At 46.3% G+C, this 71,773-nt stretch overlaps 3 protein-coding genes and 1 pseudogene across 3 annotated transcripts; 2 read left to right on the top strand and 2 right to left on the bottom strand.

The window, feature by feature from the left end:
• The first annotated feature begins 20,950 nt into the window (after positions 1-20,950).
• Positions 20,951-27,830, top strand: LOC125552491 (uncharacterized). Its single transcript, XM_048716066.2, has 7 exons — positions 20,951-21,278; positions 23,388-23,549; positions 23,640-23,706; positions 23,785-23,850; positions 23,918-24,036; positions 26,577-26,656; positions 26,774-27,830. Exons 1-7 carry the CDS (start codon positions 21,157-21,159, stop codon positions 27,463-27,465), a joined length of 1,308 nt encoding a protein of 435 aa, XP_048572023.1. The 5' UTR covers positions 20,951-21,156; the 3' UTR covers positions 27,466-27,830.
• Positions 27,831-31,411: 3,581 nt separating this feature from the next.
• On the top strand, positions 31,412-33,954 carry RPL15 (ribosomal protein L15). The gene is made up of 3 exons (XM_048716065.2): positions 31,412-31,907; positions 32,053-32,204; positions 33,594-33,954. The coding sequence occupies exons 1-3, from the start codon at positions 31,484-31,486 to the stop codon at positions 33,813-33,815; spliced, it is 798 nt and encodes a 265-aa protein (XP_048572022.1). The 5' UTR covers positions 31,412-31,483; the 3' UTR covers positions 33,816-33,954.
• A 7,983-nt stretch (positions 33,955-41,937) lies between these two features.
• LOC147976365 (uncharacterized) lies at positions 41,938-44,968 on the bottom strand (annotated as a pseudogene).
• Positions 44,969-45,189: 221 nt separating this feature from the next.
• Positions 45,190-47,539, bottom strand: LOC125552489 (3-ketoacyl-CoA synthase 6). The gene is made up of 2 exons (XM_048716064.2): positions 46,561-47,539; positions 45,190-46,481 (listed from the first exon to the last, which is right to left on the bottom strand). The coding sequence occupies exons 1-2, from the start codon at positions 47,275-47,277 to the stop codon at positions 45,708-45,710; spliced, it is 1,491 nt and encodes a 496-aa protein (XP_048572021.1). The 5' UTR covers positions 47,278-47,539; the 3' UTR covers positions 45,190-45,707.
• Between the last annotated feature and the right edge of the window lie 24,234 nt (positions 47,540-71,773).

Here is a 71,773-nt window from a genome sequence, read left to right as displayed (position 1 = left end):
ATATAGACCATATAGTGACCATACTACATAGATATATGTATGTTTCATGTTGTTATCCTGTCCACCTTACTACTGAACTGGTTACCAAAATGAGTTTCATATACAACAGGGTAAACATGTGATGTGTTTGTTTGTTTCTCTTTTAGAATGCGAATAAAATATTGGAGAAAAGTACCTCGTTATGTGATACGTCTCTGTCGTATCTATAATTTTTGATTGTTCCATGTCAATATTATACAACTTTCATATACTTTTGGCAACTTTTTATACTATTTTTGGGACTAACATATTGATCCAGTGCCCAGTGCCAGTTCCTGTTTGTTGCATGTTTTTTGTTTCATAGAAAATCCATATCAAACGGATTCCAAACAGGATAAAAACTTACGGAGATTTTTTGGAATATATGTGATTTTTGGGAAGAAGAATCAACGCGAGACGATGCCCGAGGGGGCCACGAGGCAGGGGGCGCACCCCTGACCCTCGTGGCCACCTCGTAAGGCGGTTGGTGCCCTTATTTCGCCGCAAGAAAGCCAATATCCGGATACAAATCGTGTTAAAATTTCAGCCCAATCGGAGTTACGGATCTCCAGAAATATAAGAAACGGTGAAAGGCCAGAATCTGGAACGCAGAAACAGAAAGAGAAAGAGAGGAAGATCCAATCTCGGAGGGGCTCTCGCTCCTCCACCGCCATGGAGGCCATGGACCAGGGGAAACTCTTCTCCCATCTAGGGAGAAGGTCAAGGAAGAAGAAGAAGAAGAAGGGGGGCTCTCTCCCCCTCTCTCCCGATGGCGCCGAAACGCCGCTGGGGCCATCATCGTGTGACGGCGATCTACACCAACACCTTCGTCATCTTCACCAACATCTTCATCACCTTCCCCCATATATCTACAGCGGTCCACTCTCCCGCAACCCACTGTACCCTCTACTTGAACATGGTGCTTTATGCTTCATATTATTATCCAATGATGTATTGCCATCCTATGATGTCTGGGTAGATTTTCGTTGTCCTATCGATAATTGGTGCATTGCTATGATTGGTTTAATTTGCTTGTGGTTATGTTGCTGGCCTTTGGTGCCCATCATATGAGCGCGCGCGTGGGTCACACCATAGAGTTAGTTGTATGTTGATAGGACTATGTATTGGAGGGCAAGAGTGACAGAAGCTTCAACCTAGCATAGAAATTGATGCATACGGGATTGAAGGGGGACCAATATATCTTAATGCTATGGTTGGGTTTTACGTTAATGAACGTTATTAGTTGCGGATGCTTGCTAATAGTTCCAATCATAAGTGCATAGAATTCCAAGTCAGGGATGACATGCTAGCAGTGGCCTCTCCCACATAAAACTTGTTATCGGTCTAGTAAAGTAGTCAATTGCTTAGGGACAATTTCGCAACTCCTACCACCACTTTTCCACACTCTCTATACTAACTTTATTGCTTCTTTACCTAAAACAGCCCCTAGTTTTTATTTACGTGCTCTTTATATTCTTGCAAACCTATCCCGTTACACCTACAAAGTACTTCTAGTTTCATACTTGTTCTAGGTAAAGCGAACGTTAAGCGTGCGTAGAGTTGTATCGGTGGTCGATAGAACTTGAGGGAATATTTGTTCTACCTTTAGCTCCTCGTTGGGTTCGACGCTCTTACTTATCAAAATAGGCTACAATTGATCCCCTATACTTGTGGGTTATCAAGACCTTTTTCTGGCGCCGTTGCCGGGGAGTTATAGCGTGGGGTGAATATTCTCATGTGTGCTTGTTTACTTTATCACTAAGTAGTTTTTATTTTGTGCTCTTGTTTTCTATCTTTAGTTATGGGTAGGAAACACAAAATACCAAAAAAATAGTGGTACCTACTGAAGCAATGGTTGAAGAACCACTCAAAATCTATCACACTACTGAAGCTTTTTTACTTGGATCATCTTCGATCCCTATGTGCTCGGGCTGAAACCCCAACTAGCCTAGCTGAGGGAAAATCTTTAGGTGAGCATGCTTGTTATGTGCGACACTACATATCTGAAAAAGGGAAACTTTTACTGGATCAAATTCATCGTTTGCAGTGCTATGCTTGGAATTTATGTGAAATATATGATTGTACTTGTTGTTCTAAAGACCCTAAGAAACACCTTCCTTACCAATGTGAGTGTAGTGATAATGGAATCGTATCTTCGTATACTAAGGGTGTTTATAATTACTATGATGTTCGACAAATTGAAGAATTTGTTGCTTTTAGGGGTACTTGTGAAATTGCCTCTTTTATTGAAGAGTGTGATACTGCTCTCTACAAATCTGAAAATTTGGCCATACTTAAATATTGCTATGATAATTATGCTTCTAATCCTTATATTAAACCATATATTGAGGACTCCTCCGCTGTCCAAGAAGAGACTAATATTTTGCAGGAGTCTATGGAAGAAGAAATTAATGACATTGTGAGCTCATTGGATGAAAAAGATGAGGAGGAGAGCGAAGAACAAAAGGAGGAAGAGCGGATTGATCACCCGTTCCCACCATCTAATGAGAGTAATTCTTTATCCCATACATTGTTTAATTTCCCTTCGAATTTACCGAAGGATGAATGCTATGATTATTGTTATGATCCCGTTGATTCTTTTGAAATATCCCTTTTTGATGATGCTTGCTATGCTTGTGGCTAAGATGCCAATATGAATTATGCTTATGGAGATGAACTTGCTATAGTTCCTTATATTAAACATGAAATTTGTGTTATTGCACCCACTCATGATAGTCCTATTATCTTTTTTAATTCTCCCGACTACACTATATCGGAGAAGTTTACCCTTATTAAGGATTATATTGATGGGTTGCATTTTACTACTACACATGATGACTTTGATAGATATAATATGCATGTGCTTGCTGCTCCTACTTGCAATTATTATGAGAGAGGAACTACATCTCCGCCTCTCCATGTTTCCAATATGATCAAATTGCAAGAAACTGTTTATACTATGCATTGGCCTTTACTATGTGTGCATGAATTGTTCTTTTATGACATGCCGATGCATAAGAACGGAGTTAGACTTTGTTGTTGCATGATATATGTTACTTTGTGCTCACTCCTAAATCACAAATCATTGTTAATTAAAATTGGCTTTGATATACCTTGGGATCCGGGTGGATCCATTACTTGAGCACCATATGCCTAGCTTAATGGCTTTAAAGAAAGCGCTGCCAGGGAGACAACCCGAAAGTTTTAGAGAGTCATTTATTTATGTTGTGTGCTTTTATAAAGTTTAAAAACAAAAATAATGTGCCAAGATTTTCCTTTAGGATGTTTACATTGCTTGTTGGTTTGTGCGGTGCAAAACAGAAACTTTGGCTGTAGTGCGCGATTTTACATTTTTTACCGGGACGTCAAAAGGTTATGAAACGTTTTGAATTGTATTTCTATACAAATTGTTTATTTTTCCTAATTTTTCAGAACTGTTGGATTACCAGAATTATGGTGAATGTTCAAATTACTACAGACTGTCCTGTTTAAGACATATTCTATTTTTTGATGCATTGTTTGCTTGTTTTTATGAAACTATCGATTTCTATCAGTGGATTAAGCCATGGAAAAGTTATATTATAGTAGCTACAGTGCAAAAACAAAATATGAATTGGTTTGAAACAGTACTCAGAGTAGTGATTTGCTTTATTATACTAACGGATCTTACCGAGCTTTCTATTGAGTTTTGTGTGGATGAAGTGATCAAAGATCGAGGAGGTCTCGATATGAGGAGAAGGAGGAGAGGCAAGAGCTGAAGCTTGGGGATTCCCAAGGCACCCCAAGTAAATATTTAAGGAGACTCAAGCGTCTAAGCTTGGGGATGCCCCGGAAGGCATCTCATCTTTCTTCAACAAGTATCGGTATGTTTTTGGTTTTGTTTCGTTCATATGATATGTGCAAATCATGGAGCGTCTTTTGCATTTAGTTTTCAATTTTCTTTGATGCACCATGCTGGTATGAGATAGTCCATGGTTGATTTATAGAATGCTCTTTGCACTTCACTTATCTTTTGAGTATAGCTTTATAGAATGCTTCATGTGCTTCGCTTATATCATTTGAAGTTTGGATTGCATGTTTCCCTACACATATAAAACCGCCATTTGTAGAATGCTCTTTTGCTTCACTTATATTTGTCAGAGTGTGGGCATATCTTTTGTAGAAAGAATTAAACTCTCTTGCTTCACGTATATCTATTTAGAGAGATGACAGGAATTGGTCATTCACATGGTTAGTCATTAAAACCTACATAAAACTTGTAGATCACTGAATATGTTTGATTCCTTGCAATAGTTTTGTGATATAAAGATGGTGATATTAGAGTCATGCTAGTGGGTAATTATGGATTGTAGAAATACTTGTGTTGAAGTTTGTGATTCTCGTAGCATGCACGTATGGTGAACCGTTATGTAACGAAGTTGGAGCATGAGGTATTTATTGATTGTCTTCCTTATGAGTGGCGGTCGGGGACGAGCGATGGTCTTTTCCTACCAATCTATCCCCCTAGGAGCATGCGCGTAGTACTTTGTTTCGATGACTAATATATTTTTATAGTAAGTATGTGAGTTCTTTATAACTAATGTTGAGTCCATGGATTATACGCACTCTCACCCTTCCATAATTGCTAGCCTCTTCGGTACCGTGCATTGCCCTTTCTCACCTTGAGAGTCGGTGCAAACTTCGCCGGTGCATCCAAACCCCGTGACATGATACGCTCTATCACACATAAGCCTCCCTATATCCTCCGCAAAACAGACACCATACCTACCTATCATGGCATTTCCATAGCCATTCCGAGATATATTTCCATGCAACTTCCATCATCATCATATACATGACTTGAGCATTTATTGTCATATTGCTTTGCATGATCGTAAGATAGCTAGCATGAAGTTTTCATGGCTTGTTCGTTTTTTTATTTCATTGCTACGCTAGATCATTGCACATCCCGGTACACCGCCGGAGGCATTCATATAGAGTCATATCTGTGTTCTAGTATCGAGTTGTAATATTGAGTTGTAAGTAAATAAAAAGTGTGATGATCATCATTATTAGAACATTGTCTCATGTGAGGTTATCAAAATAAAAGTGGCCAAAGAAGCCCCCCCCCAAAAGAGAGAGGCCAAAGAAGCCTACAAAAAAAGAGAAAAAAATAAAAAAAAATGAGAGAAAAGAGAGAAGGGACAATGTTACTATCCTTTTACCACACTTGTGCTTCAGAGTAGCACCATGTTCTTCATATAGAGAGTCTCTTGAGTTATCACTTCCATATACTAGTGGGAATTTTCATTATAGAACTTGGCTTGTATATTCCAACAATGGGCTTCCTCAAATGCCCTAGGTCTTCATGAGCAAGCAGGTTGGATGCACACCCACTCGGTTTCATTTTGAGCTTTCATACACTTATAGCTCTAGTGCATCTATTGCATGGCACTCCCTACTCCTCGCATTGACACCAATTGATAGGCATCTCCATAGCCCGTTGATTAGCCGCGTTGATGTGAGACTTTCTCCCTTTTTGTCTTCTCCACACAACCTCCACCATCATATTCTATTTCACCTATAGTGCTATATCCATGGCTCACGCTCATGTATTGCGTGAAAGTGAAAAGGTTTGAGAACATCAAAAGTATGAAACAATTGCTTGGCTTGTCATCGGGGTTGTGCATGATTTGAATGCTTTTTGTGGTGAAGATGGAGCATAGCGAGACCATATGGTTTTGTAGGGATAACTTTCTTTGGCCATGTTATTTTGAAAAGACATGATTGTTTTATTAGTATGCTTGAAGTATTATTGTCTTAATGTCAAATGATAGACTATTGCTTTGAATCACTCGTGTCTTAATATTCATGCCATGATTAGATTACACGATCAAGATTATGCTAGGTAGCATTCCACATAAAAAATTATCTTTTTTTATCATTTACCTATTCAAGGACGAGCAGGAATTAAGCTTGGGGATGGTGATACGTCTCCATCGTATCTATAATTTTTTATTGTTCCATGCCAATATTATACAACTTTCATATACTTTTGGCAACTTTTTATATTATTTTTGGGACTAACATATTGATCCAGTGCCAGTTCCTGTTTGTTGCATGTTTTTTGTTTCATAGAAAATCCATATCAAACGGGATAAAAACTTACGGAGATTTTTTTGGAATATATGTGATTTTTGGGAAGAAGAATCAACGCGAGACGATGCCCGAGGGGGCCACGAGGCACGGGGGGGCGCGCCAGGGGGTGGGCGCGCCCCTGACCCTCGTGGCCACCCCGTAAGGCGGTTGGTGCCCTTCTTTCGCCGCAAGAAAGCCAATATCCGGATACAAATCGTGTTAAAATTTCAGCCCAATTGGAGTTACAGATCTCCAGGAATATAAGAAACGGTGAAAGGCCAGAATCTGGAACGCAGAAACAGAGAGAGACAGAGAGACGGATCCAAACTCGGAGGGGCTCTTGCCCCTCCGCCGCCATGGACCATAGGGGAAACCCTTCTCCCATCTAGGGGGAGGTCAAGGAAGAAGAAGAAGAAGAAGAAGAAGGGGGGCTCTCTCCCCCTCTCTCCCAGTGGCGTCAGAACGCCGCCGGGGCCATCATCATGTGACGGCGATCTACACCAACACCTCCGTCATCTTCACCAACATCTTCATCACCTTCCCCCATCTATCTACAGCGGTCCACTCTCCCGCAACCCACTGTACCCTTTACTTGAACATGGTGCTTTATGCTTCATATTATTATCCAATGATGTGTTGCCATCCTATGATGTCTGAGCAGATTTTCGTCGTCCTATCGGTAATTGGTGAATTGCTATGATTTGTTCAATTTGCTTGTGGTTATGTTGCTATCCTTTGGTGCCCATCATATGAGCGCGCGCGTGGATCACACCATAGTGTTAGTTGTATGTTGATATGACTATGTATTGGAGGGCAAGAGTGACAGAAGATTCAACCTAGCATAGAAATTGATGCATACGAGATTGAAGGGGGGCCAATATATCTTAATGCTATGGTTGGGTTTTACCTTAATGAACGTTAGTAGTTGCGGATGCTTGCTAATAGTTCCAATCATAAGTGCATAGAATTCCAAGTCAGGGATGACATGCTAGCAGTGGCCTCTCCCACATAAAACTTGCTATCGGTCTAATAAAGTAGTCAATTGCTTAGGGACAATTTCGCAACTCCTACCACCACTTTTCCACACTCACTATACTAACTTTATTGCTTCTTTACCTAAAACAGCCCCTAGTTTTTATTTATGTGCTCTGTATATTCTTGCAAACCTATCATGTTACACCTACAAAGTACTTCTAGTTCCATACTTGTTCTAGGTAAAGTGAACGTTAAGCGTGCGTAGAGTTGTATCAGTGGTCGATAGAACTTGAGGGAATATTTGTTCTACCTTTAGCTCCTCGTTGGGTTCGACGCTCTTATTTATCGAAAGAGGCTATAATTGATCCCCTATACTTGTGGGTTATCATTATGCAATGGTAAAGGAAGTAATGCAGATAAGGTTCAAGATAGTGAGACATCCCTGTTGGTCTCCAAGAAAGTTGATAAAAACTATATTGAAGACACTGAGACAATCCTAAAGTCATGTCTTGATGTAGTGTTCGAGTTACTAGCTACTAGTGCTGGCACCAGATCTTCGAACTCGCTGCTTCAATCAGTTCCGCTTCTTGAGTCTCAACTTCAAGTGAAATACATCGATCAGATGTTATGCGACAGGAAGCCGAAGGAGTGAGGAAGTCCCTGCAGAATTCAGATGCATACTTTCTAGTGCAACAGCAAGTGCTGGAGGATTTAAGCACCAAACAAGAGAAAGTTAATAAGCTCGCTAAGCATCTTGCCAGCATTATGGGTACCCAGAATATTGTTTCTTGAGCTCTTCTGAAGTGGTTTCAGTTCTGGACTTGTTTTGCTGCGGCGTTTATTTGCACTGGTCGCCAACTTTGACAACAAGTGTAAGTGATATGCTGCTTTGTTCCCTATATTTGCACTGGTGGCGAACTTTGATGCCAAGTGGATGTAATATGTGTAATAGTCGTGATAGCCTAGCGTAAGTTGCTTGCTTATTTATTTCCTTGTTGTCTTGTTTATTTGTTTGCTTGTAGTTAGTGCAGTTCTTTTTCCGCGATTTGCTAGTGGCCGCAATAACCTATTTTTTAAAACTAGGCCACAATAACCACGGGCTACATATTTAATGTAGTGACCCTGGGCCTCCTACGGGCCGTAGAAACAATGGGTCTTCTATGGGCCGTAGAAACAATGGGCCTTCTACGGGCTGTAGCATCAATGGGCCTTCTACGGGCCGTATGATTGATCGGCCAAACATGGGCCACTAACAGACCGCATTATGGGTCATAAATGGGCTAGAGTTGGAATCGTCCGTTCATGGGCCGACCATAATGGGTCATCGTTAATCGGCCGTATTTGATGACGCTATGAAAACAGCCCAATGGATTAACGGTCCGCAAACGGGCCGATTGTAACCATGGGCTGAATTTGGCCCACAAGCAGAAAAGACCAGTAACGGGTCGTAAGTAACCGAATGCTGGAAATGAGCCCAAGAATAAATGGGCCCTAAGAAGGCTGAAAGATAACATGGGTTGGAAACGGCCCAATGAAATAATGGTCCGTTAATGGGTATAAAGTGGTGCATTGTTCATTACGGGCCAGTTTCACCACGGGTCATTAATGGGCCAAGAGTTACAAAGGGCCTCATATGGGCTGAAAGACATCATGGGCCATACATGGGCCGGAAGTTACAACGGGCTGGAATCATATTGGATGGCCCAGATGAAGCTACTCGGCTTAATTCCAATAGGCCGTAATGGGTCGTGAGTTAGCAAGCCATGGGTTAGCGGGTCGTAAATGGGCTATATACGAACACGCCGTTAATAGGCTTTCCGTGGGCCAACCCATTACCTTTTAACCAAGTCAAACGGGTCCGCCTTTTCACTGGAATGGGCCTCTGTTGGGCTGTGCCACTTGTCGGCGTATCATAGGTGCCTCGTGTCCAATGGGTGGATGACATCTGTCCCAACGGTGAGCCAACACATGTTTCCTCCGACCAATGAGAATTTTACACATGGAAAATCCCCATTGGTCCGGGTTATCGGATCCAAAACCGGACCCGATAGCTTAACGGCGACTCGTTACGGTAGATGTCACGCGTCGATTACCCTTGACGAAAACACTTCCATGACGCGCCATTTATCGTCATGGAAGTGGACACTTCCGTGATGATAATTTTGGTAATGTCATGGAACGCTTCTACGACAGCACGAGTATGACTATCTTGATTCTGTCATAAAATCATCATGGATGTACATGCATGACAGAAAACGTGACCTACCGTGACAAACACGTATCATCACGGAAGTGTATTTTTTTGTAGTGTCAGTATGTTACTTGCCCGAGATTCGATCGTCGGTATCTTCATACCTAGTTCATTCTCGTTACCGGCAAGTCTCTTTACTCGTTCTGTAATACATCACCTCGTGACTAAACTCCTTAGTCATTTGCTTGCAAGCTTATGATGTGTATTACCGAGAGGGCCCAGAAATACTTCTCCAATATTCGGAGTGACAAATCCTAATCTCGATATATGCCAACTCAACAAACACCTTCTGAGATACCTGTAGAGCATCCTTATGATCACCCAGTTACGTTGTGACGTTTGATAGCACACAAGGTATTCCTCTGGTATCCGGGAGTTGCATAATCTCATAGTCAAAGGAAAATGTATTTGACATGAAGAAAGCAATAGCAATAAACTAAACAATCAATATGCTAAGCTAACAGATGGGTCTTGTCCATCGCATCATTCTCCTAATGATGTGATCCCATTATCAAATGACAACACATGTCTATGGTTAGGAAACCTTAACCATCTTTGATCAACGAGCTAGTCTAGTAGAGGCTTACTAGGGACACGGGATTTGTTTATGTATTCATACATGTATTTAAGTTTCCGATCAATACAATTCTAGCATGAATAATAAACCTTTATCATGAATAAGGAAATATAAAATAACAACTTTATTATTGTCTCTAGGGCATATTTCCTTCACCAGGGCGCACCAGCTACCCCAAGCGCGCCCTAGTGGGTAGTGGGTCCCACAAGGCCCCCTCACTTATCCCTTCTGCCCACTTCGTCACCTACCTCCAGAAAAAAATTCGCACCAGCTCTCTCTCTCTCTCTCTCTCTCGTGTTTTTGCTCTAAACCCGTGGATTTCAATCTCTTTGCTCGAAGCTCCATTTTCAAAACTGTTTTGGGGGATTGCTACTTGGTATGTGACTCCTCCATTGCTCCAATTAGTTTTTGTTTTACTGGTTTATATTTTGAGTAATTAGCTACTCTTGGTGCTGCTATAAATAAGCTTGCATGTTGAATTCTTTGAGTTCCAGGTAGTTTGAATGCTTGATAGAGCCTCTAGACATCAATATGAGTAGTTGCTATCAATTTTGTTAAGTTTTGTTGACATCATTTTGTGTCTCAAAAAATTTCAGAAATTTATTTTTAGGAAAATGGATTTCTTTCGAAGGAGTTCATCTAAGAAGAATGCTAAGGGAGTCACCAGTGATTCATCTTATGGTGACATCAACACTCTATAATGGACGGAGGTCCGGCTGTGCGAGTGGCCGCACATTGCTTTCATGGATGAAGCCGGATTCCACCAAGAGTTCGCTCAATTCATTGAAAATGCTGGGCTTACTGACTACCTCATAGATGAGTGTGAACAACAACATGTCCTTACAAATTCCTTTGTGCAAAATTTCCATTTCTTAAATAGGAACAATCCTCCCGAGGTGCGGTTTAATTTATACTCTGAAATTCGTCAAATACCGCTTACTGAATTTTGTGAGATATGCTTAATTCCCTCTGATGGGGAGTTAAGAGAACCTAGACCAATGGATTTTGAGGGTTTCCTTCGCACCCTAATTGTGGGTGAGGAGAGGGGTGTGTCAAAAGCCACCGCCACTAGCTTGCAATTTCCTTTTGTGCACTATTTTGCTCTATTTATAACAAAATGCATGACTGCTAGAGAGAAGGGCAGTAACTCGGTGCACCTGACCTTGCCATTTTACGTCGTGCATTGCATGATGATCACACCTTTAGCCTAGGGGCTATCGTAGCACGCTGTCTGCACACTAATAGAACTAAAGGTAAAATTCATGGTGGTATTTATGATACTCGCTTGGCGAGGCGCATTCCGCTACGCCAGCATGATTATTTGTTTCCTAGAGTTTATCTAGACCGCCAGTCGATGGTGGACCACCAATTTCTTGATAACACTGAACTGTTAGAGCCTCTTCGGTATAACTTGGTGTTCAGTGAGAACACATATGATATTATCCTGTTACCTACACCTGCTTTGTTTGATTCTTACCAGGGACGGATATAGGGTCATGCCAACAGACATTATCGCTTACTGGAATGCACAGGCAGTGGTAGAGGAGGAGCCCTGGGAGTGGGACGCTCATGTGCCTCCGCCTCAGCACTTTGACATTGGACCAAATGGCTACTACGGGCGGTGATTGCCAAGCTAGGCCAAAAGCCTAAGCCTGGGGGAGTACGTATTTCCACCGACACTACATTCATGTTCACACATTTCAGTTGTCGGTGTCCACACTTTTTCATTGTATTATCCATGTTAGTTTATTTTTTATCGCTTTCTTCTTGTGTGTTTGAAAAACTTTGAGAAAATCGAAAAATATTTCTTGTTTCTTTTTGGTTTTTCTTTCAAGTTTAAATTAGTTGTAGCACTAAAAGAAAACCCAAAAGATTTCTCGTTCTTCTTTTGCTTGTTGGGAGCTTTCCCGTGTAAATAGTTTTTCTCCTTTTTGTTTTTCCTTCTTTAATTTGCTTTATTCAAGAAAACTAAAAACTCCAAAAATATTTTGATGTGTTTCTCTGAAATTCTTTTCTTTTCTTTGAGTCGTATCTAGAGGAAGACCACGGTGAAAAGTGGCTCTCATATGCGTTATTGTGGATCTAACAAAGAGCCAAGTTATTTTGTCTTCTCCTTTGAATAAAATGTTGTAGATTCCAGCTTAGTCCACGACACTCTTGCACTATTATTATTTTCGTATCATTCAGTTGTGCAAGTGAAAGGCAATAATGATGATATATGATGAAGTGATTGTGGCAGGAAAAGCGGGTATGAACTCAACTTGTTTTTGTTTTTAAAATATGTTTAACTCAGTATCCATGATTCAGTGTATTATGATTAAACATGTTTATGATGATAATTAGAGATTATAGTTTCTCATGCCATGCTTAAGTAGCTAGGAGTTGATAATGATTTATCTTGAGTGTCAACATGCATTAAAATGATTGTGATGTATCATGATGATATGGTATCCTCCTCTAAATGTTTCAAGTGGCTTAACTTGGCACATGTTCACGCATGTAGTTGAATCAAAATCAACATAGCCTCCACGATATTTATGTTCATGGTGCTTATATCCTACTCATGCTAGTACTCAATGTTAATTATTGATAATGCATGATCATGACCGTTTTCGCTCTCTAGTTGGTCGCTTCTCAATCTAATTGCTAGCCTTTGCCTATACTAAGCGGGAACACGGCTTGTGCATCAAAATCCTTAAACCAAAGTTGTTCCAGATGAGTCCACCATATCTGCCTATGTGTGGTATTACCCTGCCATTCCAAGTAAATTTGCATGTGCCACCTCTAAAAGTTCAAATGAACATCTGTTTTGTGTGCCTGGACCGCTCATGGAAAGATAGGGGATGGTCAGTATCTTCCATGCTAAGCGGGTTATTCTCATGATCAGTGTTTATTCACTCATCCTTGCACAAGAGGGGCTCGTAATAGGGATGCCAATCCCGAAATCAAAAATTATAAATAATTAAACAAAACTCCCCGGGATTGTTGTTGGCATGGAGGGCACCCGAGGATTCGGCTATCCATCGCTTGCGTTTGTTGGTGGAGGGGGAGTAAACTTTACTTTTACCGCTTGGGAACCGCTACTAATTTGTTTAGCATGGAAGATATTGAAAACTCTTGGTCGTAACATTGACAGGAAGGGTATACCTCCCAAAATTATATTTATCTCTGATTTAAGCTTTGAGCTCTGGCACCTCTGCAAATTCCTGCTTTCCTCAGCGAAGGGCCTATCTATTTACTTTTATGTTGAGTCATCACCTTCTCAAATAAGCACCAGTCCTGAGAGCACTATTGTCATTGCTACTTCTTGAGCTTGCGTTGGTTTTTCCCTTGAAGAGGAAAGGGCGATGCAGCAAAGTAGAGATAAGTATTTTCCTCGGTTAAGAACCAAGGTATCAATCCAGTAGGAGAAACACGCAAGTCCCCAATATATGCACCCACACAAACAATAAAACACTTGCACCCAACGCGAAAAAGGGGTTGTTAATCCCTTCACGGGCACTTGCAAAGGTGATACTTGATAGAGATAGATATAAAAGATTACTAAAACATAAAGGTAAATAAATTGCAGGAAGGTATTTTTGGTATTTTTGATATATAGATCTTAAAATATATAAAGGAAAATAGACCCGGGGGGCCATAGGTTTCACTAGAGGCTTCTCTCATGAAGGCAAATAATACGGTGGGTGAACAAATTACTGTCGAGCAATTGATAGAAAAGCGCAAAGTTATGATGATATCCAAGGCAGTGATTATGAATATAGGCATCACGTCCGTGTCAAGTAGACCGACTCCTGCCTGCATCTACTACTATTACTCCACACATCGACTGCTATCCAGCATGCATCTAGAGTATTAAGTTCATAAAGAACGGAGTAACGCCTTAAGTAAGATGACATGATATAGAGGGATAAACTCAAGCAATATAATGAAAACCCCATCTTTTTATCCTTGATGGCAACAATGCCTTACGTGTCTCGCTACCCCTACTTTGTCACTGGGTGAAATCACGTAAGATTGAATCCAAAACTAAGCACCTCTCCCATTGCAAGAAAAACCAATCTAGTTGGCCAAACCAAACTGATAATTTGAAGAGAAATACAAAGATATCAAATCATGCATATAAGAATTCAGAGAAGATTCAAATAATATTCATAGATAAGCTGATCATAAATCCACAATTCATTGGATCTCGACAAACACACTGCAAAAGAAGATTACATCGGATAGATCTCCAAGAACATCGAGGAGAACATGGTATTGAGAATAAAAGAGAGGGAAGAAGCCATCTAGCTACTAGCTATGGACCCGTATGTCTGTGGTAAACTACTCATGCTTCATCGGAAGGGAAATAGGGGTTGATGTAGATGCCCTCCGTGATCGAATCCCCCTCCGGCAGGATGCCGGAAAAGGTCCCAGGATGGGATCTCACGGGAACAGAAGGTTACAGCAGCGAAAAAGTATTTTGGTAGACGCTTCTGGTGGTTTGGGAATATTTGGGAATTTATAGGCCAAAGAATAGGGTTAGAGGAGCTCCGAGGGACCCACAAGGCAGGGCCCCCTAGGGCACGCCCTCCACCCTTGCCGTTGCCTCGGGACTCTTCTGACTTGGTTACAAGTCCTACGGGTGTCTTCTAGTCCAAGAAAAATCATCGTAAAGTTTTATTCCGTTTGGACTCTATTTGATATTCCTTTTCTGCGAAACTCAATAACAAGGAAAAACAGAAACTTGCACTGGGCTCTGGGTTAATAAGTTAGTCACAAAAATAATATAAAATAACATATTAATGCATATAAAACATCCAAAACAGATAATATAATAGCATGGAACAATAAAAAATTATAGATACGTTGGAGACGTATCAGTCATCCTCATGCATTGTGTATACTTAATGTTGAATGCATCATGACTGGATCTCTTCTACCATGAATTACAATGTTTAGTCACTGCTTGAATTTTGGAGGTGCTCTGCATTTATGTTTTGCGGTCTTAGAAAGGGCTAGCGAGATATCACTATTGTCATATTATATCATGATTGTTTTGACAAAGTGTTGGCATTTGAAATATTTTATTATTACTCACTAGTTGATTTTGCCATTGATATGCGTAAATATAATTTCTAAGAGTTATCATCTACATGGTTAGTTATAATCTTTGCTGAAAACCTGGGTATTATTTAAGCATATGTATAAACACAAGAACAAAAGAGTTCATAAAAGTTTTTCTTTGTCACTTTCAGTTTGTCAACTGAATTGCTTGAGGACAAGCAATGTGTTAAGCTTGGGGGAGTTGATACATCTCCATCGTATCAACTTTTCCTAATGCTTTTGCTCTTGTTTTGGACTCTAATTTGCATGATTTGAATGAAACCACCCCGGACTGATGCTGTTTTCGGCAGAACTATCATGGTGTTGTTTTTGTGCATAAATAAAAGTTCTCGGAATTGAACGAAACTTTTTGGAGAATTATTTTGGAATAAATAAAAAATATTGGAACCAAGACCCACTAGAGGGGGCCCCCGGCTGCCCACTAGGCACCATGGCGCGCCACCCCCTCTGGTGTGCCCTGATCATTAGTGGGGCCCACGAGGCTCCTCCAACCCTATTCTGGATACTAAAAATTCACATTTCGGAGAAAAAATAGGGGAGGAAGTTTCACCGTGTTTCATGATACGGAGCCGCTGCCGCCTCCTATTCTTCATCAGGAGGGCAGATCTGGAGTCCGTTCTGGCTCCGGAGAGGGGGATTTGCCGCCATCATCATCACCAACCCTCCTTCATCACCAATTCCATGATGCTCCCCATCTGGAGTGAGTAATTCCTTCATAGGCTTGCTGGATGGTGAGGGGATGGATGGGATTCATAATGTAATCGAGTTAGTTTTGTTAGGGCTTGATCCCTAGTATCCACTATGTTCTGAGATTGATGTTGCTATGACTTTGCTATGCTTAATGCTTGTCACTAGGGACCGAGTGCCATGATTTCAGATCTGAACCGTTTATGTTTTCACCATTATATCTATGTTCTTGATCGGATCTTGCAAGTCATATGCACTTGTTACGTGTTATGATTCGTAAACCCCAAGGTGACAGTAATTGGGATACTTTCTAGTGATGACTGTAGTTTGAGGAGTTCATGTATTCACTATGTGTTAATGCTTTGTTTCGGTTCTCTATTAAAAGGAGGCCTTAATATCCCTTAGTTTCCTTATGGCCCCCACTGCCACGGGAGGGTAGGACAAAAGATGGCATGTAAGTTCTTTTCCATAAGCACGTATGACTATTTACGAAATACATGCCTGAAGGAAATATGCCCTAGAGGCAATAATAAAGTTATTATTTATTTCCTTATAATCATGATAAATGTTTATTATTCATGCTAGAATTGTATTAACTGGAAACATAATACATGTGTGAATACATAGACAAACAAAGTGTCACTAGTATGCCTCTACTTGACTAGCTCGTTAATCAAAGATGGTTATGTTTCCTAACCATGAACAATGAGTTGTTATTTGATTAACGAGGTCACATCATTAGTTGAATGATCTGATTGACATGACCCATTCCATTAGCTTAGCACCCGATCATTTAGTATGTTGCTATTGCTTTCTTCATGACTTATACATGTTCCTATGACTATGAGATTATGCAACTCTCGTTTACCGGAGGAACACTTTGGGTGCTACCAAACGTCACAACGTAACTGGGTGATTATAAAGGAGCATTACAGGTGTCTCCAAAGGTAGATGTTGGGTTGGCGTATTTCGAGATTAGGATTTGTCACTCCGATTGTCGGAGAGGTATCTCTGGGCCCTCTCGGTAATACACATCACATAAGCCTTGCAAGCATTACAACTAATATGTTAGTTGTGAGATGATGTATTACGGAACGAGTAAAGAGACTTGCCGGTAACGAGATTGAACTAGGTATTGGATACCGACGATCGAATCTCGGGCGAGTAACATACCGATGACAAAGGGAACAACGTATGTTGTTATGCGGTCTGACCGATAAAGATCTTCGTAGAATATGTAGGAGCCAATATGGGCATCCAGGTCCCGCTATTGGTTATTGACCGGAGACATGTCTCGGTCATGTCTACATTGTTCTCGAACCCGTAGGGTCCGCACGCTTAAGGTTACGATGACAGTTTCATTATGAGTTTATGCATTTTGATGTACCGAAGGTTGTTCGGAGTCCCGGATGTGATCACGGACATGACGAGGAGTCTCGAAATGGTCGAGACGTAAATATTGATATATTGGAAGCCTATGTTTGGACATCGGAAGTGTTCCGGGTGAAATCGGGATTTTACCAGAATACCGGGAGGGTTACCGGAACCCCCTGGGAGCTATATGGGCCATAGTGGGCCTTAGTGGAAAAGAGAAGGGGCTGCCCTAGATGGGCTGCACGCCCCCCTTCCCCTAGTCCTATTAGGACTAGGAGAGGTGGCCGGCCCCCTCCTCCTCTTTTCCCCTCCAAGGAATCCTAGTTGGACTAGGATTGGAGGGGGAATCCTACTCCCAGAGGGAGTAGGACTCTCCTGCGCCTCCCTCCTTGGCCGGCCAGCCTCCCCCCTCTACTCCTTTATATACGGAGGCAGGGGACACCTCTAGACACACAAGTTGATCCTTGAGATCTATTCCTTAGCCGTGTGCGGTGCCCCTGCCACCATATACCTCGATAATACTGTAGCGGAGTTTAGGCGAAGCCCTGCTGCTGTAGTACATCAAGATCGTCACCACGCTGTCGTGCTGACGGAACTCTTCCCCGACACTTTGCTGGATCGGAGTCCGGGGATCGTCATCGAGCTGAACGTGTGCTCGAACTCGGAGGTGCCGTAGTTTCGGTACTTGATCGGTTGGATCGTGAAGACGTACGACTACTTCCTCTACGTCGTGTCATCGCTTCCGCAGTCGGTCTGCGTTGGGTACGTAGACAACACTCTCCCCCCCGTTGCTATGCATCACATGATCTTGCATGTGCGTAGGAAATTTTTTGAAATTACTACGAAACCCTTCAATGCCTACATTACATTGATGAACTGGAGCTAGTTCTGTGTCGCCCTAGGTTATTACTGTTATATGATGAATATCATCCAACGAAATCACCGATCCAATGCCTACAAGCTTTTCACATATTGATCTTTGCTAAGTTACTACTGCTGTTGCTACTATTACACTTGCTACAAAACTACTGGTGCTACTGTTACTGTTACCACTACTATTGCTATCACTATCAAACTATCATATTACTGTGCTACTGATCACTTTGTTGTAGATATTTAATCTCCAGGTGTGGTTGACAACTTACTAACACTTACAAATATTCTTTGGCTCCCGTTGTGTCGAATCAATAAATTTGGATTGAATACTCTACCCTCAAAATTTGTTGCGATCCCCTATACTTGTGGGTTATCACCGAGGCCACGTTTGACCACTTCACGACAATCCTTGGCACCGACGCTGAGCGTACATCCTCCATCGACCTTGATGCCCTCGCCCCACACTCGTTTGAGCCGCATGATCTTTAGCTCCCATTTTATGAGAGCGAGATCTGGGAGGCCATCCCGCAACCGCCGAAGGGGCGGGCACCCAGGCCTGATGGGTTCACCTCTGAAGTCCTCTGCGCTTCTTGGCCTGTTATCAAATATGACTTTGTCACTGTGTTCGACAAGCTATATACCCTCAATAGCCGCGGGTTCCAACGGCTCAATGAGGCACTCCTCCTCCTGTTACCCAAGAAGCAACATGCCGGCATGCTCTTGGACTACCGGCCGATCAGCCTGATCCATCTCTTTGCCAAGCTCTTTTCCAAGGTGCTCTCACTCCGCCTCGTGCCACGCCTCGGTGCTATGATTTCCGCCAACCAAAGTGCATTCATTGTCGGCCGGTGCATACACGACAACTTCTTGCTAGTTCAGCAAACCGCGCGATAGCTCCACAACCTCAAGAACCCCCGTGTCATGCTCAAGCTGGATATTGCACGCGTGTTCGACTTCGTTTCCTAGGCATTCCTGTTGGAGACTCCGTGTCATATTGGGTCCGGCCACCGGTGGCGCGAGTGGATATGCATCCTCCTTGGTATGGCCAGCACACACACACATCCTCACCAACGGCATCCCCGGACCACCAATCCACCACCGATGCGGGCTACGGCAGGGGAATCCCATATCCCCTATGATCTTTGTCATGGTAATCGATACCCTCAACAACCTCATCTGTTGCGCGACCCACGAGGGGGTGCTGCAACGCCTCACTGCACGTCACATGCCATCGAGTGTCTCCATCTACACCGACGACGTCGTCGTCTTTTGCCGACCAAATAGGCAAGACCCGACTGTCGTTCGCGAGCTGCTACGGGTCTTCGGGGCCGCCTTGGGGCTGCACACCAATTTCGCCAAGTGCGCGACATCCCCCATCTAGTGCGCAGCCATGGACCGGTCCATGATCACCGCGAACTTCGCCTGCCCGCCGCAAGACTTCCCCACCACCTACCTCGGCCTACCACTGTCCATCCGCTAAGCCAGTGCTAACGCTCTACAACCTATCATCGACAAGCTGGAGCGTAGGCTATCGCCGTGGTGGGCATCCATGATGTCGCGGGGCGATCGACTAGCCCTGTGTCGCCATGTGCTTTTGGCCATGCCCGTACACATCATGTTTGCGATGGCCATCAATCCGCCGACCCTCAAGCGAATCAACCACCTGATCCGTAGCTTCATGTGGTATGGTCGCAAAGATGCGAGCAACGGACACTACATGGTCAATTGGCGTCGGGTATGTTGGCCTGTCTCCCTCGGCGGCCTCGGTATCCCGGACCTCCTGCGTGCCGGCATCTCGCCGCGCGCCCGGTGGTTGTGGCTGCAGAGAACGGATGCCTCGCGCCTATGGCAACACCTTCACATCCCGCGCTGCCCGGAGGTTCAGGCCATCTTCAGAGCCTCGACCACTTGGACCATCGGCAATGGTGAGTCATGCAGATTCTGGGAGGACCACTAGTTGGACGGGCAAAGCATGTCCAAGATCGCGCCCCTAGTCTACTGCAAGGTGCTAACGCCGGCGCAAGACGCGCTCGGTGCGCGATGGGTTGCTCAACTGGGCGTGGACCACCGACATCCAAGGCGCCATGGTTGCGGCCATGACCGTGCAGTACGTCTCGCTTTGGGCGACGCCTATGGCACCTGACTCTGATCGACGAGCCGTTCGGTTGTCCTGGTGTTGGACTAGCATGGGGATCTACTCCGCTCGTTCCTGCTATCAAGCCCTATTCACTGGCTCCACCCCGACCCGCATTAGCGAATCACTTGGAGATCCTGGGCGCCGCTTCGCATCAAGTTTTTTCATCTGGCTCGCTCTGCTCAGCAGGTGCTGGACTGCCGACCGCCTTGCGCGTCACGGTCTTCCCCACGAGCCACATTGCCTTCTATGTGACCAAGAGCCCGAGACTATGCAACACCTCCTCACGGACTGCTCCTTCTCCGACCAAGTTTGGCATGAGGTGCTTTCTTGGTGTCGATGCACTGCCACGATCCCCGCCTAAGACGAGGAGTTCATCGCCTGGCTCTCCTCGGCCATCTCCAGCACCATGACCTATCTCCGCTGCGGCCTCGCCTCCATCGCCATACTCACTGCCCGACATTTATGGAAACATCACAATGGCTGTCTCTTTGATGGCGACCAACCCGCTGTGGGCCGCGCGGTGCACATGATCCAAGAGGAGGCGTGACTTTGGGCACGCGCCGGCGCTAAGGGCCTAGCCCTAATCATACCCAAGACGTAGGCACAGGTCTCTCCGGGCGGCACACCCGGTTGTCCTGTGTCCGCCTCTATATCTGACTTGTAAACTCTATTATACTGTCACCCTATCTATCAATGCAAAGATACGCAAAGCTTTTGCATATTCGTGGTAAAAAACATGCTTTCTTTTAACCCAATACAATCACTGATACTAACTCGCCCCCTATTTGCAAACGTCAGGCAAAGCACCGGCAAGCGAACGTAAGCAACAGTGTTCGGTGGAGTTGACTCTGGCTCACAAAGGGAGACGCCGCGGCGGAAGGGCGTAAATATATGACGACCGGCGGCGTCCTCGCATTGCCAAATTTGCCCTATGCGCCCATTACATCCGCCGGATTCCTGATAAAAGATTTCCCCTAAAACCCTCGCCGTCACTCCCAACTTCCCAACCCTCCTGACGTTCCCCTTCGTGCGGCCATGGTGGGCTCGGATCCGGAGCCTGACATCGCCGAGCTCTTCTGCCACTACAACGCCCTCTACTTCCAGGACTCCCTCGGCGCGTGCGCCGTCTCCTGGGCGGAGGAGCCACTCCCCTACGGGTAACCGCCCCTCCCAATCCTCGAGTTCTCTATCTTCTCGGGTGCCATCTAGGTTCGCTTCCTGGCCGGGCTTATGCAGATCGAGGCTTCAGATGTGGATTGTTTCCCGGATTGCAAGATATATGTTGCATTTCTTTGTTCCCCTTCGAAAATCACTGCGCATACGCGGGCTGTCTAGATTTGATGCATTTTGATAATTTTCGAGGGGAAATTGCAGGGAGAAGAACCCTATTGTGCAGGAGCTGTGATTCGGTCCTTCCGGAGGTGCTAGAGGTTTAGCAGCCTTGTCGAGTCTAGACGGCCGTTCATCTATCAGGGGAAACTTTCACAATTACTTTTGGAGGGGAAGAGTCCAGTCGCTTTCTTGTGTTCACAAGAATTACCAATCCCTAAAAAAGAATTAGGGCACCAGAGGCAACACTAATGCTATCCGTTGTTCAGTATTCCAGTCAAAAGTTCCAGCCAGAACATATGTGGCTCAGATAACCCTATAAACTGCTGCGTGCGCATCGATGTTGGCTGAAGTTTCAGTGCTAACCTCTGAATGCTTGCATTGTTATATTGTGCATTGAGTTGAAGATATGTTTGGAGCGGCTGTGATTTCGGTAGTAAGTGTTGGGTGTATGGGAAGAACAAAGCAGGATGAAACAGTATGTATCTTCCACATCCTTTCTGGGAAGGAAATAGGAAAATAGTGTAGAGATGATAATTTTTATGCACTTGCCATCTCGATTAACGCCACACTCAGTTAAGTAGCTAGTGCTGGATGGCTCCACTAGATGTGAAGTTGTGAACCATTGGATGCCATTGTTTGGGTGGCTGAAAAGGTTTAGGGCCTGTTTGGACACAGCCCTGGCGCGCCCGACCAAATATTTGCTCGATGACCAGAGCGATGGTGTGCGTTTGGTTGAGATCCTATTATTTGGCTTGCACCAGCCCTGTCCGCCCTTCCCTTTCATTATGCAGCCAATTATTTGGCAAGTGGCCGGCGGCCGTTTCCTCCGCCAAAATTTTGGCATGCCATTATTGGCAGGGCGACCGCAGGCACAATACAAATGGCCCCTTAGGGCCGAAAACCTTCCTATTGTACATATATTATACATTATAATATGCTTGGGATATTACTGAAAAATAATGCTAATCTCTTAAGACATGGTGCGATAGCTCTGAGCTCCAACACAAGGATCTATTATGATTTTCTTACTTGTAGATTTGATGAAAGCAAAACTTTTGGTGGGATGATTTCGTTGTGTGATTGGGTACAGTGGCAATTTTGCACTCAAGGAATAACCCCTGTACCACCAATCAACAAATACGTTTGTTTCAAATCCATAAATCTAAAAGGCTACCAGTCTACCACGAAAGAAGCCTCAACCCTCAAGAGAGTGCCCAGTCGTCTCATTTCTCCATACTGATCATGCAATTTACAGAATAGATATGTCTACCTCTCCTAAGTATTCATTACATCATATAACCTTACCACATAAGGTCTAGAATATTTATGTGATATGGGCATTTTTTGGGTAAAAACAAGTCAATAATACCAAGGCTTCAGTATGCGTGAGACTTAACATTAATTAAAAATACGAGTGAAGTGTATAATGCATCCATTTTAATCAGTCGTGAAAAGCGATGAGAAATTGTGGAACCAAAGCGTGCTGACATTAGTACGTTGCAAAGATGAATTGTATACCGTGTGGTTGGAACACGGTGGTGTATCCCGGCCGACGCAGGTTCGAACCCTGTGGACACGATTAATTTCGTGGGTTCAGGTGTTGCGCCCCACACCTCCTTAATTAAAAAGCCGCAGGGGCTCCTCCTCCTTCTGTCTAGAGTTTTTTATACCATGTGATGCATCAATCATAGTGGTGGACTTCCAGTTAGGAAATAGTTCACCATTATACTAATAGTTTGATTCATTTGAGTGAAAAAACTGAATGGATTTATACCAGAAATAGCTTTCTGAAGTCCAACCAATGCTAAAGCCAGACTTAATCATGTGTGGTTTATCATCCACATTAGTATGTATCAAAGTACTTGTTGGTTCACATTACCGTATCACCAGAATAACCGTCTTGAAACTTCTCATGTTTAATCTTTTTTTTGCAGTGATACAAGTGGCTGTGAGTATTATCCTGGCGGTGGTGGCTGTATTGTACTTCTTTCGAAGTCATTGTATGAACATCACACATACTCCGATCTGAAGAATGTTTTGCTCCATGAGATGATTCATGCCTATGTGTGCATCAAAGATAATAACACTAACCATAGGTACTTGTTCAATAAGACAAAGACTGGAATTTTCTAATATGCCTTAAAATTTCTAATTTTCTTCTCGTTAATTTCAAACCGTGATTGCAGTAACCATGGTGCAAACTTTCAGAAGTTAATGAATACAATCAATTCCAGCTCTTTACCAGATCATCATGTAAGTTGAATTCAAGTATTGACTGTCAGTCGATCTGTACTTAAGAGATTCCTTATTAACATTGTCAATTATATTCAGCGTCCTGTTGGTGGCTACAACATAATTATACTCCATGATATCAGAAAGAAATGTTATCAATACGAAGTAAGTATCTGGACTGTAAGTAAATTTAAAGTTAAATTTTGAGATTGACAGCTAACCTCTTTTGCAGTGTGATGGCTGTGGAGATTTTGTTAGATCAACCAAGATCAGAGGACCTTCACATGATGACTGCATTGAGAGAATGGGTGCTAATTCCTCATGCCCGAATTTAGCTTGTCGGTGGCATAGGTATTAGCTCTATGCTTCACTGCATTTTCTGATTTGGTATTTGCCTTTTTGGTATATCTGCTGTTTTATTCCTGCCACCGATTTCACTGACGATGATATTCCTTACTTGTTCTAGCTATACCACTCGGCTTCTCAACAACTGTCACATAAAGAAGGGGGAGTTGCCATTATGTATTTAGAAAGAACAAGAAATATATCTGCACTATAAAAAGCACTATGCATATATGTTAATATGTGCACATTGCCACAACAACAAATATATTGGTATGAAAAATAGCGACGAAATGTGTCTTAAAGAAGACTTAATTTACATTTCAGATCCAGTTGTGTCCATCTATATCTTCCTGTTTATGTGATGGAGGAGTCACATCATCAATCTTATGATTACGTAATTGCCATAATCCATGTTTTCATGGTATTACATATGAAATAGCAATCCAAAAGGTCACATGCAAGTAATTCAAGTAATTAAGCTACCGTTGAATCATTCAATATTGCTCTCACGATCACTATCATGATATTTCCCATCCTGGTTGTTGTTGTGCACATCTATGACATCACAACTCATTGATTCCTGCAGTCCCTACTTTTACATATACAGACAAAAATAAGATTGTTCCAATGCACATAAAAAATAATAAGCTGAAAGGTAGATAGGACTAAAAAATAATATATATGTATATATGCTTAATTGTCTGAAATCTTTCGAAGTATTTTTTCTTCAGGGTTGTAGGTTTTGCAACAGCAGTACCAACCTCTCCTGATAGGTGTAGGCGGACAGAGAAGACAAGGCTTCCATCTCCAGCTCGAGATCTAGAAGGCACATAGGACTGCACGTAGAATGCAACACACAGAGCCTCTTTGACATCTCTTGGCAAGCCAACTATATCATCCATCTTTTTGGACCTAAATAATTGTCATTACCTAGTGTAGCATGAAAGAATTAAACCATAAAAGAATACCCATGTTTCGAAATAATCTATATCTATATCTATACCAATATAAAAAGACCCAAAGGGGGCAGATCCAATTAATCTCGGCCATCAAAACATGTCAATCCGACGACCTAGATTGCTTCTGGTGAGCGCTGAACATGTTTAGCGTGCAATTAATATCATACAAATTATCAACATATGAGCAGATCACATAATTAACACGTAATTGATTTCCTACCTAATATAAACATGCAATTGACGCATAATTGATATCCTACCAAATATAAACATGCAATTAATTTCCTCTCTAATGTTAACGTGCATTGCACGTACGAGTTTCCTAGTTGTAGCTAAGGATTAATTTTCTAGACTGTCAAAAAATAGATTGATTTTTTATAGCTTCGAAATAAATCATCAACAATTGGTTGGACGATGTGCTTCATTACTCCTAATTAAACAATGTGGGCTCATATTTTGTATAGTCTGAGCTCACATTGCTTAATTAGGTTTATTGGAGCACATTAATCGGTTGATTGCTTGATAAATTATCATGAAACTCTACAATACGAAGAGTTAGCTAAACATGGGTTATGTTTAATGGTTTAATTCTTTATTGAGGCTACATGTGGCAATTATGATTATATTGGGTTGGAGCATGCTGGATACCAGAGCTTGCTAAGAAATGCTGGTAAGGCGTTATGGGCGTTGCCTCCTGTGTGTAATCACATGTCCAGCCTAGATCTTAAGCTGGAGGAAAATGGAGCGTTATATTCCTGATCCGTGCTACAACTTCATATACCTACCTTTCAGGATACATCTTTTCAAGTGCCACACTTATACGGCTTCTGCAAGACCCGCATCTCGAAGAAAATCATCAAAAGATTACTGACAAGCGTGCATACATACATATGCATTTTTAATCTGATCTACCTTTAGATTATTATTTCTATGTGCATGGAAAAATTGTTACTTTTCGTCTCTAAATAGAGTGGAACCACAAGAAACCAACGAGAGAAAATGCGCCATTGATGAGGGATTAAATTGTGTAGCAAGATGTGCACACCAACAACCAAGATGAGTAAAACATGTCATACAGTGATCTCTCAAGCAATAATGTCATACAGCGTTCTAGACAAAAAAAACATGCCATATGGCAACTTCCCCTTCTTTGTGTGACTGTTATTGAGCCAAGGAATGTTATGAAGTCAGTTACACCGATGGTGGGAAATGAAACATTTTTTAACCCTAAAGCTGATTTGCAAAAATCTGATTGAGTGGGTCACTAATGTCAAAATGTTATGTAATGGCACCGAGGCTAAAATATTAACTTTGTTAGTTACATGTCACTGTCTGCTAATTATGCAGGTATCCGAGTTTGGTTATGTATCTGACACGGCATCTAAATTTAAGCCTGACAAAAGAAGGATAGTCTCCGACTGCAAATTAGATTATTATTATGATGCAAAATCTTACCCAAATATGCCTTTCTAATTTTTTTTGGATTTTTTCGTATTAATCTATTGCCAACTTGCACCCTATTTTTGTACCTCCTTTCCACCATATACTCTTAGATGTTTACCTTTTAATGTTGGTCTTGATATGCAGGCACAAGAAGCGATGCTCTGGTAGCTATTATAGAGTTGGAAAATCACCACCAGGCTGTGTAGAACTAGGGGGTTCTATAGGTAGCTTTTGCCACAAGACCTAGTAGTTCATCTAGAAATGTCCGGACCACTTTTCATTTTGTTTCATTACTAGTATAAGTTGCATAGAGTAATAGTGTTACTTATTGTTTTTGACAGCTTCAGGTGAAGAAACACTTGATGAACGCAAGGCTGCCAGATCAGCCAGTGGGAGTTGGCATGCCAAACATACATCAAATAAGTCGGGGACAAGCAATAAACATGAGCTGGAAGATGCATCAGCTGAGTTCCTTCATCCTACTGATGACGCAATTAACAAATCAGGTCTGGGCTCCTCTTCGGGGGACAGGTGTAATAAGAAAATCAAATTATCCAAGGACGTTCGCTTTGGCAACCTGACAAGCAAAACTGTTCAGCAAGCACCAAAGCGACCAAGAACAGATACAGCAAAAAGGAACCAAGAGTGCAGCAGACAAAAGAAAAGGAAAACTAGCAAGTGGGATAGATCCTATTCGATAATAGTTGATCGGTTGAATTATTACTGTGTTGATGATTCGGATGAAGATGAGGTACCTTTGATCAATAAAAGAACCGAAATGAGAAAACGACAAAGGTTACTGAAAAATTCTCAGGCAACAGAATCAAACGATTGTAGAAAGGATGTGTGTTTTGGTTCTTGTTCTCAAGGCTCAGGGGACAAGAACATATCTGAAAGTGCGCCTGCTTTTCAAGTTGAAGAACAGTCGTTACCAGATCATCTTGTGCGTAATCGTGTAGCTGCTCCAGGTCAAATAGAACATGAAACTGTGGACTCCGCAATTGGTGAAATTGTGGACATTTCAGATGGGTGACGATCACAGTTTAATTAGCTCCTCTTATCAACCCAAGCTTTCCGTTGTGCGTCTTGCTACTGCTAGACATCTCGCTACACTGCAAAAGTGCAAAGGTTGTAAACTTGGAACCCGGTTTGGTTTGCGCATATCGCCGCTATGGCAAGGATGCTGCGTCGTCCTGTGAAATATGTGTCCTTGGCTGCTGTACATAGTCTTGTTTATTTCTGTTGCAGTTTACTTCATTTTTTTACTAGCATAGAGGGGGTTGCAATGTTAGGTCTGTATGCTGTAGCTCACTTTGGGCTACCGTATTTCACTTTTCTATTTCTGTACTGACGACAGCGGCAAGTCATCTAATTGTGGGCGTATGGTTTCCCCCTCTTTGTGTATTTTTACTGTAGATGTGAGAAAAGTTTTTTTTTTTGGCGGGAGGCGAGAAAAGTTTCCACACTTTGATGCAAGGCCACTTTGTAATTTGGTTCCGACTTTGACCACTGATTTGACCAACAAGAATGTTACATGTCACAAAAGGTATTATATCACATGATCTGTATGCGGAATAAGTTTCCAATGTTAGATTTGTTATGGCATGTAACATATACTTTGTTGGTCAAATCAGTTGTCAAAGTTACATCCAAATTAGGAAGTGACCTTGCATAAAGTTTGATCTATACATTTCGTGAATAGATTTATTATTGCCTAGAAAGTTGTTCTTTAATAGACTTTTGGTAATCTATACGTCACTCTGCTATTTTTTTATAAGCCTCACTGTGCTATATGCTTCTATTGCATTTGCTTGCATCTTTAGTTTCTTTTCCGTAGTATACTGATATTGAAACCACATCAAAGAATGTTAGATTATATTGAAATGTAGTTTCCCTAGATTATACTCCCTCCGTCCCATAATATAAGAGCGTTTTTACACTAGTATAGTGTCGAAAGCGCTCTTATATTATGGGACAGAGGGAGTACAATATATGTTTTGATAAAAACAAGTCTGTTGATATATCCTTGACAATGGAGTAGATAATGTGAGATTCAGGAGAACTCTGATGGGGGATTCTCTTGAATTATGGGACCAGATCAAAGAAGCTTGTGCCTCTCTTGTTCTGAATAACAGGAAAGACGAGGCTGTATGGACTCTAACAAAGAAGAGGTAAATACACCGCAAGTCATAGAACTTGCACGCGACGGTCAGTTTGATGCATAAACTTGTAAAATCCGTGTTTTTAGTCATCTAACTTGTCTTTCCATTCATATACGGTGCTTTCTACCGTATCATGTGCACGCAAAAAAAAACATGGCAGGGGCCCACTATCAGGGGATGAGGCAGTGGGTAATTTGCGTGCACTGTTATTTTTCAAAAAGCACCCTTGCATTTTATTTATTTATGCACAAAATCCTCAAATAAAATGAAAAGTGCTAGAGCAGCAGCAGGATTCAAACACACGCCCCGCTAACTTAGATAGCCACTTGACCTCCTTACTATTGACGTTTATAGAGCACAATTAGCTTTATATAAGATAAACCATACGAGTTAAAGTAGAAACCAAACGAGAAAAGGGCAAAGCACCGGTTCTAACCTATGACCACATAAGCTCGCCACGTGTGCGAGCGCCAACCATCTGGCCACATTGACATTTAAATAGATAAACACAATTTCTCTTATGTATTATTTCTTTCTATTTAAGAAAATTACTTATATTCTCGATAAACTTTTTGGACAAATTAACTAGATTTTGTTTGAATTCAAGTAATTTTAAATTTAAAAATCTAGATAGGAAATATAGTGCAGACTGAGTGTACATATTTTTTGGACAAACCAACAAACATTTTGTATGAATTCGAGTAATGTTAATTTAAAAATGTAGATAAAACAAAGTATAGTGCAGAATGAGTGTACGTATTTTTTGCACAAACCAACAAACATTTTGTATGAATTCGAGTAATTTTAAATTAAAAATGTAGATAAAACAAAATATAGTGCAGAATGAGTGTACGTATTTTTTGCACAAACCAACAAACATTTTGTATGAATTCGAGTAATTTTAAATTAAAAATGTAGATAAAACAAAATATAGTGCAAAATGAATGTAATTTTTTAATTCAAATAATTTTAAATTTCAAAATCTATATTAAATAAATCATAGGTGAAAATGAATGTATGTAAATTTTCGGACAAAACAACTAATTTTTTGATTGAATTTGAATAATCTAGCTAAAATAAAATAAAGTTCATAATGAATATACGTAAATTTCTTTCAGACAAATAAACGTAATTTATTATGAATTCAAAAATCTAGCTGAAAGAAATTATATGTGAAGAAGAATGTACATCTTTTTTTGGACAAATCATCTAATTTTTTGTTTGAATTCAAATAATTTAAAATTTGAAAATAAGATAAAAGTAAATCTAGTGCCCAATGAATGTACATATTTTTTGGGGCAAATCAGCAAAATTTTGTTTGAATTCAAATAATTTTAAATTTGAAAATCTAGATAAAAGAAAATATGGGTCAGAATGAATGTACATATTTTTTGGGGGACAAATCAACTAATTTTTATTTGAATTTGAATAATCTATATAAAAGAAATATAGTTAACAATGAATGTATGGAAATTTCTTTCAAAGAAATCAACGAAAAGAAATATAGCTAGACAAAAGAATATATAGTGCAGAATGAATGTACCTAATTATTTTTCAAACAAATTATCAGAAAAATTGTTTCAATCCGAATAATTTTAAATTTGAAAATCTAGAGAAATGAAAATATATTCAGAATGTGCACCTTTTATTTTAGAGGTGATATACCTTAGTAGTCCAAATGAAATACCAAGTACGATCAATTGCGGTGGATAGGTCGCTAGCTCCATTCCAATTGGTCCTTGATTAGAACTCGCTCGTCCCATTTTTTCCAGCCCAATATATTTACAACTTACATTGACCGTAGGACCCAGGCACCCAGCGGACAATTATTGTTGGAGTGCTTTTGCAAAAAGTAAAAAAGAACGAGTGTGTTTCCGAAAAAATCATCACGTGCACTAGCCACTGACAATGGGCCCAATATATTTACAACGTACACTGACGGTTGGACCCAGCGGGCAACTATTGTTGGATTGCTTTTATAAAAAGTAAAAAGAATGAGGGTGTTTATGAAAAAAAACGCCGGCCATTGGTGTGCCATGTAGGCAGCGAATACACCTGCGTACGGAAAATGTGACCGTATTTACACGCCCGCACAAGTTAGATGACCAGAAACATGTATTTTACAAGTTTATGCACCAAACTGACCGTCGCACCCAAGTTCTAAGACTTCTAGTGTATTTACCTCGACAAAGAATGTCATTTATTCTGTTAAGTCTTTCTATAGACATTTGATTGAAAATGGGGTTAAATATCCACATTTATTTATGTGGAAAGTTAAAATGCCACCTGGGGTGAAAGTTTTCATGTGGCTAACTCTCAGGAATAGTCTTCTTACTAAAGATAACTTGCTCCGCAGAGGTTGGAGAGGTGATAATAAGTGCCTCTTTTGTAGAAGGGACGAAACTATTAATCATCTTTTCTTTACCTGCTCGGTTGCGCGTTTATTCTGAAATGTACTAAAATGTGCTATCAACCTCACTGGTGTGCCTGATAACATAGACTCTCTGGTTGGGGATTGGGTGAGAAAATTTAATGAAGTAGAGAGAAATTTGATGATGGTAGGGATCTCTGCAATTTGCTGGACCCTATGAAAATTACGTAATGGTGTTATTTTCTGGTACTCCCTTCGTTTTAATTACGAAATTCTGGACGAGTATTTTAGAACGGAGAGTAATAGAAATCGAAGAGTAAGCTCTCTTTTATCAAAAATAAATAAATAAATACTGATATTGACGATGAACCCCTTCCAAAATATTTAAATAAGAAAAAGCGACTAAAACACACGGAACTGCCATATCCCCCGTCTTATCTCACTCCCAAACCCCCACTCATCTACACTTCTATCCACACCGTCGAGCTGCGCACGCGCGCGCCCTCCGCTCCACCGCCATGGCGTCCATCACCCTCCTCTCCCTCGCTCCAGCCGCGACCTTCCTCCACCTCCCGGCCTCCACCGCCTCCTCCTCCCCCCACTTCGCCGCCATTCCCCGCTCCCTCGCCGGCCGCCGGGCCCTCCTCCTCCGCGCGCGCGCGCCCCGCCGCGTCACCGTCGTCTGCAGCGCCGCGGCGGCGGCCGAGGCCTCGGAGGCGGAGCCCGTGGAGAAGTTCCGGCTCGACAACCTGAGCCCGCAGAAGGGGGCGCGGCGGAAGCCGAAGCGGAAGGGGCGCGGTATCTCCGCGGGGCAGGGCGCCAGCTGCGGGTTCGGTATGCGCGGGCAGAAGTCGCGCTCCGGGCCCGGCGTCCGCCGAGGGTTCGAGGGCGGGCAAATGCCGCTCTACCGCCGTCTTCCCAAGCTCCGCGGAATCGCCGGCGGTGGGTCACCTCGCCTCTACACTCTACATTGTTCATATATAGCCATAATGTGCCCAATTGGCTTGCAAAACGCACAAGTGACCGTGCTTGGGGAACGGGCGTGATTGCGCAGTAACCTGAGCTACTTCTGCCCTGCCTTTTTCAGGAATGCATATCGGGTTGCCAAAGTACGTGCCGTTCAATTTGAGGGACATAGTGCAGGGTGGGTTCAAGGATGGCGATGAGATTTCCTTGGAGTCCTTGAAATCGAGGGGCTTGATCAATCCATCCGGCAGGGAAAGAAAGCTTCCACTCAAGGTACAACCTATCATGATTTACATGGTTATCTCTACTGAAACCTAAGTGTCCTCTCATTTGAATGTTTAGTTTAGCTCAACTTCTCGCCCTGTGTAACTTGATTGATCTTTCTGTATCCTAGCTGTTGTTCCACAGCTAAGATAAGGTTTTGCGCACGAGGCTAAGGGGCATAACTTGGAGTTGTGGTTGCTCTAAGCAATATTTATTCCTATCTAGGTTGTAACAGTTAGTTGACATCATCTTTTCTTAAGATGTAATAAGAAATTCTTACTGGAATTAGTAGATATTCCCCTAACTAAGTAGGTTCCGTAACACAGCACAGCAATTGCAAACTAAACCTAGAACAGTTGTCAATACTAATTTTGTAATGTGGAGTGCTATTGGTTTTGTCCTTAGTTCCTTATGACATATCTTGTCCTGCTGGAGTGCTGGTAACAGTTGATGTTACTTCTTAACTTTGGTAGGGTTATGTTGCATTCAAGAGCTTTATTAGTATATCCTTGTTAGGGAAAAGAGAGATTGGTTAATCAATGACCAAATTTGTACAGTTATGCACACAAAACGAAGAGATACAAGCAGGAACTTGATTATCCCAAACACCACACCCCGCTTGTCGCAAGTTGCGTGAGCTCATGAGCGACCTTATTAGCATCTCTCGTAACCTTTGCACCTGGTTCCCAGGTAGAAGTTGCGTCATATTAGCATCGACGACAATGATCAGCATACTCCAACAGTCCAACTTGCCTTATCTGTAGTCCAGCTGATGTGGGTGTTAACTACCAACATAGAATCAGATTTGAGAATCCGGGTTTTGATTATCCAGAGAAAATCCTTCCATATATTTTACAATAAATTACGCTTACCAGCAGCCAAACGGCCACTCCCATCTTTCTTAGTTTCAGCAGATAGCGGTGAGCCAACTTATAAGCACTTGTGACTGGAAAAACACCCATTTTAATCGTAGAGCCAGGTAATTGAGTATTGTTTGAATATTTATCATTTACTGGTATCTGGATCTTTAAAATTTCCTGGGCATCATGAGGATAAAAGGTTTGTTGTCTCAGTTCAACATCCCAATAGCATGCTTGCAGAAAACAGTACTCCCTCCATCCCATAATGTAAGACATTTTTTTGACACTACACTAGTGTTAAAAAACGTCCTATATTACGGGACGGAGGGAGTAATTTTGAATAACAGCTTCATGTGAGCCTATTTATCTTTGTGTCAGGGCTCTCCTTACATTTGTCCTATAGACAAAACAGTTTCAGGAATAACTATACATTTGTGTCTCTGCACCAAAAAAATGGATTTCATCTGCTACTTGTGAGTGCCATTTTGTATGGTTTGTGTATGACTGTATGTTGATGTCCTGTTCGCCCAATATGTAGATTTTGGGAGATGGTGATCTATCAGTCAAGTTGAACATCAAGGCTGGGGCATTCTCCTCCGCGGCCAAGGAGAAACTTGAGGCAGCTGGCTGTACTTTAACAGTGTTGCCCAAGCGGAAGAAATGGCTACCAGCAGCTTATGTGAAGAACCAAGCTCGTGCTGAAGAGTACTTTAGCAAGAAAAAAGGCGGCGCTGTTGAATCTGATGAAGCCACCACATAGAGTTCATACACACTGTACTTCTCTACCCTTCTCTTTAGCATATGTTCATTGCACCCATCTCATTTCAGAATTACCATGTAAGATGGATTTTGTCTTTATGTGATAAGCAAGTATATTGTGCCCTTTTTTTTTAGTAAAATGTTACCATGCCACTTTTATGTGGTGTTTCTTAAAACAAATAGCAGCTTTCACAATTCACCACGTAAACGGGCATCGTAAAACAAAGCCTTATGTTTTAGAATTTTGGCTCTTAACACAAAGCTCAGTAGTCACACACTGCACCAGGTTTTAGGAATCATTGGTTAATGTTACAAAAAGAAAAGATCATGTGCCACTTGCATCAGATATTATAACTTCTGAAATATATATCCATGTACCAGCACTTGGCTCAATGAGATACAGATTTTTTTTTGAACCGGGCATAACCCCTTTCCATTACTCGCATAACGGAAATACAATAGTCTGACCAATGAGATACAGATCTGACGATGATTTATATGTCAGTTATTATCTTGCCAACTTCCTTTTTACACTTGAGGCTAAAACCTGATGTGGCAAGATCGTGCAAGGAGAAACACTGTGAATAATGTAGGGTGTCTATGTTCATGTTCATCTATGGGGTAATTTGGGTTATCTTTGAAATCGCCATCTCAGCGTCTTCATTAATGACCTAATGTGTACCTGTGGGCTTCTTAATTGTGCGTGCACTCCCTTTCATTATTCCTGACCAGTGGAGGGCGTGCACATATGGTGCACTGTTCTCCAATGACAGGAATCTGCAATTATTATTATACAAAGGTGCAACTCATCCTATACACGCATAACAACTGTCCTGTGAACAGAGCATTTCAACAGAGCTCATCCTAAGGTTGCGTGTTTGAAGGAGTTTGATTAGACAGCTCAAGGTATATGCTCAATGTCTTATATTTCTTTACAGAGGGAGTACGTTGCTAAGTACAAACACTTTTACATGATAATTCTTCGTACCACCTTAGGGGCTCTGGAGTTAACGCCGACTCTGCAAAATATGAGGAATTTCTCTTTTGACTTGATCTGGTAGTATGGACAGTACATTTCCCCTAGAAACTGTAGGCTGAACTTTAATGTTCCCTCGGTGTTCATCAGTGGGTGACCCATCCATTCCAGTTGGTGTTCCTATACAAACACTACTGTTTTTCTATGATTGCTCAAACATAAATGCCCGCCAAGGAGTGCTTCCCCGTCCTGTAACTTGTCCTATTAGGACATTACATTATGTGCATGCCCATGATTATAGTGCTCATGATCTGTAATCTATAAGATGTTCTGGATATCTCGCATACAGACTGAAATGAGTGAACAAACCCACTAACGTGTCTATATACATCTGATTCAGAAAAAGTTAGAACAATTTGTGAACCAAGGGAGTATCATTTATTTATTTTTGCATTGGTGAGAACTATCCTGTTCTCTTGATCCCTCCTGACATTGTCACTTCTATTTTGAACTGGCTTATTGTATATCATTTCAATTGTTTATATGCTCACTGAATTTCCTGGTAAACATTTCTCTTACAATTCCATTCCACCCCAGCATTAACAGTCTATGGATGTATTAATTTTAAAAGCAAAGCTGATAGAAGCACTTCCTATTTTAGATGGACATATAACTAGCTCATTTAAATCCAAATCATATAACTAGCTCTCTATCATGTTGGTTTCGTATGAACGTTGTGTGGCAACATTTTGGAATGGTCATATGTAGATGGTCAATCTTGAGTTGTTTAATGCCACATTGACAAACTAGTTAAGCAACGCGCTAACACATTCACTAAGTATCTGAGGTCTAATATCACTGCCAAGTATTTTTTGAACAATAATACACAGGTCTAGATGCCTCGTCATCGACATTTTAAATTTTTTCCTAGAAATACCCTCGAAACGTCTGGATTGACCCGTGGACGGAAACGTGATGGAACAACAATCTCTTACTCTCCAAGCAAAGTTGCCAAATCAAAATTTAGAGACACAGATGGTGTTGCAAAGTTAACTCATGGATAGTGAGATCACAGTGTTGTTACACTTGTGCGCATTTATGCTCATATAGCAAGGTTTCTTCTGAGCGCATGCAGCAAGTTGTTCCTCCCCTTGTGAGCGCTTTCAGAGAGAGAGAAAAAAGGAGGATGTTTCATGCTAAGTACCAGCGAGAAAATTCCCCAGCTAAAGAGAGATGGATCGGGTATCCTGCTCATGTATTTTCCATGTGAGAAGACTGAGCAGAACATTCTCTGCTCCGCCGAGCAAAATTCGTGGCGAAAAGTTAGCTGCTCAAGTCAGAACACACTCCAGAACTCCACTTCTTGCGTATGTTCAGAGATTACAGGTTGCTAAACGACATATAATACCTTTTTTTCAGCCGCAGAAGTAGAAATGGGCTTCACGGTTGGTCAGACAGTGGGGGGTGGCCAGGGTGGTCCATGGACCACCCTAGAATTTCCCCATAGCTTGTACTCCCTCCGACCATCCTAGAATTTCCCCATAGCTTGTACTCCCTCCGGTCCTTTTTACTCTGCACATTGGATTTGCCGAAAGTCAAACTTTGCTAAGTTTGACCAAATTTATATTAGAAATTATTAGCACCTATAATATCTAATAAATATAATATGAAAATATATTCCAAGATGAATCTAATGATATTGGTGTTGTTATGTGAATGTCTATAATTTTTTATATAAACTTGGTCAAAGTTGGATGAGATTGACTTCGGACAAACCTAATATGCAGAGTAAAAAAGACCAGAGGAAGTATATAATGCAGTAAAAAAATATTTCTTTAAAAATAAATAATCTTATGTAAATATTTCTATCAATGGACCACACTGGCATATTGCGCTGGCTACGCCACTGTGGTCAGGGACTGTCAGTCGTTGCTTCGGCCTCTCAATTTTATGGAGGTTCAGAAAGTTGCTGGTAAATATGCTCTTGCACAAAATCACTTTCATGTTTTCTTTTGCATAAATGCGGCACGAAACGAACTGACTGCTAGTTCAGTGTTGATAAGACAAGCATAGGGTGTTGAGAGTTGAGACACAGACACGGTACTTCGACTGCTGAGGAAATTGCCTGATTTTTTTTTTAAAAAATTGCATAGGCAGGCAATTCTGTCGATCTCGCCAAGTATTATTGCATGAAAATGCACGCAAGTATTATCTTGCCCAGCGTCCACCTCATCGACACTGGAATCTCAAGCCCTGAAGACAAAAGATGGCAACGAAAGCAGAGACTGTAGCCCAGCCCAGCGGATGGGATCTCATGTCTAGACGCCTGGCTGGCAGCACAGGAGCGCAACGACAAGGAGACCTTTTGGTAAGAGCAAGGACCAAAGTCACCAAACAAACAAAGGGGCGAGCAGTCGTACTCACTCGTACGTGCCCCAAGTCTGAACCGATAACGGATGGAGCAATAAATTCCATCCGCGCTGGGGGCCCTTGATCAGCCCTGTTCCCACTTCCACGGCGGCCTCCCCCACAGCAAAGCAGCAAAAGCGTCCCAGCTCAAAAAAAAAAAAGCAGCAAAAGCGACGCCAACGACGACGATCGCCATTTAACTCGGCGGCCCCTTCCGCGGCAGCAGGCGAAAGCGTGGCAGCCCAGTGAAAAGGCCAGCCCAGGCTCGTCTCGGCGCAACCAACACCCACCCACCCGCCGCCAGCCAACGCATTTAACGCCTCCCAACCGCGACCACAGCCCAGACCGAGCTGTGCCCCCCGTCCCACGCAACGCCGTCCCGAACAAACACCCCCTTTCCGTCGCGTCACGCACGCACACACACCGCCCCTCCACCGCCGCCGCGACGGCCATGGCGCCGTCGGCCGCGCTCGCCGGCCGGCGCCTACCCCCCCCCCCCCCCCCCCCCCCCCCTCGTCCCGTCTGATCGATCGTGCTGTCAATGGCTCTGAATTCAGGTACGCGGACGTGGGCAGACATATTACGTAGTGGGGCGAGCCCGTGGCCGGCTGGATCATCACATGGCCGGCCACGGCGTACTGACTTCCAGCCGTATCGTCATCAGCAGATTGCCTCCCCGCCATAAATGCGGCGCCAGCCCCGTCCGTGTTCCTTTGCTTTGCGTGCTCCGGCAGGCAGGCAGGCAGGCAGGCGGTAGAACTGAAGCAGGGGCGCGGCTTCGATTGACTGATTGATTGGCTCTCCCAAAACCCCGAAGCCTCCCTTCTCCCATTCGACGGAAGCGTCCGTCCGGGCAAACTTGTCGGCGCTGCAACTCAGCTGCATTCACTGCTAATCACATACTCCTCCTTCAACAACAGAGCAGCAGTACGTGCAAAGGAGCCAGCCTTTTTTTTTTCGAAACGGAGGCAAAAGATTTGCCTCATCCATTAAATAAGAGGAGAATAGAGTTTAGAGTTTTTACAAGCGCCCTTGCAACACGGCATGGCAATTACTCTCGTACAACAAAACACCTAGTTTCTTAGCACCTGCCGTAACCCATAATTTTGCCTCAAGCACGATATTTTGGAGCAGAATAGGCGGCGGCGCGCTCTTGTTACAAAACACCCGCGCGTTTCTCTCGTTCCAAATAGTCCAAGAGACGAGCATGGTGAGGGAGGCCATCGCTCGTCTATTGGGGTTTCGTATGTCGGTCCTTTTATCTCACCATTGCATGAGGAAATCCTCAAGGTGCCAATTGGAGGTGTCCATGTGCACAAGACCAAACTTGTCAATGACCGATCGCCAGAGCCTAATGGAGAAGCGGCACTTGACGAAGAGGTGGATGCCCGATTCTTGCTCACATTTGCAAAGAGGGCAAAGCCCACAGTTATCCCAACCACGCCGCACCAACCGGTCGGCGGTCCAGTTCCGGTCTTGCAAGGTCAACCAGGCGAAGAATTTAACCTTAGGGGGGACCCAAGCTCTCCAAACATGTGGTGAATGGGCGAGTGCGTCGGGCCAAGGAATTGCGCCTTATAAGCTGTGGACGCCGAGTACTGCCCATCATCAGCATGTTTCCAAACAATGTCGTCCTCAACGTGATCGTCAAGATGGAAGTCATGCACAAGTGCCCAAAGCGAGAAAAGTTTCCGGATGTGTGCGGCGGAGACAATAGTGGCATGCTTGATGTGGGTCATCCAAGCGGTCCCTCGCAGGGCCTGGCGAAGCGTCGATCTCTTCCTTTTTGAGGCTTGAAAAATAAGAGGGGCAATATCCTTGGGCTTGCGGCCAAGCAACCACGGGGAGTCCCAGAACGGTGTTTTTGCACCATTGCCAACGATGATTGTGGTGGAGGCATAGAAGAAATCCATATCTTCGTCGGTGCACGGGTTGCCCAAGCCAACCCAAAGCTTGGTAGGCTCCTTCCATTCGTACCATGGCCACCTTAGTCGCAAGGCCCGAGCAAACTTGTCGGTGTTGAGGATGCCCAGACCTCCATAGATCGTAGGCCTGCAGACCATGTCCCAATTGACCTTACATTTTGCGTCGGTCGTCTTGTCCGGCCCTGACCAGAGGAAGGCCCTCTCAATCTTGTTGATATTATGAAGTGTGCCCTGTGGCACGATGAGAGATGTGATGGAGAAGACCGCTTGAGAGGTGATGACCGATCTGACAAGGGTAGTGCGCCCAATAGTTGTGATGCTTTGTCCCTCCCAAGTTACTAATTTTCCGGCCGCCTTGTCTTCAAGATACTGGAAGTCGGCCTTCCGAAGTTGTCGTACTGAGAGCGGGAGGCCCAAATATTTGATTGGGAAAGCGGCGCGGGTCGCCGGAATGCTACTCAGAATATGCTCCAGAGGAAGGTGGCTGCATCGAATGGGCACAACCGAGCTCTTGCGGAAGTTGGTGCAGAGTCCCGTCACTTATCAATGTCCTGCTTGATTGGGGCCATGAAGATGGCCGCGTCGTCCGCATAGAGGGAGGTTCTCATCATGACGCCGCGGCCGCGGATCCTATGGATGATGCCCTTGTGAGTTGCGATGTCGAGGATATGTTGAAGGGGGTCAATTGCAAGGACGAACAGTAGAGGTGAAATTGGGTCCCCTTGACGAAACCCGCGGCCGTGCTTGATCGGGGGGCCCGGAAGCCCATTGAGGAGAACGCACGAAGAGGAAGATGAGAGTAGAGCGGCGATCCAATTCCGGAATTTGCAAGGGAACCCCTTGCATTGTAATAAGTTGAGGATGTATTCCCATTTGACCGAGTCGAAAACTTTTCTAATGTCAAGCTTGAAGAGGAGGGCTGAAGTCTTGCGCTTGTGCAACCGTCTTGCAAAATTGCGCACATACATGAAGTTGTCATGGATACTCCTCTTCTTTATGAAAGCACTTTGGGCATTGGAGACGAGAACGTCCATGTGAGGGGCAAGCCGCAGGGAAAGAATCTTGGCAATAATCTTGGCCATGGCATGGACAAGACTAATAGGCCTATAGTCAGAGACTCCCTCCGCCCCCTCCTTCTTGGGCAAAAGCACCACATTGGCCGAGTTGAGCCATTGCAAGTGGGATGTGTGGAGCGAGTCAAAGCTCTGGATGACCCGCATGAGATCATGCTTAATAATTTCCCAACAACGTTTGAAGAAGATGCCCGTGAAGCCATCCGGCCCGGGAGCCTTGTCCCCCGGCATTGCTTTTATGGCCGCCAAAACCTCATCCTCAGTGATGGGATCACCGAGATCATCCAAGTCATGCGACTGGATATTAAGCTCATCCCAATTAAGGTCAACGCAGCTCGTGCTTGCTCTGCCCATGACCTCGGCAAAGTGGTTATGGATGATGTCCTCTTTTTGCTTATGGTCGGTGACCCAGCCTTGTGCGTTTTTTATCCTATGGATGTGATTTTTCCTTCTCCTAGCGTTGATGCGGCGGTGGAAAAATTTTGTGTTAGCATCCCCATCCTTCAGGTTCGCAATCCTAGCGCATTGGCTCTTTCTTGCCCTCTCTAGAACCGCAAGACTGATCACGCGCCTCTTAAGCCTAGAGCGTAGGTCAAGCTCCTCCGGGGATAGCAGTCGCTCCTCTTGCGCAATGTCCAGGCGGAGGATGATGATGTTGGCTGCATGGAGCTGCACCTTGGCCTTGGAGAAGATACGCTTGCTCCACTGAGCAAGGCGGAGCGCCGTTTTTTTGAGCTTATGGTGGAGGACCTGGTACGGTTCAAAATGACTCACCCTCTCCGCCCAAGCATCAAGAACGACCTCGTGAAATCCGGGCAAAGATACCCAGAAATTCTCAAATCTGAATGTACGCGGGCGCCTAGGGCCCTTGTCATCAGCGAGCAACAGAGGGCAATGGTCAGAGAGGGAAGACGACAGGGCATGTAACAAGTGATTGTTGTGAGTGGTGTCCCACTCGGCATTGCAGAAGAAGGAATCAAGCTTGCACAATGTGGGATTGGCACGTTCGTTGCTCCAAGTGAAGCGTCTGTTCTGGAGGTGGATTTCCTTGAGTTCACAGGAATGAAGCGTCGACCGGAAGCGGTTAATTCTGCTCGTGTTGACGTTCCTCTTGTTCTTATCCCTGGCTCGGTAAATTTGGTTAAAGTCCCCGGCAACCAACCAAGCCACATCCGTAGGTGGTTTGTGGTTGAGCAACTCCGCAAAAAAAGCATCTTTGCACGAGGAATCAGTGGGGCCATAGACCGAAGTGAGCTTGAAGCAGGAGCCAGAAGCACGTATACAGAACGTGGCAGAAATACAGTATGCAGAGGTGACAAAGTCGGAAGCATCAAGTAGATTCTCATCCCATAGCAATAGGATACCGCCCCTAGTTCCGTTCGCCGGACGCTGGGCAAAGCCACCCAGTCTGTTTCCCCCAAGTGACGCAACGATGAACTTGTCGACAACACTCAACTTAGTCTCCTGAAGACAGACAAGCTGGCAGGAGGAGTCGGCAAGCGTTGCTTTAACAGTAGCTCTTCGGTCTGGGCAATTAAGCCCCCGCACATTCCAGCTAATTGTGTTTATCGGTTGTACTGTCATTGGAAAGTAAGGTGGCCCTGAGGTTTGGATGAAGCCCATGATAGGGGCACACACATGCATGAACAAGATGGAAGCATGGACTAGCACAAGGCCAAATGGACGAAACCACGTACATAGTTGCACTAACATGAGCTATTGCCCTTGAACTGGTACAAACCACGTACAGAGTTGTAGTTCTTCCACAAACAGAGCTATTGCCCTTGAACTGGAACAGACCCTTACAAAACAACAGATGTTGCACTAACATGAGGAACAACGCACCCAGCAGCAGCTACTACAAGATCTAAACCTCAGGCGTTCACATCCAGCGAGCCCGCGGCAACATCTGCTCCCACAGTGTCGAGTACCCCTGCTCCACCATGCTCGATCAGAGCATCTTCCACTGCTGTAACAGCCCCATTGTCTAGCTCAAAGAACTCTCTCATGGCCACAATTACATCAGGAGGAAGCTGCTCTTTGAACTTTACAGCGAAGGCATCCAGGGTGGCAGTGGTGACGTCCTGCCCGTTCTTGATGATGCCCAGGCTGCGGCCAATAAACTGCTCAGCCGCCTGTGCCGCCGACGTCGTTGCTGCGAGGACAACAGGGCGCCTGATCCTCTGCAGGGAGAGGCCACCCACCTTGGAGATCTTCACGCCAGCGAGAGTTTTCCGGCGGGCTGTCGGCTTCCTGGGTGGTGTTGAAGCAGGGGAAGGAGGGAGATCCGGAGCACACATCAACAGCGTAGGCTGGCGAGCACAGAACAACGGCTCCGGGAGAGCCACCCCCAGGCTTGGCACAAGCAGTTCAGCAAGCCCCGCCGGCAACACATCATCATCTGCACGTTTACGAGCCCATGGAGAGGTCGGGGTTCGCTGCAGGGGGCCACTGCTGAGGAGGGGTGGTGTAGGAGATGCCTCAAAGCCGGGAGGGCGTACTGGCGAAACGTGGAGGAGGGGGCTCAACATGGAGACCGACGAGCAAAGCTCAATGAGTGCTGGACTCCTCTCTTGAATGGCCTCTGTAGCAGCCCTAGCCTCGTCACGCTTGGAGGGGGTGGTGAGCGGAGCACGGACGTGGGGGAGAGGGGCAGCGAAGCCGGAGGAGTGCGGGCGTCCCTTGAGTCCCGCCTGGCACTGCCAGGGCGCGCGTGCCTAGACGGGCTGCGACCACGAGCCTCCACAGGAGCAGCCAGAGCCATGGCCGGAGGGGCTCGACCCATCTCTAGGGCGCTAGCCTCGGGGTCGCAGTCGGCGCCGGAGCCCAAGAGGATAGGGGTGCCGGCCGGCAGGGGCGCCGGCGATGCAGCACGCCTACGGCCGTCGCGGTTGCCGCGGTGGTCAACCCTGCTTCTCCTGTCTTGGCCATGCCGCTGATCATCGCGAGGCGCACGGGAATGGCTCCTGTGGGGACGTGCACCGCTGTCTTGACCTCCCCTGGACGCGTCGCGCCCGTCGCGGCGACAACCGCGGTCACCATCTTCACCTCGGTCGCGCCGATCCTGACGCACGGGACGGGAGACGCGCTCACGCCTGTCGCGAGCTTTGGCCTCGCCATCCACGATGTTGTAGCGCCATGTGAATGGCTTGGAGACCAGCCTGCCCGAGGAGGGATCCTCATGGATGTCGAGGTGTACGAGGACCCGATGCTCGAGTCCTTTCCTACCGTAGATCGGAGCACCCCCGTTGCGAGCGGGAAGGGTGACCCAGCTCACTCGCGGGACCTTGCTAAGGCAGGGCGTCCATGCCCAGAGGCCCGGGACCTGGGTGTCCGTCTTCAACTTGGACGCGGGTTCGATGTAGTCGAGGGAGCACCCGGAGCCGACAGCGTTGGCGACGGCGAGCTCATCCCAGGCATAGAGGGGGAGGCCCTCGAGGCATAGGCGAACGTGTTGGCCGAGGTCGACGTGCTCCGCGTGCGCCTCAAGCCGCCACGCCCGCAGCTGTAGCTTGGTGTCCCCGAACGGCAGCACACGACGGGAGGCGGCCAGCTCGGCGTGATGCTTGTGGATGAACCACACGAGATACTTCTCAGGGTGGTGGAGGACGACGACCACATCAGGTTGCAGCGCCCCGAGCCTGTCAGCGAGGAACGCGGCCATCTCATTGGTGGAGACTTGGCGGTCCCGGTCGAACCAGGCGACGACGGCGTTGGACTCCAGGAGGGCCATCTCTAGCTGCATGGCGGGGGTGTCGTGGATGGTGGCGGACACCTCCGGGCGGACGGAGTGGTCGCCAGCCCAGGCCGAGGTCGCAACAGCGGAGGCCATCGCAGCCGGCGGGGACGGGGACTGGTCGGCCTTCTACAGGATCCGAGGCGGCGGAGGGGGTGGCGTTGTGCACTGCCTAGGCGCGCCGGGACGCAGATGAGGGCGCGGGGCGTGGAAGCAGTCGCGCGCCCAATGGCCCGAGCGAAAGCAGCGCCTGCAGGTGACGGGGTTTCGGCAGTCGACGACCCGGTGTCGGTGGCCAAGGCAGTGGAAGCAGAGCCCCTTTATCCACGCAGGGGGAGGAGCGCGCGCAGTGAATGCCCCAGCTGGCTTGGCCGGCGAGCGTGGCCGCCGTGATTTGACCTCAACCCATGGCGCGGTCTTCTCAACCTCGAGCCCCGCGGCCGCCGCGCCGCGCGGCCTTGATTGCTCAGCGGCATCCTGCACTGGCGCAGGCTGAAAGCAAGCGAGCCATCCCGCGGCAGAGCCTCCATTAAGATCCCTGGCGTCCGACGAGATGGCGGTACAGGCAGCCCCAGCCGCATTGAAGCCGGTAGGTGGGGAAGCAGCGTTGGCGAGCAGGCCGGGAGGGGTTTCCAGCACCACCTGCACCTCATCAGCAGGGAGACGCGGTCGACCCGGGGGAGGAGGCGGAGGCGTGTCGAAGTTCAGATCTGGATCGGGCACACCAGGAGCACCGGGGACGAGGCCTGCGAAGCAGGGAACTCCCAGAGGAGCTGCTGGGACGGGCGGTGGAGGCCGGCTAGGAGGGCAGCGGGAAGGGAGTGAGGTGTGGCCGACGACGCCGGAGCGAGCGTCGCCGGTATGGGCCGGTGGAGCGGTGGTGGGTTGGGAGCGGGCATGGTGGAGTACCTATATTGCACACTCGTAACGGAACGAGAGTGAAGTGTTCCTGGAGCCAGCCTTTGATGGCAGGCAGGAAGGAAAAGCATCTCTGTCAGAGAAAAGAAATTCCTCCGAAGAAGCAAGGGAGCTCATTGTGCAGATGGATTTCTGTCTTTTCGTAATGTCTTGTGTGGATCATGAGTTTTCTTCAAATTATACGACCATGAAATTCATGAGTAACTGGTGGTTGCACTTACAGAATACTTGCAGAGAAGTATACTACTCCCTCTGTGAACTAATATAGGATTGTTTAGATTACTGATCTAAACGATCCTATATTAGTTTACAGAGGGAGTAGCATTCAACAATATGCGTAAGAACTGAAAACCTCTAATGACACGACACCAAACAATACACACTGGCAGTTACATCATCATCTACTAACCTACAAGCAATACCGAGAAAGAAGTGCATGCATGTATGCGGGAAGAAGTCATGCATGAAGAAGGTTTACACAACCGAAGGGAATTTGATTGACAAAGCCCCCAGTGCCAATGTAAGTATCCCTTTCACCGCAGTGGAAATCCGTGACACGAACAGTTTAACAACCACGCACGCCCACGTTAGCGTCCTCCAATTCAACATAAATATACGGGTAGCCGACTAATCTCCCTGTGAATGATGAATGATCCCCTCCTTGTGTGACGCATCCCACGAGTATCCATGTAATTCCATTTATGGCGACGAAAAATAGAAAAAGGAAAAGGAAGAAAGAGAGCAAAGGAGAGAAAGAGATTGGTTTAATTTGGTCGGGACCCCCACAGAGCTCCAGGTTTCGGGGGACACGTACGTGCAGGGTAATGGCACGGCCGGCGGCGGCGAGCTGAGCTCCTCACAGCTTGACGACGTCCGGGATGTGGACGGGGTAGCGCTGGATGCAGTCCTCCCAGGGCCCGTCGGTGGGCGTCTTGACGGTGCGGAGGCACTTCCAGACGGCGCTGTTGCACTTGAAGCCGCTGCCGAAGCCGATCTGCCACACGCGGTCGCCCTTGCGCATGCGGCCCTTGGCCTCGATGTAGGCGAGCTCGTACCAGAGCGAGCTGCTGGAGGTGTTGCCGAACCGGTGCAGCGTCATCCGCGACGCCTCCACGTGCCGCGGCGACAGCTCCAGGTTCTTCTGCAGCTCGTCGATGACGGCGCGGCCGCCGGCGTGGATGCAGAAGTGCTCGAACGCCAGCTTGAAGTCCGGGATGTAGGGCTTCCACTTGCTGTTGACCACCTTGCGCCCCACCAGGCGGAAGAAGAAGAGCAGCTGCTCCGACATGGGCAGCACCAGCGGGCCCATGGTGGTGATGTTGGACTTGAGCGCCTCGCCGGCGATGGCCATGAGCTCCTTGGACAGCGAGATGCCCGAGTGCCCCTCGTCGTCCTCCTCCTCGTACACGCACCGGTACGCGCGGTCGTCCGCGCCCTTGTGCGTGCGCACCACGTGCACCAGCCTGTACTTGGCGCGCCGCGCCTCCCGCCGCCGGTTCGACAGCAGGATCGCCGCCGCGCCCATCCGGAACAGGCAGTTGGGCAGCAGCATGTCCCGCCGGCTCCCGTGGTAGAAGTTGGGCGTGATGATCTCCGTCGAGATCACCAGCGCGTTCGAGTTGGGATGCACCTGTGAGATCACATGATCAGATCCATACCCATATCGCAAGCTAGCTGGTGATCGAATCAATGGGTTTATTAGTACTTACCTGGAGCATGTCGCGCGCGAGGTCGATGGAGATGAGGCCGGCGCTGCAGCCCATGCCGGAGAGGTTGAAGCTGCGGATGTTGCTGCGGAGCTTGTACTTGTTGATGATCATGGCGGAGAGGGAGGGCGTCGGGGAGAAGAGGCTGCAGTTGACGACGAGGATGTCGATGTCCTTGGGCTTGAGCCCCGTGCGGCGGACGAGGTCGTCGATGGCGTTGAAGATGACGAGCTGCGCCTCGGCGCGGGAGGCCTCCATGCTGGGGTTGGGCGGGATGTAGTGGTTGGCCGGCGGGAGGCAGGTCTCCTCCCCGAGCCCCGAGCGCTCGAGGATGCGGGTCTGGAAGCGGAGGCTCCTGTCGTTGTTGGAGATGAGCTTGATGTGCTCCATGAAGGTGGTGAAGGGCACCCGGAAGCTGGGCGAGGGCTTGTAGCAGCAGTAGTCGACGAGGAAGACGGGCCTGGGGCGCGACATGAAGTAGACGGTGGCGACGAAGACGACGAGGAAGGCGGAGCAGAGGATGTGCACGAGGTCGAGGTGGAGGGCGCGCCAGAGCGCGAGCAGCTCGCCGGGGCCGAGGCGCGCCAGCTCGATCGCCGTGGCCGCCATGACCGGCACCAGCAGCAGCGCCAGGAAGTGGTTCACCAGGTACTGGTACCCCAGCTTCACGTACTTGAGCCTCACCGACCCGGCGAAGCCGCTCCCCAGCGCGCTCGGCATGACCGGTCCGTCGATCGGTGCTACTTAGGGGCGAGTCTAGCCCGGCCCGCGCCCGCACGTCACGGCTCGCGCTCTGGCTCCGTCCCGCACGCCGCGCGCCACTGGCAGACCGGCCTGCCTGCCTGCTTCTGCGGCGCACCGCTGGGTTGGTGCTGCGCGCACGGACACGTCTCCGGGTGCTGGCTGGGTGTGGGGTTGGGGTTGGGGTTGGAGTGCGACGAGGTGAGGTGAGATGCCGGGGCTGCGGTTGCGGTTGCGGAGGAGGTGGTGGCGTGGCGGGGTTTAATAGAGTGGCGGGGCGGAGGGGAGGGCCGGGGCAGATGGGCAGTTTAAATGAGGAGACTGGCTACCGCCACCAACCGGAGCGTGAGCTCGCCTTGGCTGGCCACTCGGGGCGCCTGCTTCTTCGCGCTCACACACGGGCACGGGACCTTGCGCTGCCTGCGTGCGACTACAGTCTTCCTCGTCGTGCACCGGGATCGCTTTCTCCGGCATCCGCGCCGTTCCCATCGGCCTTCTGCTCAGCAGGGTGACGGTTAACGCCAATGCTCCTGAAATTTTACAGTTGTTGTTAGATGCACATTATTTGTCGTAGTACAAACTGTGCCTGTGATCATTATTAGTCGCACGGCGGAGCAGTACTTACATGGCCTGCTTGCCTGATACTATCCCTTTGAGCTGCAGACAGTTGAGCTCCAATCACTTGCTTCGGCATGATATACTGATTAAATAGGACGGGAAAGTGACCGAAAAAAGGGTACACCGGCGCACGGTCATGCTTGCATCTGAATAATCGCGCTGGTTAACCAACCTAAGGATATAAACCGGACGTATAATTTACAACTCATGCTGTCATGTTGCTGCTGCTGCCCTATCCTGTATCTGACGAACAAACCCAGAGACTCACAGGGGCGGTTAGTTCAACAGACGTACCAACGCCTGATCGAGGTGAGCCAAGCACACGTCGTCCGGCGGCAACAGTCACATCCAACTCCAAATTCTGAATGGGACGTCGAAACCCCTGCATTCCCCCTTTTTCACATCGTTCAGGATCAGAGGCAGTGCACCGTTCCTGGTAATTTTTTTCCCTCGACGACTACGGCCAGGCACACGTACAATAATTGGACTGACCAATCGTCTCCCTCCCTTGCACCCGCGACTTGTTGTTACCGAGTCGAGCTCTCCACACACACACAGCGACACCTGTCCATGGCCACATGTGCAAATTACTCCTCTGTTGGTCCCTTGTGCTTGCACAATTAAGGCACTCCTGCAGCAGGGTCGCTGCCCCGTCATAAAGCCCCTGCGAGACCCGCTCTGCAACGACTGAAACGGTACTACCTCCGTTTCAGTTTTCTCCCATTCGTCTGGAGAAAATCGGGTTTCGTTGGGTTTGGAGATCAGGAGACGCGACGCTGGCAGCCTGTTTTGGAGGAAAAAGGCGCCAGTTTTTGGTGGAGGCTGAATCGCTGTCTTCTGGTAATGGTAGCGGTAGGCACGGGCACCAGCATTGTGCACTCGGTACGGCCTCCGTTGAGCAACCAATTCAGTGGCCGTGGATGGAGTACTGGTGTACAGTAGGCCATCACATTACACCTGCGACCTTGGTTAATGATTCAGAGGACAAACTCTGACGGTACAGTGGCACAGCAGCAGCAGCTCCAGCTGGACTGGACTGCATTGGATTGGATTGGATTGGGTGCTATGCTGCCCGATCTTTGAACGGCCAGAGCTGCAATTGCCCGGCGTGGCAGTGCTGCCCTGATGCCATATTTTCTGGCGACCGGAAGCAGTGAATGTGGTTCAGACTTGAGACCCGAGATCGCGCCGTGGTGGGTGAGAGAGAGGAAGGAGATGTAACTGCAGGCGGGCACCCGACGATCCCAGAGAGGAGGGCAGTAAAGCCTCGACGCCAAATCTGTTTCGCACGTCCGCCACATATGCAGTGACCTAAGCGGATCCAATTTAAAGCCCCTCCCCTGCCACCGGCGCAGCAGGCAGCCGCGCAGACTGTGCAAGTGGTGAGTGAAAGTAAAGGGGCCATCTCCCAATCTCCCGGAGTCGAAAGGACCGTGGCGAAAACATTTTGTCTCCAGGGAAATTGCACCGTGGTCCTTTTCGCTTAGTACGTGCAGCGGCGTTAAACATCTGCGTGCGAGGATCGGGCCAATGAACATGTAGTGGTGAGCTTATCCCACATAATCTAAACATGTAGTGCCAGCTAGTTAAACAAATGACAGTTCATCCTAACTACTACTCCCTCCGTTTCAAAATCTAATGCGCATAGTTTCTAACACACGTACCAATGAGTGTGCTGGCATTAAATTTTGGACAAGAAAGCCCCCACTCCATCTCTCTCACGCCTGGTCCAAGTAGTACTAGTACTACTAGTACCGATTAGTACTCCAGCCATGCGTTGCCGACGCTAGTCTCCGGTGCCGTCGTCGTCAGGCGGCGCCTCCTCCGGCGTCGACGTTTGTCAGGCGGCTCCTCTTTTTTCTTACTCCTCCCCATCTTCTTCCTCCTCCTCCCCCCTCCCCTTCATCCTTTAGCCAGCGTCACTGTGGTTAGCCGTACACGGCCGCGGCGGCCGCCAAGAAGCCGTACACGGGTGCGTTGCTCCAGCTACTGGTGGCGGACTCGCTGATGCCTGCTGCAGTGGACGTAGAGAAGCCCGCCATGGAGAGAGAGGCTGGGCGGGGACGAGTAACTCCAGACATGGTCATGCCGAAGTAGAAGCGGACGCATGGGCCAGGTTCTCCTTCTACCCGCGCACGCTTGCCCGGCGGAGACACCCCACCTCCCCCACAAGCACAACGGCGCCAGGAAGTTCCACTTGATGACCACGCTAGGCGCCCGCAGCCAGATCCTGCTACCGGCGTCCGCCGCCGCCGGCCCCTCTGTCGTCTTATTGACCGAGTCGTCCAGCTTGATTCTCGCCGTCGTCGGTCGGTTCACGCTGCCGCCAGACGCGGCGCGCAGCTGCACGTGTTGAACGGGCTGGTGGCGGTGACTGCACCCGACTGGTGGTGAATATGCTCTACGCCGCCGACACTCGCGTGCGCGTGCTCGCGCTGAAGCTCCATCGGCTAGTGAATCTACTCTGTGCCAGCGACCTTCACGTGCGTGCACGCGCTGGAGCTCCTCCTCCGTGTTGCGAGGCCATGGACACGGCGAGGCGGAGGCGATGCGTACGGGAGCAGGAGATATGCGAGGAAGAAGACAAGGGATATTTTCGTCAAGAACGGGGCAAAGTAGCAAACACGCACTACAATTTGGAATTTCCCCCAAAAAACTATGCGCACTACATTTCGGAACGGAGGGAGTATCAAATAACAGTTTACATTATTAAGAGCCATTGGCTAAATAGATGATAGTTCATCGGTGTTGCTGCTACCAGATCTTCCTCTGCTTCCGCTTCTGCTGCTGCTGCTGCTTCTTCTTCCATCTTCTTTAAATCTTGCACCGACCTCTGTTAAGCCGCATTGCCTCTGCCCACTCCAATCTTTTGTTTTTTCAAGCGTCATTGTCAAATGTCTCCACACCATGGCCGGAGCTAACAACATCGTCAGGCTCGACCTCTTCCTCCTCAAGCACGTGTTCATCAAAGCCCCACTGGAGGATCCAGTTGTGCAAAATGCAACAAGCAAGAACAAGCTTAACCTGAGTGGAGTATGGGTGGAATGGCTTCTGATCCAGGATCTTAAACCTATTCTTCAGAGTTCCAAATGCCCTCTCAACAGTTACTCGAAGACTGGAGTGTCTGAGATTAAACAGCTCCTGTGCAGTCCTAAGATAGTTCCTACCAGAGAACTCGTTGAGATGGTACCTGGTTTTCCCGAAGGATGGAAGAATACCCGACCGACATGCATAGCTGGCATGTCCAAGGTAGAACTTGCCGTCGGGGATGCTGATCCCATCAGGTCGACTCATACTGTCACTGAGAATGTTAGCATCATGCGCTGACCCTTTCCAGCCAGCCAGCACATATGTGAACTTTAGATCAAAGTCAACAACAACAAGCACATTCTGGCTTGTGTAGTGCTTCCTCCCCCTGTATGCTGCAGACTGTGACCTAGGAACTCTGGCAGTGACATGAGTACCATCTATTGCCCCAATGCAATCCTGAAAATGGCATCACAAGCTTGTGTTAGTGCTTCACTTGAACAATACAAGCATAACAAGCCATGAAAAGTGTATATTGTCAATGCTCACCTTGAAGTATGGATACCATCTTGGGCTTCCGTGTATCTTGGGTGGAGTCTGGCCAGATGGTCTCCTGATCATCTCTCCTCTAAGCTCCCCAATAGCAAAAAGCACCTGCTTGAAATACCTAGAGATGGTTGATACGTCTCCAACGTATCTATAATTTTTAATTGTTTCATGCTGTTATATTATCAATCTTGGATGTTTTATAATCATTTTATATCATTTTTTGGTACTAACCTATTGACATAGTGCCAAGTGCCAGTTGCTATTTTTTTCATGTTTTTTACATCGTAGAAAATCAATATCAAACGGAGTCCAAATGCCATGAAACTTTATGAAGAATTTTTATGGTCCAGAAGGAACACAACGGGCCCTGGCTGCGCCTAGTGGGTTGTGCCCACCTCAAGTGGCCCCCGGACCGCCTCTTTGCTCTATAAATACCCCAATATTCTAGAAACCCTAGGGGAGTCGACGAAATATTGATCCAGCCGCCGCAGAGTCCAGAACCACCAGATCCAATCTAGACACCATCTCGGATGGGGTTCACCACCTCCATTGGTGCCTCTCCGATGATGCGTGAGTAGTTCTTTGTAGACCTCCGGGTCCGTAGTTAGTAGCTAGATGGATTCCTCTCTCTCTCTCTCTTGATTCTCAATACAATGGTCTCTTGAAGGTCCATATGATGTAACTCTTTTGTAGTGTGTTTGTTGAGATCGATGAACTTTGAGTTTATGATCAAATCTATCTTTTTATATCCATGAAAATATTTGAGTTTTTTTGATCTCTTTTATGCATGATCTCTTATAGCCTCGTATTTCTTCTCCGATATTTGAGTTTTTTTGGCCAACTTGATCTATTTATCTTGCAATGGGAAGAGGTGCTTTGTAGTGGGTTCGATCTTACAGTGCTTGATCCCGGTGACAGAAGGGGAACCGACACGTATGTATCATTGCTACTAAGGATAAAACGATGAGGTCTATCTCTACATATATAGATCTTGTCTACATCATGTCATCGTTCTTATTGCATTATTCCATTTCTCCATGAACTTAATACACTAGATGCATGCTGGATAGCGGTCGATGTGTGGAGTAATAGTAGTAGATGCAGGCAGGAGTCGGTCTATTAATCTTGGACGTGATGCCTATGTAATGATCATTGCCTGGATATCATCATGAGTATTTGAAGTTCTATCAATTGCCGAACAGTAATTTGTTCATCCACTGTTTTCTATTTTTCTTGAGAGAAGCCACTAGTGAAACCTACGCCCCCCGGTCTCTTTCTCATATTATTTGCCTTTACGATCTACTTTTATTTGCTTTTATTTTTAGATCTATTAATCTAAAAACCCAAAAATACTCTGCTGCACTTTATTTTATTTGCGATCTATTTATTCAATCTATTACAACTTTCTCCTGCCACGCAACAATTGCTGGCACCGTTACCCGAAAGGGATTGACAACCCCTTTAACACGTCGGGTTGCGAGGATTTGTTATCTGTGTGCAGGGGCTGTTTACGTTGTGTTGCTTGGTTCTCCTACTAGTTCGATAACCTTGGTTTCATATTTGAGGGAAATACCTATCGCCGCTGTGCTGCATCATCCCTTCCTCTTTGGGGAAATACCAACGTAACTTCAAGCGACATCAATGGTCTCCATTGATCTCCTGAACGTGTTGTGAATGACCCTGAACCTCTGGTTATGGCCAACGACATGGAGGAACACGACCACTTGCTCTTCCACGCTGGGGTTCATGTTATCTTGTAGCAGCTCCCTACTCCTGAAGGTCTCGACAAGCCTGGAAAATGGTGTTCTTTTCATTCGAAGCATCCACAGAGACTCAACGTCATCGCAGTTGTAGATGTAGTTCAGATTTTGGATCCTCTCCTGTTCCCGGACATACAATGGACCATAGCGGATCAAAGGTCTCCCAGCACGACGAACAACTCTATGGTGCATGAACATGACCCATGCATGAATCACACTAATCAGTGCTGCTACATGAATTATCAGCCTCATCCGTGTCGATATCGACGGTTCGTTCAGTAGGAAATCGATCCTACACCTAGCCTAATGATACGTCTCCAACGTATCTATAATTTTTGATTGCTCCATGCTATTATATTATCTATTTTGGATGTTAATGGGCTTTATTGTACACTTTTATATCATTTTTGGGACTAACCTACTAACCGGAGGCCCAGCCCAAATTGCTGTTTTTTTTGCCTATTTTAGAGTTTCGCCGAAAAGGAATATCAAACGAAGTCCAAACGGGATGAAACCTTCGGGAACATGATTTTCTCAACAAACATTATCCAAGAGACTTGGAGTGGGCGTCAATAAACGATCGAGGAGGGCACGAGGCAGGGGGTGCGCCTACCCCCCGGGCGTGCCCTCCACCCTCGTGGGCCCCTCGTTGCTCCACCGACGTACTTATTCCTCCTATATATACACGTACCCCCCAAACATCCAAGAGAACCACTGTCGGTGTCAAAACCGGCGGATCTCGGGTAGGGGGTCCCGAACTGTGCGTCTAGGCCGGATGGTAACAGGAGGTAGGGGACACAATGTTTTACCCAGGTTCGGGCCCTCTTGATGGAGGTAAAACCCTACGTCCTGCTTGATTGATATTGATGATATGGGTAGTACAAGAGTAGATCTACCACGAGATCGGAGAGGCTAAACCCTAGAAGCTAGCCTATGGTATGATTGCATGTTGTGGTTGTTGTCCTACGGACTAAAACCCTTCGGTTTATATAGACACTGGAGAGGGTTAGGGTTACACAAGGTCGGTTACAAAGGAGGAGATATCCATATCCGTATTGCCTAGCTTGCCTTCCACGCCAAGTAGAGTCCCATCCGGACACGAGACGAAGTCTTCAATCTTGTATCTTCATAGTCTAACAGTCCGGCCAATGGAGATAGTCCGGCTGTCCGGAGACCCCCTAATCCAGGACTCCCTCAGTAGCCCTTGAACCAGGCTTCAATGACGATGAGTCCGGCATGCAGTATTGTCTTCAACATTGCAAGGCGGGTTCCTTCTCCGAATACATCACAGAAGAATTTGAAAACGAGGATAGTGTCCGACCCTGCAAAATAAGTTCCACATACCACCGTAGAGAGAATAATATTTTCGCAATTCTAATTTGCTGACTTGTCTTGACAGTATGACGTTATGTCATGGCCCGGTGATTATTCGAACCGTTCCCTTTAACCAGCCCCGCACATAACGCGAGGCAGTTTTTCGACACGTCTTGTCAAAGCAGAGATCGTGTCCCCTTATTACGGGATTCTCATCAATACGGGCGTGGGTAACCCAACCGCACCATCAATTACGGTGCTTGGGGGATAAGCGAGTTTTACCAGGCAAGTGGGGACGCTTAGCTTCGTCCGCCCATACAAAGGGATAAGGATTCACCTTTCTATCCACGCCTTCTTCCTCCTTCGCTCATCCGTTTTCGCACAGTCGAACTCTAGCGCCCAAGTCCGCTCTTACCACCTCAACCTTCTCCAACCATGTATGGAGCGGGAGGCAGGTGGATGGTCTCCTCCGTCACGGTGGGAGACATCAAGAAGCTGCGCGGAGCCGGATACTTAGCCGCGAACATCGCGCATCGGCTGCCCGCTGCGGGGCAGATCGTCCCTACCCCGGAACCTCACGAGAGGGTAGTTTTCCTTCACCACTTCCTCCGCGGACTAGGGGTTCCCCTCCATCCATTCGTCCGTGGTCTCATGTTCTACTACGGGCTAGACTTTCATGATCTGGCCCCGAACTTCATCCTCAACATTTCGGCGTTCATCGTCGTGTGTGAGGCTTTCCTCCGCATCCGGCCCCACTTCGGCCTGTGGTTAAAGACCTTCAATATCAAGCCGAAGGTAGTACGAGGCCAACAAGCAGAATGCGGCAGAGCCATGGTGGGCAAGATGCCCAACGTCATATGGCTCGAAGGCTCCTTTGTGGAGACAATAAAGGGATGGCAATTGGCGTGGTTCTACATCACCGAGCCGCGCGACGCCAAATGGGCGGCAGCCCCTGAGTTTCGATCCGGATTCCCAACACGGCTCACTTCCTGAAAAGAGAAGGGCTTGTCGTGGGGTTCATTGGTGGAGCTGGATGGACTCCAGAAATGTATCCGGAGCATGGCGAGCAAGAAGCTCAAGCTTGTCAACATAGTCCAAGTTATGCTCATCCGCCGGATCCTCCCGTGTCAACAACGGGATTTTACCTTGTGGGAGTTCGACCCGGCCCAGAACCAGACTCTGAGCGAGCTCTTTGATACGACGCACAAGGACGTCTGGAAGGTGCTGTTCAAGGGCGCCGAGGTCCCCCCTTCTCTCGCCGAGGACCGCGGACTAAGCGCAAAGCGCCTAGCGCGTTCGGTGAGTTCAATACGTCCCGTAGGACATTTGTTTTCCCTAGCTTAATTATGCGCGGGGTCTAATCTCCATGCCTTTGATAGGACTGGGTGGAGATGTCGGGGCAGATTAACTGTTCGGCCCCTTTGCCCGAAGACACTGTGGGCGCTCTCCTGACGGAGATGCTGGCTCCAGCTCCTTACAAGGTGCCGGAGAAGACCAAGAAGGCCAAGGGAACCCGAAAGAGTTCCCGGCACCAGGTGTTATCGGACTCATCGTCTGATAACTCTGCGGCACACACTCTTCCCCCGAAGACGAGGAGGAGGAAGAAGATGCTCCCCCTCCAGGCGGGGGAGACAAGAAAAGGAAGGCCGCCCCAACTGGGGAGGCCGAAGGGTCCAAGAAGGGAAGGACTCTCCTTCCGGACAGTTCCACCGCCGCCGCCGAGGGCGAAGACGAGTGGTTGCCCCGGGCCAAGCCCCCGGGGAGATCGTAAGTATTCGGATACCAGAGTAACTCATAGAATTCCTTTGTCGCACTATTTTTCCTAACGCCGAACGTAATTATACAGGCCACCATGAGCCAGTATCGATGTATCATCGGACGGCTCCCTGGGCTCGTCGGACATGGATAGCGATCCAGTCCCGACCGCCACCTCCCCTCATCTTGCTGACGACGCCGAGGTGCTGTCTCAAGAGGCACCGGGTCGAGGGGAGACAGTCCTGGAGGCGCCTCAAGGCGAACTTCCAGACTCCGGGAGCCGAGGGGACGGGGCCCCTGAGAGCTCCGAGTTCGGCCCTCAGCCGAACACCGTGCCGGACCCTCCAGCGGTTCCGGGCTCGGGCAGGCGGCCTCCTTCTAAGAGGGGCAAGACGCCTGTGCCGGTGACCTCTATCCATCTAGAGGCGCTGGACAATCTGCTGAAAGCGCTTCGCAGCGCTTCCATCGACGAGGAGCACCGCACTATCATGAGTGCGGTGATCCAGAAGGTTCAGTCCGCCAAGAGCGGATTGACTGAAGCCTGTGCCAGCCTTCTAACAGGCTTTGAGGTAAGTGTTTTAAAATGTAGTAGAAATATTACTGCATAGACAGTAGCCCCCGATGCTTTGTTCGGCGTTCACAAAGAAAAGCCGAACAGAGGATCAAATAATATCACATGAGTCTAATATAAGTATGTCGATATGCATATGCAGGCTTCGCTGTTGGCGTCCGCCGCACTGATTGTGGAGGTCGCCATACTGAAGCAGGACCTCGAGGGGTCCAGGAAAGAGCTTGGCCTTGCCAAGAGGCAGCTCGAGGAGAACAAGGGTAAGTAATACCCTGTCTATAGATATGTATAAATAAAAGAAGACGCGATTGCGAAATGACAGGATCAACGTATATTTGCCAGGGGCCACGACCGAGGTGGCGACCCTGAAGCAAGCGCTAACCAAGGCCGAGGATATAGCGGCCAAGGAGCGCACCGAGCGAGAGAAGCACGAGGCTCGGGTGGGCGAGGTGCATCAAGAGCTCCAGGCTCTCGTGGCGAAGCACGAGGCTTTGGAGCTTAACTCAAAGACGCGGGAGTCTGAGCTTGCCGCGGCCCTCGAGAGCGCAAAAAGTGCCAAGGCCGAAGCCCAAAAGGCCCTCCAGGAGATCGATGCGATGAAGAAGATAGCGGCGGGTAAGGCTTTCTATATGCAAAGCAAGCATGTAAAAGTAAATTACCGATTACTTACCTGAATCTGGAGCTCTCCAGGAGCATTCGCAGATTTGCCCCGCAGCATGTCCGATGCCGCACAATTTTACCAGGCCAAGGATGGAAGCTCAACGGAGAAGCTGTTCTGGTCTCAGTATGCTAAGGCGGAACACCCGGTGCCAATGAGCGACCAGCTGAAGCAGATGGTCGAGCTACATAAGGCGGCCGATCGGGCCATGAAGAGCTTTATAGTCCGGCTGTGGCCTGGCGACGCCCTTCCGAACAGCTTCTTCGGCCTGGTGAGGCAGCTTATGGATGCCTGCCCGCGGCTGGAGGTCGTCAAGCGATCTGTCTGCATTGAAGGTGCACGCCGGGCTTTCGCCCGTGTGAAATTGCAGTGGGTCAAGCTAGACGCCGTGAAGCCGATCAAGGAGGGGCCGCCAGAGGGCAAGGAGCACCGCCACCCCGAGATGTACTACGAGGGTGTTCTGCCGGGTGCCCGTCTCATCGCGGATGAGTGTTCAAAAGATGTAATATTTGAATGAGACTTGCTCGTTTTATCCTGTATTTATGAAAACTTGTTTCATATGCGCTATGCAACGCTTGTTTGAATTTAAAATATTACCTTCTGTTTGGCTGCTTATCCAATCTGAGAGATGGCTAGTCCTCGGCTTCCGCCCCCATGCCATGAGTGCTGGGGTGTTTGGGATAAACCTGAGCACTCTTGTTCCCATGTTTGGGTCCTTCAAGGGAGGTGCTCAACACAACGAACAAGGCAACCGGACTAATAATGCTTTATCACTCTCACTTAGCCATAGAATTCTATAATTTTAAATTTCGGCGAAGCCCCTCGTATTCGGAAGGCCGAATTTGGGGCGCGATACACGCCTTTAAGCCGGACAGGGCCGGCCCCTCGCTCTAAGCGGCATAAGTCTTTAGGGACTCGAAAACCTCGCCGAACAGCGACCAGTCTCTCGCCTTATCATGACAGTCAGTTTTAGCTTTCTCTACCGAGGTGCTGAACCTAGTAGAACCGGGGCACAATCGCAGTAGTTCTCCTAGCGCTACCTTAGCCGATAGAGAGGAACGTAAGGTACCAAAACACAGGAGCCGGGCAAACCCAACATTTGACCAAAGACATGATTCGGAGCTGATGCATATAATGCTATAAGTTCGGGATGCCGCACTTGTGAAAGTGTTCGGACTTTTCACACCGTATTGTGAGGTACGTAAGCCCCTGGTGTATTAGCCATACCAAGGTGTACGGTTGCAAGGCGTCATCAATGAACACACACACACACACACACACACACACATATATATATATATATATATAAATAACAAGAATGCAATAATAGTCGCAATGTCATGCATTGTTTATTAAAAAATTGCGTTAAAGCAGAGTGATACAGATAGTGCGATAAGCAAAGAGTAGGACTATGTCCCTTCCAAGGGCAAGCTGAGGAATGATATTAAATCGAATATTTCGCTCGTTACTGTAATCAACCCGGGAATTCCGTGGTATGACGTAGCTGTCTGCCTCCTTGGTTGCTGCATCATGTGTTCAGCAATAGTGCTGCCGGACAGTGTTTCCAGAGATTAAGGTCCTGAAAAAAAAGAAAAATAACCAAACGGGAAGCCCCTAGTGCGGTTTAAGCCGCGTCTTGGGGCGTGCCGCAGTTGTGCCCCCCTCCCCACCTGTGCCCATGGTATTTTTAATGCGTAATTATGTATGCGCGGCACGAGTTTCGCTGTTGGGCTAGGATTGGGGTGGCCGCCGTATTGCTACGCGAGCTCAGATCGCGCCAGGTGGTCTATTTGCCGATTGCCCCGAGCGCGCTTGAAGGTGTCCGGGCTTTGAAGCACCGAACTGGTTGATTGCCTTGAGAGGCTGCTTTGCGCTTCTGCTGCGAGGGCCGCGGTGTGCTCCTCTGTTCGGAGAGAGCACTCTGTGTTTCCATTGACTGTAATAACTCCGCGAGGTCCTGGCATCTTGAGCTTGAGGTATGCATAATGCGGTACCACATTGAATCTAGCAAATGCGGTTCGTCTGAGCAGCGCGTGATAACCACTGTGGAATGGGACTATATCGAAGATTAACTCTTCGCTTCGGAAATTATCCGGGGATCCGAAGACCACTTCCAGTGTAATTGAGCCTGTGCAGTGGGCCTCCACACCTAGAATGACGCCTTTAAAAGTCGTTTTTGGGTTTGATCCTTGAGGGGTCTATACCCATTTTGCGCACTGTGTCTTGATAAAGCAGGTTCAGGCTGCTGCCGCCATCCATAAGGACTCGAGTGGGGTGGAATCCGTCAATGATTGGGTCTAGGACCAGTGCGGCAAATCCACCATGACGGATACTAGTGGGGTGGTCCCTGCGATCGAAGATGATCGGACAGGAGGACCAAGGGTTGAACTTTGGGGCGACTGGCTCCAACGCATATACATCCCTGAGCGCACGCTTCCGCTCCCTCTTGGGGACGTGGGTCGCGTATATCATGTTCACCATCCGCACTTGCGGGGGAAACCTCTTCTGCCCTCCGGTGTGCGGCTGCCGGGGCTCCTCCTCGTCATCGCTATGCGGCCCCTTGTCCTTGTTTTCGGCAATTAACTTGCCGACCTGCTTGAACACCCAACAACCCCTGTTGGTGTGATTGGCTGGCTTGTCTGGTGTTCCGTGTATTTGACACGAGCGATCGAGTATATGGTCCAAGCTGGACGGACCCGGCGTACTTTGTTTGAATGGCTTTTTCCGCTGACCAGGTTTAGAGCCTTTGAATCCGGCATTGACTGTCGTATTCTTGGTGTTTTCGCTGTTAATACAACGCTTATGTTTGTTGTGACGTGACCTGCTATTGCCGTCCTTGGTATCCGGGGTACCATGGTTCTTTGATATGTTATTACTGCGAGCCAGCCAACTGTCTTCTCCCGCGCAAAAGCGGGTCATGAGCGTTGTGAGAGCTGCCATAGATTTTGGCTTTTCCTGACCAAGGTGCAGGGCTAGCCACTCGTCTCGGATGTTGTGTTTGAAAGCCTCTAAGGCCTCTGCATCCGGATAGTCGACGATCTGATTTTTCTTTGTAAGGAACCGAGTCCAGAATTGCCTGGCCGACTCTTCTGGCTGCTGAATTATGTGGCTCAAGTCATCGGCGTCTGGTGGTCGCACATAAGTGCCCTGAAAGTTGTCGAGGAATGCGGCTTCTAGATCTTCCCAACAGCTAATGGAGTCCGCTGGCAAGCTGTTAAGCCAATGCCGCGCTAGTCCTTTGAGCTTTAGTGGGAGGTATTTGATGGCGTGTAAGTCATCACCGCGGGCCATGTGGATGTGGAGGAGGAAATCCTTGATCCATACTGCGGGATCTGTTGTGCCGTCGTATGATTCAATATTTACAGGTTTGAAACCTTCTGGGAATTGATGTTCCATTACTTCGTCTGTGAAGCATAAGGGGTGTGCAGCGCCTCTGTATTGGGCTATATCGCGACGCAGCTCGAATGGGTCTCGCCCGCTGTGTTCGGCCCGGCCGGATTTGCTTTTACTGTATCCGGCGTGACGTTTATCGTCTCGCAGAGTGGTGCGCCCTCGTGATCCGTAGATCGATCTTGCATGCTTTGCTTTGTCCTCCAATATGTCTCGCAGGTCTGGCGTATCTCCCCATGTCTTTTTATTTGAATGGCGTCGGGGTGGAGGCTGAGCTTTTGGCTGGAATGCCTCTCTATCACGGCCACGAGGTGGCCGATTAGCCATATCATACGCTTCTTCCTCCAGTCGGGGTAGTAACCTGCACTTTGGGTAATTCTTGGAGGGGCGCTTGAGTTTATATTCCTCGGCCGCGAGGACTTCAGTCCATCTGTCAGCTAGCAGATCTTGATCAGCTTGAAACTGCTGCTGCTTTTTCTTCAGGCTATTTGCTGTGGCCATAAGCCGGCGCTTGAAGCGCTCTTGTTCGACGGGATCCTCTGGTACGGTGAATTCATAGTCGCCGAGGCTTGCCTCGTCTTCGGAGGGGGGCATGTAATTGTCATCCTCCTCCTCTCCGTCTGCCGCTCTCTCAGGAGAGCTGGCTCCTCCACCCTCCTGCTCTAAATCATGCTGGAGGGGATTGTTGTTGTCTTCGGCACTATCCAGAGTGTTATTATCTCCTGTGCCGGTATCACCACTTTTGCTTTGGCAGGACTTAGAGCGGCGCCGCTGACGTCGGCGCTTGGGTTGTTTCTTGGAGGGGTCATCCTCCGCTATCTCGTCGCCATTGCCTTCTTTGGGTGTATCCACCATGTATATGTAATATGATGAGGTGGCTTTCCAGTGCCCTATAGGCGCTGGTTCATGTTCGTCTCCTACATCGTCGTCCATACCGTCGATGTCTTCGGAGTCGAAGTCGAGCATGTCGGTTAAATCATCGACAGTGGCTACGAAGTGGGTGGTGGGTGGGCGTCAAATTTCTTCGTCGTCCGCATCCCAATCGTGTTTGGCCATAATCTGGCCAGGGCTCTCTTGACAGAGAGAGAGACCTTAGTGAATTCAGAATGTCGCCGAAGGGCGAGTGCTGAAAGACATCTGCGGCGGTGAATTCCATGATCGGCGCCCAATCGGATTCGATTGGCAGGGGCGCGGGCGGTTCGGAGTCCGAAAAAGAGTCCGACACCTTGGAGTCACGGGCTGCGCAGAGGATTAGGCTGGTGTTCGGCCCGATCGCCATTGAGACTGCAGCCCCTGAGGCGGTGTCTAACCACCCATCCTCGATTGGCGCAGTTGGCTCCGAGCTAAGGGTCGGAGCTGATGCGGGCACGACCTCTGGGGTACTGTTTGGCAGCAGAGCTAGGTCATACCCGTCGTGACAGTGCGGCGCGCCCGGCTGTGGCTCGAATCCGTCGAAGATCAAGTCTCCACGGATGTCAGCCGTGTAGTTCAAACTTCCAAATCTGACCTGATGGCCAGGGGCGTAGCTTTCAATCTGCTCCAGATGGCCAAGCGAATTAGCTCGCAGTGCAAAGCCGCCGAATACGAAGATCTGTCCGGGGAGAAAAGTCTCACCCTGGACCGCATCGCTATCGATGATAGTAGGAGCCATCAAGCCTAACAGCGACGACACAGAGGAACTCTCAATGAAAGCACCAATGTCGGTGTCAAAACCGGCGGATCTCGGGTAGGGGGTCCCGAACTGTGCGTCTAGGCCGGATGGTAACATGAGGCAGGGGACACGGTGTTTTACCCAGGTTTGGGCCCTCTTGATGGAGGTAAAACCCTACGTCCTGCTTGATTGATATTGATGATATGGGTAGTACAAGAGTAGATCTACCACGAGATCGGAGAGGCTAAACCCTAGAAGCTAGCCTATGGTATGATTGTATGTTGTGGTTGTTGTCCTACGGACTAAAACCCTTCGTTTTATATAGACACCGGAGAGGGTTAGTGATGTAGACCGAACCTCGATGACGAGATCTGATTTGTTGTTGCGGCCCGACCTTTCACGACACTCCACCACCAGCAGTAGCAACCTCTCGCCCGCGCATGCGATGTACACGGAGTAGAGGGTTTGAACCTTGCGGCCTAGCACGAGAAAACCAATCTTGACGAAGGTACTCACGCGCAAAACAATTTCCACGAAGAGAAATCGCAACACAGAGGTTTTCTAAAGGTCCCTCCAAAACTTGATACAGGTGTCTACCCTGAAAAACACATCGTGTCTATTTCATAAAAAATAACCTCCCCCTTTTACATTGATCGTACTATGACTATATATACTAGTATACCTGCGAACTCAAACTTGCCTAAGAAGTTGACCGAACAAACTTTCTTTCTATCTCTAACTCTCGATCAAAATAACCAAGGAAAGTAAAACTGATCACGTGCTTTATTTTAGCAGGTAATCATTACAAAATAAATACCTAAAATAACTAAACACAATTTATTTGGTGGCCCCCAACCTATATCTCTCAAGGAAAGCAACTGCCACCATTTAAATCTGTTGACGTACGCTTGTTGCTCCGGCGGTCTTGACTGTGAGAAATAGTAGTAGGTTAGGATTCTTTGATTAGTCCCAATAAAAAATATCTCTTGTGCATCTATAGCTGGACTATGTTTTGTACGTGACAACCAGAAGAAACAACCAAATTCCTGCACACCTTGATCAAACATACATGCAGCTTCTTGCGTACAAATACTGACCAAAACTTTGTCCACTCCATTATCTTCACTCAACTGACAATAATTAGGAGCGTAAGTATGCCGCCTTATTAATTTCCCGACATCACTAGCATCACCCATGTGTGTATCAGTTAGGGTTACACAAGGTCGGTTACAAAGGAGGAGATATCCATATCCGTATTGCCTAGCTTGCCTTCCACGCCAAGTAGAGTCTCATCCGGACACGAGACGAAGTCTTCAATCTTGTATCTTCATAGTCTAACAGTCCGGCCAGTGGAGATAGTCCGGCTGTCCGGAGACCCCCTAATCCAGGACTCCCTCAACCACGAAAACCTAATTCCACCACCGCAACCTTCCGTACCCAAGAGATCCCATCTTGGGGCCTTTTCCGGAGCTCCGCCGGAGGGGGCATTGATCATGGAGCGCCTCTACATCAACTCCATGGCCTCTCCGGTGATGTGTGAGTATTTTATTTCAGACCTTCGGGTCCATAGTTATTAGCTAGATGGCTTCTTCTCTCTCTTTGGATCTCAATACAAAGTTCTCGATCTTCTTGGAGATCTATTCGATGTAATCTTCTTTTGCGGTGTGTTTGTCGAGATCCGATGAATTGTGGGTTTATGATCCAGTTTATCTATGAAAAATATTTGATTCTCCTTTGAATTCTTTTATGTATGATTGGTTTATCTTTGCAAGTCTCTTCGAATTATTAGTTTGGTTTGGCCTACTAGATTGATCTTCTTGCAATGGGAGAAGTGCTTAGCTTTGGATTCAATCTTGCGGTGCTCGATCCCAGTGACAGAAAGGGAACCGACACGTATTGTATTGTTGCCATCGAGGATAAAAAGATGGGGTTTATATCATATTGCATGAGTTTATCCCTCTACATCATGTCATGTTACTTAAAGCATTACTCTGTTCTTATGAACTTAATACTCTAGATGCATGCTGGATAGCGGTCGATGTGTGGAGTAATAGTAGTAGATGCAAAATCGTTTCGGTCTACTTGTCGCGGACGTGATGCCTATATACATGATCTTACCTAGATATTCTCATAACTATGCTCAATTCTATCAATTGCTCGACAGTAATTCATTTACCCACCGTAATACTTATGCTCTTGAGAGAAGCCACTAGTGAAACCTATGGCCCCCGGGTCTATCTTCCATCATATTAATATTTCATCACTTAGCTATTTCTATTGCCGTTTATTTTACTTTGCATCTTTATTTCTCTTTATCATAAAAATACCAAAAATATTATCTTATCATATCTATCAGATCTCACTCTCATAAGTGACCGTGAAGGGATTGACAACCCCTTTATCGCGTTGGTTGCGAGGTTCTTATTTGTTTGTGTAGGTGCGTGGGACTCGAGCGTGATCTCCTACTGGATTGATACCTTGGTTCTCAAAAACTGAGGGAAATACTTATGCTACTTTACTGCATCACCCTTTCCTCTTCAAGGGAAAACCAACGCAGTGCTCATGAGGTAGCAAGAATGATTTCTGGCGCCGTTGTCGGGGAGTCTACGCACAAGGCAAGACATACCAAGTACCCATCACAAACTCTTATCCCTCGCATTACATTATTTGCCATTTGCCTCTCGTTTTCCTCTCCCTCACTTCACCCTTGCCGTTTTATTGGCCCTCTCTTTTCCTCTCACCCTCTCTTTCCGTTCGCCTATTTTTCGCTTGCTTCTTGTTTGTTCGTGTGTTGGATTGCTTGCTTGTTACGATGGCTCAAGATAATACTAAATTGTGTGACTTTACCAATACCAAAAACAATGATTTTCTTAGCACTCCCATTGCTCCTCTTACCGATGCTGAATATTGTGAAATTAATGTTGCTTTGTTGAATCTTGTCATGAAAGATCAATTCGCCATCCTTCCTAGTGAAGATGCCGCTACCCATCTAAATAGCTTTGTTGATTTGTGTGATATGCAAAATAAGAAAGATGTGGACAATGATATTGTTAAATTGAAGCTATTTCCTTTTCCCCTTAGAGATCGTGCTAAAGCTTGGTTTTCGTCTTTGCCTAAAATAGTATTGATTCATGGAATAAGTGCAAAGATGCTTTTATCTCTAAGTATTTTCCTCCCACTAAGATCATCTCTCTTAGAAATGATATTATGAATTTTAAGCAACTTGATCATGAACATGTTGCACAATCTTGGGAGAGGATGAAATTAATGATACATAATTGCCCTACACATGGTTTGAATCTTTGGATGATTATACAGAATTTTTATGCCGGATTGAATTTTGCTTCTAGAAATATTTTAGATTCGGCCGCAGGAGGCACTTTTAAGGAAATCACTTTAGGAGAGGCTACTAAACTCCTAGACAATATTATGGTTAATTATTCTCAATGGCACACCGAAAGATCTACTAGTAAAAAAGTGCATGCGATAGAAGAAATTAATGTTTTGAGTGGAAGATGGATGAACTTATGAAATTGTTTGCTAATAAGAGTGCTCCTACTGATCCTAATGATATGCCTTTGTCTACTTTGATTGAGAATAATAATGAATCTATGGATGTGAATTTTGTTGGTAGGAACAATTTTGGTAATAGCGCGTATAGAGGTAATTTTAATTCTAGGCCGTTTCCTAGTAATTCCTCTAATAATTATGGTAATTCCTACAACAATTCTTATGGAAATTTTAATAAGATTCCCTCTGAATTTGAGACTAGTGTTAAGGAGTTTATGAATTCTCAAAAGAATTTTAATGCTTTGCTTGAAGAAAAATTGCTTAAGGTTGATGAATTGGCTAGGAACGTTGATAGAATTTCTCTTGATGTTGATTATTTGAAACTTATATCTATTCCACCTAAGCATTATATCAATGAGTCTCTCAAATCCATGAGAATTTCCATTGATGAATGCAAAGAAAGAACCGCTAGGATGCATGCTAAAAAAGATTGCTTTGTGAAAGCGTGTTCTTCTAGTTTCCATGATAATAAGGATGAAGATCTAAAAGTTATTGATGTGTCCCCTATTAAATATTTTTTTGCAATATGAATCTTGATAATGATGGGACTAAAGATGAGCCACCTTTACCTAGAAGGCCTTCCAAAAATTCGGAGTTTTTAGATCTTGATGCAAAATTTGTTAAAAGTGGATTGAAGAGGTTAAAACTTTAAATAGAAATGAACCCACTATCTTGGATTTCAAGGAATTTAATTATGATAATTTCTCTTTGATAGATTGTATTTCCTTGTTGCAATCCGTGCTAAATTCTCCTCATGCTTATAGTCAAAATAAAGCTTTTACTAAACATATCGTTGATGCTTTGATGCAATCTTATGAAGAAAAACTTGAGTTGGAAGTTTCTATCCCTAGAAAACTTTATGATGAGTGGGAACCTACAATTATAATAAAAATTAAAGATCATGAATTCTATGCTTTGTGTGATTTGGGTGCTAGTGTTTCCACGATTCCAAAAACTTTATGTGATTTGCTAGGTTTCCGTGATTTTGATGATTGTTCTTTAACCTTGCACCTTGCGGATTCCACTATTAGCAAACCTATGGGAAGAATTAATGATGTTCTTATTGTTGCGAATAGGAACTATGTGTCCGTAGATTTCATTGTTCTTGACATAGATTGCAATCCTTCATGTCCTATTATTCTTGGTAGACCTTTCCTTAGAACGATTGGTGCAATTATTGATATGAAGGAAGGGAATATTAGATTCCAATTTCTGTCAAGGAAAGGAATGTAACACTTCCCTATAAATAAAATTAAATTACCATATCAATCTATTATGAGAGCCACTTATGGATTGCCTACCAAAGATGGCAATACCTAGATCTATCTTCGCTTTTATGCCTAGCTAGGGGCATTAAACGATAGCGCTTGTTGGGAGGCAACCCAATTTTATTTTTATTCCTTGATTTTTGCTCCTGTTTAGTAATAAATAATTTATCTAGCCTGTGTTTTGGTTGTGCTTTTTGTGTTTAATTAGTATTTGTGCCAAGTAGAACCGTTGGGAAGACTTGGGGAAAGTCTTTTTTTATCTTGCTGTAAAAAACAGAAACTTTAGCGCTCACGAGAATTGCTGCCATTTTTATTTGGAAAGTGCTATTTAGTTAATTCTTTTTGAAGATGATTAATAGATAAATTCCTCACGTCCATAAATTTATTTTAGAATTTTTGGGGTTACAGAAGTGGTCGAAACCTACAGATTACTACAGACTGTTCTGTTTTTGACAGATTCTGCTTTTCTTGTGTTGTTTGCTTATTTTGATGAATCTATGGCTAGTAAAAGAGTTTATAAACCATAGAGAAGTTGTAATACAGTAGGTTTAACACCAATATAAAACAATAATGAGTTCATTACAGTACCTTGAAGTGGTGTTTTGTTTTCTTTCGCTAACGGAGCTCAGGAGATTTTCTATTTTGAGTTTTGTGTTGTGAAGTTTTCAAGTTTTGGGTAAAGATTTGATGGATTATGGAACAAGGAGTGGAAATAGCCTAAGATTGGGGGTGCCCATGGCACCCCAAGGTAGAATTCAAGGACACCAAAAAGCCTAAGCTTGGGGATGCCCCGGAAGGCATCCCCTCTTTCGTCTTCGTCTATCGGTAACTTTATTTGGAGCTATATTTTTATTCACCACATGATATGTGTTTTTCTTGAAGCGTCGTGTATGATTTGAGCCTTTGCTTTTTAGTTTACCACAATCATCCTTGCTGTACACACCTTTTGAGAGAGACTCACATGATTTGAAATTTATTAGAATACTCTATGTGCTTTACTTATATCTTTTGAGCTATATAGTTTTTGCTCTAGTTCTTCACTTATATCTTTTAGAGCATGGTGGTGGATTTGTTTTATAGAAACTATTGATCTCTCATGCTTCACTTATATTATTTTGAGAGTCCTTTAGAACAACATGGAAATTTTCTTTTAGGAATAATCTAAAAACTTTTATAGAAAGTGCATTGAATACTATGAGAAGTTTGATACTTGATAATTGTTTTGAGATATGGAGATGATGATATTAGAGTCATGCTAGTTGAGTAGTTGTGAATTTGAGAAATACTTGTGTTGAAGTTTGTGATTCCCGTAGCATGCACGTATGGTGAACCATTATGTGATGAAGTCGGAGCATGATTTATTTATTGATTGTCTTCCTTATGAGTGGCGGTCGGGGACGAGCGATGGTCTTTTCCTACCAATCTACCCCCTAGGAGCATGCGCGTAATACTTTGTTTCGATAACTAATAGATTTTTGCAATAAGTATGTGAGTTCTTTATGACTAATGTTGAGTCCATGGATTATACGCACTCTCACCCTTCCACCATTGCTAGCCTCTCTAGTATCGCGCAACTTTCGCCGGTACCTTAAACCCACCATATACCTTCCTCAAAACAGCCACCATACCTACCTATTATGGCATTTCCATAGCCATTCCGAGATATATTGCCATGCAACTTTCCACCGTTCCGTTATTACGACACGCTTCATCATTGTCATATTGCTTGCATGATCATGTAGTTGACATCGTATTTGTGGCAAAGCCACCGTTCATAATTCTTCATACATGTCACTCATGCATCATTGCACATCCCGGTACACCGCCAGAGGCATTCACATAGAGTCATATTTTGTTCTAAGTACCGAGTTGTAATTCTTGAGTTGTAAGTAAATTAAAGTGTGATGATCATCATTATTAGAGCATTGTCCCAAGTGAGGAAAGGATGATGGAGACTATGATTCCCCCACAAGTCGGGATGAGACTCCAGACGAAAAAGAGGCCAAAAAAGAGAGAAAAGGCCCAAATAAAAAAAATGAATGAGAGAAGAAGAGAGAAGGGACAATGCTAATATCCTTTTTCCACACTTGTGCTTCAAAGTAGCACCATGATCTTCATGATAGAGAGTCTCCTATGATATCACTTTCATATACTAGTGGGAAGTTTTCATTATAGAACTTGGCTTGTATATTCCAATGATGGGCTTCCTCAAAATGCCCTAGGTCTTCATGAGCAAGCAAGTTGGATGCACACCCACTTAGTTTCTTTTGTTGAGCTTTCATATACGTATAGCTCTAGTGCATCTGTTGCATGGAAATCCCTACTCACTCACATCTATATCTATTGATGGGTGTCGGTGTCAAAACTGGCGGATCTCGGGTAGGGGGTCCCGAACTGTGCGTCTAGGATCGATGGTAACAGGGGACGGGGGACATGATGTTTACCCAGGTTCGGGCCCTCTCTATGGAGGTAATACCCTACGTCCTGCTTGATTGATATTGATGAATATGAGTGTTTACAAGAGTTGATCTGCCACAAGATCGTAATGGCTAAACCCTAGAAGCCTAGCCTACATGACTATGGTAATGAGTATATCCTTTCCGGACTAACCCCTTCGGTTTATATAGACACCGAGGGGATCTAGGGTTTACATAGAGTCGGTTACATAAGAAGGAATCTTCATAGTCGGTTGCCAAGATTGCCTTCCACGCCAAGGAGAGTCCAATCCGGACACAGGTACAGTCTTCGGCCTTCATGTCTTCACAGCCCATCAGTCTGGCCCAATAGATAATAGGTCGGATGCCTGAGGACCCCTTAGTCCAGGACTCCCTCAGTAGCCCCTGAACTGGCTGCAATGAAGAGGAGTCCGGCGTGCAGATTATATTCGGAATTGCAAGGCGGGTTCCCTTCTATCCGAACTTCAAGATAGTCTTCGGATGCAGACTAAGGCATAGCCTAGTGGTGTGAAGGGGCTGATGCCTTCCCACCCACCCAGGTTCAAGGCATGGTACTTGCAATTTGGGTTTTTTGCACCAATTATACTGTAGGAGGTTCCCTTACAGTCTTTCTGTCAAAAAAAACCCGCAGAGAGAATATATATTTTTACACGAGTCTAATCTGCTGACAACTTTTCATAATATGACATCATGTGTGCCCTGTCACAGTTCCAAACCGTTTTCATGTTTCGATGCCCATGTCCCAAGACGTGGTTGCCATTGGCATGTCTTGTCAAAGTAGAGATCGTGTCCCCTTATCATGGGATTCTCGTTAATACGGGCATGGGTGACCCAACCGTGCCGTTTGCACGGCCCTTGGAAATAGGCGAGTTTAAGGTGAGTGGGGAGACGCTTGATATTCGTGGCCTTTATAAGGGGATAAGGATTCCCTTCCTTCACCCACACCTCAGCTCCTCCTTAGTCCTTCCGTCCCTGAGCTCTAGCGCTCAAGCTTTTAGCTTTTCCCTCGACCGAGAAAGCACTCCAAAGATGTCCGGATCTGGAGTTGGGGATAAGTGGATGGCCTCCTCGGTCAAGAAGAAGGATATCAAGGTGCTCCAAGAGGCCGGATATATGGTCAAAGAGATCGCTCACCGACTCCCGGCCACAGGACAGATCGTCCCTACTCTAGAGCCCCACGAGAGGGTTGTGTTTCTCACACATTTCGTCCGCGGGCTAGGCTTCCCTCTTCACCCCTTCATCCGTGGACTGATGTTTTACTACGGGCTAGACTTCCATGACCTAGCTCCCAACTTCATCCTCAACATCACGGCATTCATTGTCGTGTGCGAAGCCTTTCTCCACATCCCACCTCACTTCGGCCTATGGCTGAAGACCTTCAATGTGAAGCCGAAGGTGGTGAGAGGTCAACAAGAAGAGTGCGGAGGCGCCATGGTGGGCAAGATGCCCAACGTTACCTGGCCCAAAGGCTCGTTCGCGGAGACGGTGAAATGGTGGCAATCGGGGTGGTTCTATATCACCGTGCCACGCGACGCCAACTGGGTGGCGGCCCCCGAATTCAGATCCGGAATCCCGATGCGGCTCACCTCCTGGCAAGAGAGGGGCCTAACCTAGGGTCCCTCGGACGAGCTGATTGGCCTCTAGACATGCGTCCAGAACATGATAGATAGGAAGATCAAGCTCGTCAATGTGGTCCAGGTCATGCTCATTTGTGTCGTTCCGTGCCAACGCCGGACTTGCTATCTGTGGGAGTACAATCCGGCCAAGCACCAGACGCTACTAGAGATCTTCGGCACGACGCACGAAGAAATATGGAAAGTGCTCTTCAAGGCCGGCGAGACACCACCACCCACGACCGAAGATCGCGGGCTTAGCTTAAAATGCCAAGCTA

This window comes from Triticum urartu, chromosome 4A (assembly GCF_056163025.1).
Source record: "Triticum urartu cultivar PI428250 chromosome 4A, HENAU_Tu73, whole genome shotgun sequence".
Lineage (NCBI taxonomy): Eukaryota > Viridiplantae > Streptophyta > Magnoliopsida > Poales > Poaceae > Triticum > Triticum urartu.
The sequence above is the reverse complement of the archived record's forward strand: the minus strand, read 5'-3'. Positions and strand labels throughout refer to the sequence as shown.

What these genes read in the sequence shown, in the direction of transcription:
- LOC125552491 (XM_048716066.2), top strand. Translation starts at nt 21,157, where the DNA reads ATGGTGGGCTCGGATCCGGAGCCTGACATCGCCGAGCTCTTCTGCCAC. An exon ending in GATAATAACACTAACCATAG is followed by an intron (nt 23,550 to 23,639) that starts GTACTTGTTCAA and finishes CCGTGATTGCAG; the next exon opens with TAACCATGGTGCAAACTTTC. An exon ending in AGAAATGTTATCAATACGAA is followed by an intron (nt 23,851 to 23,917) that starts GTAAGTATCTGG and finishes CCTCTTTTGCAG; the next exon opens with TGTGATGGCTGTGGAGATTT.
- LOC125552489 (XM_048716064.2), bottom strand. Translation starts at nt 47,277, where the DNA reads ATGCCGAGCGCGCTGGGGAGCGGCTTCGCCGGGTCGGTGAGGCTCAAG. An exon ending in TCGCGCGCGACATGCTCCAG is followed by an intron (nt 46,482 to 46,560) that starts GTAAGTACTAAT and finishes GTGATCTCACAG; the next exon opens with GTGCATCCCAACTCGAACGC.
- RPL15 (XM_048716065.2), top strand. Translation starts at nt 31,484, where the DNA reads ATGGCGTCCATCACCCTCCTCTCCCTCGCTCCAGCCGCGACCTTCCTC. An exon ending in GCTCCGCGGAATCGCCGGCG is followed by an intron (nt 31,908 to 32,052) that starts GTGGGTCACCTC and finishes TGCCTTTTTCAG; the next exon opens with GAATGCATATCGGGTTGCCA. An exon ending in AAAGAAAGCTTCCACTCAAG is followed by an intron (nt 32,205 to 33,593) that starts GTACAACCTATC and finishes CCCAATATGTAG; the next exon opens with ATTTTGGGAGATGGTGATCT.